Source organism: Strongylocentrotus purpuratus, unplaced genomic scaffold (genome assembly GCF_000002235.5).
Source record: "Strongylocentrotus purpuratus isolate Spur 01 unplaced genomic scaffold, Spur_5.0 spur5_scaffold_5, whole genome shotgun sequence".
In the NCBI taxonomy this organism is placed as follows: Eukaryota; Metazoa; Echinodermata; class Echinoidea; order Camarodonta; family Strongylocentrotidae; genus Strongylocentrotus; species Strongylocentrotus purpuratus.
Window position 1 is genome coordinate 6812525 of NW_022145611.1, and position 60948 is coordinate 6873472.

The 60948-nt window shown below is 37.5% G+C and overlaps 1 protein-coding gene and 1 pseudogene across 1 annotated transcript; one reads left to right on the forward strand and one right to left on the reverse strand.

The window, feature by feature from the left end:
• The first annotated feature begins 3857 nt into the window (after positions 1 to 3857).
• On the forward strand, positions 3858 to 26708 carry LOC100888334 (organic solute transporter subunit alpha). The gene is made up of 8 exons (XM_003725621.3): positions 3858 to 4735; positions 17407 to 17554; positions 19313 to 19470; positions 20796 to 20869; positions 21469 to 21630; positions 22614 to 22737; positions 23700 to 23952; positions 24387 to 26708. Exons 2-8 carry the CDS (start codon positions 17443 to 17445, stop codon positions 24920 to 24922), a joined length of 1419 nt encoding a protein of 472 aa, XP_003725669.2. The 5' UTR covers positions 3858 to 4735; positions 17407 to 17442; the 3' UTR covers positions 24923 to 26708.
• Positions 26709 to 43633: 16925 nt separating this feature from the next.
• Positions 43634 to 47432, reverse strand: LOC100889991 (annotated as a pseudogene).
• Positions 47433 to 60948: the final 13516 nt, after the last annotated feature.

Here is a 60948-nt window from a genome sequence, read left to right on the forward strand (position 1 = left end):
TTATTATGGGGGTCATTTTGTCACTCAGAATTTGAGAAGCCAATTTGAATAACAATGGCTATGTAAATAACTCAAAATAGAAATTTATTTCAAAGTTCACATCATTACATTTCCTAAATGCATTTTGATTACAAGCGTTTATGACTTAAAAGCGATAACACAGTTGCCCACAGAGAAAGAGATCTGGTTATATCATATTTTAAAGCATGTGATTTTGTCATAATTATTATTGTAAACAAAGAACTGTAATTGACATTTCTTGTAGTAATAGAAATATTTTAATCATGTCATAGGATTTAGTAGTATAACTCTAACAAAGTAAGTCAGTGTTTGTAATGACTTCATACTTTTACCATTCCATTATGTATTTCAAATTATTTTTAACATGTATATTTTTACTTTTAACATATATATTTACGTAATGAACATAATAATGGATTTGTAGTCATATTTTTCAAGCATTGTATTCTTTAGGAAATATAATTTGTCACTTGATCTTGAGTGTGATATTTAATGGTACGATGTAATCATTGTAATGTGAAATGATATTAAGAATTTTCTTTGTCCATGCGCAATTCAGCTTTGGCTGCCAAGCATTGTTTAATAAAAAACATTATTCAATTGAATTGAAACGGAGAGAGAGAGAGAGAGAGAGAGAGAGAGAGAAGGGGGGGGGGGGATGCCCGTTGCCCACATTTCGACGTTGCGTTACTATCAATCTTATTCAGACCAGTGAAAGAAATTTGCCTAAATGCCATGTTATTCATCGCGATGTTTGCTCTGTTCAATCAGTATTCACTTGTATGTTATCCTACTGTATGTAATTCTCACATTGCGTCAAAGGTCGCGCCAGTTGCCGACGCAAACCTACGTCAGACACCTCATAATTATGTGCAACGTATACGGGCATAAATAATTCACAATGATGGCACCGGAATCTTTCCTCCTGAGACGCAGGTGCGCCAGTCTTTACGAACTACCGTCTTTAAATTGATACTCGGCCCGTCTTATCAAAATTACAAATAGCAATCGAAGAAAAGAAGAGCTCGTTCTATCTCGATTAGTCGAGGGAAGTGTCAATACAAACTGCAATTGATACGTGTCATCCTTCAATATAACCGTTGTGGTAGAGTACATATTGGCGTTATCTATACACTGCGTTAGGGTGATGAGCAGGCACGTTTTATTGGGTAATAAATACGGTGTAAGCAAACAGACATAACAAGGATTAGGAACATAAGAGCGAACAAGTGTCGCAACACATAATTGCAGATTCGAAGACGAGATGACAATTAATCACTTTTTTGCTATGATTATCTGTCCGATTACCTGAATTTTGATATAAATTTTATGTAATCATTCCTTCTATGATAGTACACCACGAGAATAAACAACAGGCGTCTAAATTCTTGTGTAAGTCGAAGCAATAATAATTGTATACTTGTACTGTCCGATCATTGTTCAAATTAATCAATAAATGAAAATGAATTATTGACAAAAGTCCGCTTGAAAATGAGATGAATATCTTTCTTTATTATATTTTTGAAACTCTAGGGTGTAACTAATAGCTAAAGGTGGACTATATTACAGTCCAATTTACACTATGTTTCAAACATTTCGTTTTTACCATAGGATTTTAACCAACATCGTGATGCAATGGTGAAGTTGCTTAGCAATTACCCCTGTCTTGTTGTATATTTTGACATCGCAATGATGGTAAAATCTTGTTGTTTTGGCGGCATAATGTAACTTGGTCCAATATTGTCCTCGTCCAAATCTTAACAAAACAACAAGACTATACCCATGGTAGTGTTTGACCATTATGCAGTATGAAACATTTCGATTCTTTACATGACTCATCACATAAAGTAGTTTGATCCATGACCCGTCAACATGCAACAAAGCCAAAAAAGTTGAGCCCAAAATTCTGAATGCGATGGTCCATTTCTACAGCAAAATGTTCAGTGAAGTAATAAGTCCACTAAATAATTTAAATTGCAATTTATATGAAACAATTTTTGTCATTTTGAGCATGACAATGTCGGCAAATTGTTTAATAATGGGTAACATGCAAATTAAAATTATTCGGGACTAATTTCAACGTGTGGGTGGGTGTGTCCGGGTGGGTGGCGGGGGGGGGGGGGTGCAAGTCCGAGTCAAAACAAAAATTACGACCTGCAAGACAATATAGCTTTTCATATCTCTTATTGATGTAGGAGTGGGATTTGCGTGCCCCCTTGCCTTTGTCGGCCTGGATCCAACATTTTATGATTACTCAAAAATATCATACTGACGTGGTCAAGTTGGCTTCTCCTGTGAATGAAAGCACATGAATATAGCTAGATTCATCAATCAGTCGACTTAATTGCGGCAATATTCGATTGGAAGCCATGAGTCAGTTCATTCAGTTTTCAGAACTTTTGACCTAGACACAATCATGTGCTATCCTAATCAGGGTAAGATTTTTTTTAAAAGTTTGCATATTCATAACAGAATTTTTTTCCTAACACACTTTCTCGAATTGACTGTAATTAGTCAATACATCTTATTGAAATGTTGAAGTTCATTAATGTAGTTTATAGTATGTTCATTAACTTATATATAAATTAAATATATAAATTCCAATATAGTTATTTTGTTTTCTTTGCCTCATCAGATGATTTGTTAGGTATACAGGGTTTACATTCAAAGATACAATGATTCAAATCAAACTTACATAACCACAAAACCATCATAATTGGCATAACAATGAATTGAAATTAAGTTTTTGCAAAGCATTTGATTTATCAGTAACATAAGAATACTGATCCAATATATTTAAGTTTGTAGACTGACATACCGCTTAACTGCACAATTCGATTTTCATTTGTCAGTATATAGTATCAAGTGTTATAATTTATTCATGGGGAACATGCAAAATGTTCCTTTAGACTTTTGTGTGGAACATTGTGAAACTTATATTTGTAGAGTGTTTTTACTACAACGGTATATGATGTGGACTTGGGATTTTCTGAAACCCGGTTAACCCTAAGCAATATTTCGATTTATTTGAAAAGTGATTAATTGTATTATACGAGTTCGCTCTAATATCGACACTAATATTGTTTATGGCTCAGAAACCGAATAAATCCTTTTCACATGATTATTAAGTCCGTGTTTAAAAAGTGAATGTTTTTCCTAATACCAGGACATCAGATTTCTTTATAATTACAAAACACAAAACCACCTCTCTCTCTCTCTCTCTCTCTCTCTCTCTCTCTCTCTCTCTCTCTCTCTCTTTCTCTCTCTCTCTCTCTCTCTCTCTCTTTCTCTCCATGTCTCTCTTTTTCTCCCTCTCTCTCTCTCTCAAAAGTAAATAAATAAAGAATGAAACATAAAGGATTGTGCACATGTTCAACCAGTGCCTTTAAACCAAGACCCAGAGTGCACTAAGGGACACCACCACCACTGCCTTGTTTGCAAAGGGGTGCATATTTTCCCTCGTTGTATCACCACTTTTTTCCCTTCGAGTTTGGTGTTTACATTTTGTTCCGTGTAGGGTAAACATTTCTGGGTGACCACGTCATAATTTATGCGACTCGATCAGCTCTCGATAAAGCGGTAAAATGTCGTAAGGCATGCAAAGCAGAGTTTTATGACTTAATCGGAGGTTATTCTGTACACCCGTATCCAAAGAAATCAGCTCCAGTAATTGTACTTTGCGATATAATAAAATTTGGAGGGACTTTGGAAGTTGCTCAACTGTGAAAATTGAATGAATAATTCGCTTCTTTGTTGCTCCACCAAAATTCAACAGGTAGGCGCTAGACTAGTAAAACAGGTATGGTGGTACGTGTTTTCAGCTTGATTGTGCTTTAAACTAAGACAGGGCAACATTATCAGAGAGTTGTAACAAACTTGTCACTCTACACCGCTTATTTTGACGTTCCTGATACTCTGCCCGCGGTGTTTTGGGGGTAACAATAGCCCAAGCGATTGGCTTTCGCTCTCCTGAGTTTACCAATCTCTTCGCGCGTTGGGTTTCTGTCTGCGAGCCGGAGTGGTGTGCTAAACTTTCGCCCAGTAACCTTTCACCCGCACGGAGGAAAATTTGCATATGCATGAGAGCGCCGTCCTCACGAACCAACGTTCGTGTCGTCTGCTTGTAAATGGCCTTTCTGTGCTTGTGGTTGGCGGGTAGCAGAGGGACTATCGACCAGTCAGAACACCCTTAGGAAACTTTATCAGCATTCGGTATGCCATTGCCCTTACCTATTGTGAAACGATCACCTCCACGAGCTTCAGTATTGTGTAGGACAGACTGATTGAAAGGCCGAGTCGCGTACAAGACTACATGCTGGGATTTAAACAAAAAAGTCTTTGTGCATATATTTATTTATTTACCTCGTGTACATAGTAATACACAGCCGAGAGAAGTGAATGGCAAGGAACCACATACATGTTAAAAAGTGTGCACACCAACAGAGTTTCTTCATATTTGATTTAGGAATCAACGCGACAACACCTTGTGAATATATCCGGGACGAGGTGCAGGTGAAGGTAGACATAGCCCGAAGAGCCCCGGGGAAAGTTGTTGACCGAACCTTCAAGACGCCATATCCATCCACTGCTGGGAAAGCGTTTAAACTTGACGCCTCTGAAGGAAATTCGGCCTACCAAAGAAAGGAAATCACCACATGCATCGTTTCGATCAAGAAAACGACACCATAAGTCATTCCAATTAAAATAACAGGTGGTAAGTAGATATTTATTTGGATATTTTCTATAGTACTGACTACTGAAGCGTGGACATACATTTTTAAAGTAAAAACTTAGTGTCGTTTTAAATGTCCTTGTAATGAGCATCTACCGTAGGCGCGATTTGAAGCTCCGTTGTTGCTTATATCCTTTTCGAGTACCGAAAATGATGCAACATTAATGTATGCCGACTATCTCAAGATCCTCTTTCCTAATATAGGCAATAAGGAAAGACGAGTGACCATGTCTTATGCATGATTTCTTTTTTTTTCTTCAATATTGTTGCCAGGATGTGATTATTCGTGACAATTCGTCACCCGACCTTTATGTAACGCGATCGTAACGACTTCCTAAGCATCATCCGAAAGAAATTGTAATTACTGTGTCCCTTATCTTTTGAAATGTTGGATTATTACAGAAACATAGTAAAATCTGAACTTGATGTCTGTCTGTAAAACAAAATATTGAAAATCATGCTTGATCTACTCTCTTGAAATTCTTTACAATCTCTTGCTAACTGGTCTAGATATTATTTCTGTCTTCACTAACCTGCCCTGCTACATGTATCTTCTTCACAAACCTGCATTCTACACTGACTGACACTGAGTGGATCATTTTTATAATGGTTTGGGCCATGTTTACAATGTCTTTTACGTATATACATCATCAACTATATGAAGCGTATAATGTCCTTCATTACAAATATATTAGGCGATGTGAGGATTATTGCTGTCATTTTACGTGGTCATCTCGACACGGACACGCAGACAGACGGACAAACAAACATTTCATCGGTAACCCTAAGCAACCATCATCCACGATCCATTTCATCTCATGAAATGTTTCACCATCGAAACATGTGTTGACATAGCTCATTAGTCATGGTGCTATAACGTCGATCAGACACCTTTGATAATTATGTCGCCGCTCTATGATACTCAAATATATGCACAGCGCGCGTGTTGGTCATTTTGTCATTTTGTAAGGCGATGGATATTGCAAGGCTATGTAAACCATACGATGTAATAATAAACCTACTGGCCCGTTAACATTAATTGGTATTTCTTAATCCGATGCTGGTGTTAAGCTTATGCTAAAAAAATGGATTAAACAAAGGAAGATTGAGGTTTAAAATTTCCTTTGTTGAACGTGACCAATATACAGGGTCGGGGTAAATAAGTTAATACAGACCTTTGGGTCATTTCGGTTAATGATTTTAAAGTATAGGGGAGGGGTAGTTCGGGTCAAGGTTTACCGACAAGTCTGTCGAGAATATTCCCCCAAAGCAAACGAAAAATATGGAAAAAACCCGGTATTTTACAATAACAAGAAATAAAAGAAAGGTCATCGGGTTGTCCATGGAGTAACTCCATGGGTTGTCAGATTTGGACAAGGGTCAAATCTTATCGTCAGAATGTTGATTGTCATTGCTTACAGAGTTTTTTTTTTTTTAAGGGGGAAGGGACTCAAGGGAGGGTGGGGTTTTGAATTTTTGCAAGTCATCGCAAGGCTGCAGAAATCTAAGGTTTGTCGACAGCATAATTATCTCGAATATCGATGTTACATCCTATTCAAGATAGTTTTTTTTTTAAAGAAGGAAAAAATAAAATCGGTGCATGTTGATGTTCGATATGTAATACCTGTCATGCCCCTATGCCTATTCACGCATTTTCGGCATCTATCTAAAAGGCTACAACATAATGAAATGAATACAACAGACTCTTACAGCTAAAGCAGATAGCACACAGTTGTGAATTAAACACAATCACTGTACAGTGAAAGAAACACTGTCTTCACAAAATAATAGTATAGAGTACGGATGCAATATAAGAGATGCACAGTTTATTGACTTCACGGAATGGAATGTTCTAATTTTATTCCGAGGGTAAGTTTGCTTTGGACTTGACTGGCGAAGCTACGTTTCCCTATATAGATCTTCTTCTTAAAGTGGGAGTGGGGGATCAAACTAATATGTGGGCTTGAATGAGAGAGAGAGAGAGAGAGAGAGAGAGAGAGAGAGAGAGAGAGAGAGAGAGAGAGAGAGAGAGGAGGGGGATGAAGAGGGAAAGAGAGGGGACAGAGAAAGAGGGGTATTGAAAATAGTAATATGGGTAACGACGAAGATCTCAAAATAATTATGATTTAAAAAATAGGTATCGTGAAAATTATATGTGGAAAGGATAGAGAGGAAGAAAGACTGGGAGAGAGAGAGAAAAAGAGGGGGAGGGAGAGAGAGAGAGAGAGAGAGAGAGAGAGAGAGAGAGAGAGAGAGAGAGAGAGAGAGAGAGAGGGTTTAGCTATAGGATGCGAGTGAGTGGGGGTGTGCATGAGATATGGAAGGTACAAAAGTAATGTTGTGAAGAAAACGTGGGAAAGGGCTTGAGAGAAAGAGAAAGAGAGAAGAATGGGTGGGGAGAAAAATAAAGAGAGAGAGAGAGAGAGAGAGAGAGAGAAAGAGAGAGAGAGAGAGAGAGAGGAGGGGGATGAAGAGGGAAAGAGAGGGGACAGAGAAAGAGGGGTATTGAAAATAGTAATATGGGTAACGACGAAGATCTCAAAATAATTATGATTTAAAAAATAGGTATCGTGAAAATTATATGTGGAAAGGATAGAGAGGAAGAAAGACTGGGAGAGAGAGAGAAAAAGAGGGGGAGGGAGAGAGAGAGAGAGAGAGAGAGAGGGTTTAGCTATAGGATGCGAGTGAGTGGGGGTGTGCATGAGATATGGAAGGTACAAAAGTAATGTTGTGAAGAAAACGTGGGAAAGGGCTTGAGAGAAAGAGAAAGAGAGAAGAATGGGTGGGGAGAAAAATAAAGAGAGAGAGAGAGAGAGAGAGAGAGAGAGAGAGAGAGAGAGAGAGAAAGAGAGAGGAAATGTTCCCCAAATCCAAGAGAATTCATTTGACATCCTAACCAGTCGAGACAAATTACGAATCTGTATTTTTATCCCTCCGTCGTTTGCATCCTCAAAGCGAAGATTTACTGCAGATTATCATAATAATCAGAAATGAATTTATTATGACATCAAGGCATTGAAGATAGGCGTAACCTTGTCTGACCTTCGACCTCCCTGATAGGTCACGATTGAAACTGGGTGCTTATCGGTGATCTTCTAACTTTCTCCGTTTCGGGAGAGGCAACTCATTACATGAGTAGAAGAATAAAAGAAGTTTCCAAAATCAGTCGCAACTTTATATAAGACGGGGTCCTGGTGTGACAGAAGGCAGGGGGGGGGGGGAATGAAAAAATGATATGAGGGTATTGATGGGCTACTCTCAGATTTTGTCCCCCTTTTAGGCTCCGTTGATCGACATTAGAAGTCCAAGGTGCTTCTTTCGCGAAGTGGGCACGAGCACGACGACTTGTGCGTCAATCAATGTAGTTAAAAAAAAACACAGGAGATGCCCGTGTCTCGGATCCGCCCCCACCCCATTCCACGGTTCTGTATTTCATTACATTAGCACCATTATCAACCTTTCCCTTCAACCATGATAGTTCAGATACCAGATTTCGTACACGTTCAACAAAAAAGTAACTCATAGTGGATTATTTTTTTTGTTTGTTTGCCCATGGGGACTGGTATTTTGGGCAGGATTTCAGCATTCCATCATGTTGCTGAGATGTCCCCGTAACCCCGAAGAGCCGAAACTAATGCGAAACTTGGTATTTCATGAGATCGCCGTGAAGGTGACGATGTTAACCTCGTTTGGGTACAAAAAGTCCCGAATTCGAATACCAGTATTTTGGTCGTCTTCTGTGCATTCGTTGAATGAATTTGGAAATCGGTCTACAGCACATGCATTATTGTGTAAAACTACGAAATCTTGACATGATAATACTCATCCGTTTCTTTTATTTACACAGCTTTTGCTTATTACCAATTTGCCAAAAGAAGGGTTTTCAATTTGACCTTTTAAAGCCAAATTAATGACTGTCTTCGTAGCATAAAACACGTATTGAGGTAGGCGATGGCCGGTAGATACGTTCAACCAGTGGCAGTTTATTCCACTCACGTCCCCCGTTTCTAGACCTTGTTGGCAGTGGTCGATGCCTCCCTTTCTCCCTCTCTTCCTTTCTCTCTCTCTCTCTCTCTCTCTCTCTCTCCCTCCCTCTCCCTATTTCTCCTTTTCTCTCTCTCTCTTTCTTTGAAAGCAGGTCGAAAACGGGTGAACAATCCACTCGATGAAGACGTGTCCGACTCTCAAGATGAGATGCACTCCCACAGCAGAGAATCGTCATTTGGAATGGGGGGGGGGGGGGGGGGGGGGGTGGTGGGGGGAGGGCGCACACTCCCCACACCCCATCTTGCGACGGCTCTGCATGGTCGTACTTCTGATTTAGAAAGCCACGTAAAAATATCTAAATAGAAAATGTTCTGTCTGGCAGTTATGACATCATTTTACTTTTACATTACTTGCTACCAAAAATAACGCAAATATGCATTTAATACGGCTAAATTTACAGTGCCTTTAATCGATTGGTAAAATCGTTAGTTTTGTACTGATGATGTACGGTTCACATGAAAATGTATGTCACTTCGGGAAGGGCCACGATCATGATGATGCATACCTTTAAGAGGCTTAAGATACTTGGATGAATGCGTTTGCAGATCTTGATAAACGGTTCTCGTCAAAATGGGCATGATGGGAGGCCTTAATGACTGTCATTGCTTCTGTTGCCCCCCTGCCCTCAGCATGAGCACTAAATGACCAATGATCGTAAAATCTAAATAGTGGAGAAGCCGAGATCCCGCCAATTGTTGCCGGTTGAGCAGCGCGAAACCTTCCATGTCGGCGACAAGGGCTCGTCAACGATCTATGAAAATTACATTAAACTAGCTATGGACGACGAACGATTGACAGTGATAAATGATTTGTATACTCTACCACATCGGTCAGTAAACAAGGGGTTAATTTGTTGCCATAGGCCCCCTCCATTTTAATACATACTCCCTTGTTGCTCATTTGCATGCACAACTCGGATATAAGATTCAGATTCAAAATACATTGATATTCTTCTGGTATCAAGTGAATATAAAATCAATATTTACGTTATTTGAGATATTATAGAGGAAGGGACGAGATTGGTTAAAAGCACGATATTTTGGCGGGGTCGTTGTTTTGGGGTGACTCCCCCTTTAATTGTTGCCAAGCCCCCCCCCCCCCCCCCCCAAAAAAAAAAAATAGCAAAAAAGAAAATCACCCCCAAAACAAAACATAATAAACAAAACAAACACAAATTTAATAAACAGATGAGCAGAAATAGGGAACAACGTATGAAATAAGATGAAAAATATAATGAATGAAAATTAAAAGGTGGCATCAGATGTTTTTGTCTGTTGAGTTTCTTTGGTTTCTAGATGTACCGGGGGAACCAATGAGGGCACAAATTCTTAAAGGCCCCTCTAGTGTTGGTAGCCCAAAAAAATTGACGGTAACATTTCACTTAAATTGTATTATAATGTAAAAGAGTATGTCATTTAGAACACAGTTCTGCAAGGATTTTCAAAACAAATGTGTTTGAAGTCGAATACTGATGAAAGAATACAAAATTTGAGTTTTCTGCGTTCAACAGAAAACCCAAATTATGTATTCTTTTATCAATATTTTTCTTTAAACACATTTTGTTTTGGAGGGGGGAATCTTTGCAGAAGTGTGTTTTAAACGAAATCCTCTTTCACATTATGATACAATTTAAGTAAAATTTTGCCACCGAATTTTTGGCGAATTAGGGGCTCCCAACACTTTAGAAGGCCTTTAATACCCGAAGTGTACTTAAAACATGCCGAATTTGGTTCCCCCCGGGGGGCACTGCTATTGATAAGAATAATGTTTCAACAGCTCAATATTAGTTGTTGAATCGACTACGAATAATAATTTAATGAAAAGCCTGAAACATTATGCCCCAGCCTCAAGACAACTATTGCATGATATTGATAACGTTAAGCAAAATAGGTCAGTTTCGATATGATTAATATTACTACGTCAAGTATGAACGCGTTATCAAAGCTGTCATAAATTGAGAAGCGATGATTTTTATGATTGATTAATGCGAACGCTGTTTGTTGTGTCCACATAAGTATTACTCAATGAAATTTCGCAATCTGATTAAAGACAAACAAGCAAAAATCTAGTAATTTATCTTGAAGGTTGACAACCCAGGCTCCATACACGAGTTCATATTTTGGTGGTGAAAATGGAAATATGTGACGTGCTATTTATTTTTTTATTTTTAGGTTCAGTGTCGGATCAAGGGTTCCTTTGAGGGGGGGGGGGGTCACAACAATTCTTTGTCAAGAAAAAAAAGGGGGGTTCTGAAATTTAAAAAATTATATTTAGTATAAAAAAGATTGGCCGTATCACATGAACCCACATTGTTGCACATTTCAAACAATCTTTTATGTTCATAAGGTATGCCAGATTTTTATATTGCGGAGGGCGTGCCCCTATGTGTCCCTCGGATACTACACTGAGGATTGTCATTAGGCCTACTCTCTCAGGTTCTGTCAAATTTCAATCATGATTGAAATACAATGCAATAGCATAGAGCTTTTGTTAAAACCTTTTTCATAATTGTTGTCTCAAACATGGCACTCAGGCTTGGGAAAACATTTTAATGCCATTTTTCGTAAGTCAAAAGGAAATAAGGGAGTACTGCAGCTGGTAAATTATACAGAGCTTTGCTTTGCTTTATATTTACAAAGTCGCCGCCTGTTAACGAATACAGTCAGGGGCGTAGCAAGGAATTTGGAAATAATTATTTTCAAACAGGGGGCAGAATTACGAAAACTTTCTAAGGAGCAAAGGTGCAACCAAACAGAAAATGTCTTCTTGGCCAACAATATATAAACATGATAAAGAGAGGGGGAATATCTAGGGAGGTGTATACGTAACGTATTCCACACTAGATTTCAAAGGGGGCACGGGTTGTCGCCCCCCGCCACGCGAAATCCGCCAGTGAATACAGTCATTGGTAGATGTGGATAAATGCGACGCATGGTGATCATGATGTTTGTGTGTATTTAATAAATCACATCCTTGGCATGATCGGGCTCACGCAATACAGTTACAGGCAAACCGAAGGGAAGTGTTTATTTTTTAGACTGTGATAACGGTATAAGGACCCTTCTCTGCTTGAGAGCTGGTATCAGACCGAGACAGACGGATGGTTATTATTTTCTAAACAGAACGGAGGTGACGATTATATCGGTATGCAGGTCGATAAGCAATCTCAGAACTGAACAACAGTGTTTCAGTTCTACATGTATATACCAGGGCGATGGTGGTGCATATTACTGTGAGGGCTTGTGGAAGTTCAAGACAGGCATTAATCTTGAATTGGATTGGATTTGTTCAAACTTATACTTCATTAGAGTCTTAAATTAGATTGCGAAGGAGGGACTGGTAAGACATCATTTTTTCTTTCTGTGGAATGAAAATCTACACTTCAACACTTAGTCTATCAAGATATTTTTTTTCTCGAAAGATCGAGTCATTCGTATAATTTGATTATGGCGTTTGTCTACACTCTTGCATACTCAAAATATTGCATTTTCACTGACATTAATCTATTATTATTAATATATGTATCCATTTTTATCTATTCTGATTGTAAAATAATCTGCAAAAATGTGGCCAACTGGCCGCTAATGATTTCTTATCAGTAAACCGTTCTAAATACATAAATGAATAAATTTCAAGCATAAAATAATTTAATTGAAAGATGCGTGAGGTGGAACAAATAGTTGATATTATTGGTGTATAAAGGCATGGACCTTTTTGCTGTACGACGTCTTATTTGGGAATTAGAGATGCAGTGATGATTGTGAAGGAAGGCGATGGAGTCCTTTGTAATTCGTCTACAGCTGATTTCAGGGGTGGTGCCAATCATTTTGTAGGAACATGCGCAACCTTGCTAATTGTATTATTATGGAAGGCATACACAGCTGGGTACAGTTTTGTTGATACGCATTGTACGTGCAGGTATATTATAAGTGGAAGGTGTTATTATTATGCCCGTTGATGACTGATTTTATTACATCATTTTGCTCGCTTTGCTTCTTGTAGTCCTATACAGGTACCACATACCTCAACATTCTGCTAATTGTAATATAAATGTAAAATGTTTCCTTCCATTAAAAACACATACGATATTGGAAATGATAGTGACCCTCTCCATCCAGCATTCTAAATGACAGGCAACATGAATGTTGAAATGGCATTCCTCACTTCATAAATAAAAATCTGTCGGATAAATTTTCCCGCGCTTTCGCTGCCGTAGCTGGATCCACCAGGCATTTACATGAATTTCCTCTGCTGCGTTTTCACCTACGCCTTTCACTATCATGCAGCTAGTAAATTAACTGTCATCTGAAATGAGGAATGTGGGAAAGGTGCAAAGTGCTCTTAATCAATTTATGTTTGATGTTTGGTTCTCGAACTCGAAGTGAAATTTAATTTAAATCGTAAACGTATTGCAAACACAATTGCAAACACTTTCGAGAAATCAGCTCAATGGTAATTCAAATAACATGTTGTATTGCCTAGAAAGTGGTTCTTGGAGTAGTCAACACGGTTGCAAAGGCTTTCGAGAAATCAACTCAAACAAAAAAGCATATTTTATTGCCAAGAAAATAATGCTCGGAGTAGTTAACATGATTGCAAAGGCTTTCGAGAAATCAATTCAATGGTACTTTAAATAGCATATTGTATTGCCTAGAAAATGGTTATTGGAGTAGTTACCATTATTCCAAAGGATTTCGAGAAATCAATTCAATGGTAATTGAAATAGCATATTGTATTGCCTAGAAAATAATGCTTTGAGTACACGATTACATAGATTTTCGTGAACTCTAGGACACTTTTTATATCTTTTCCAGTAACTTTGATATGTACATCCCATAGAAATCATGTTGTTTTGATTACGTAATTAGATTACGTAATCATAATTATAATGTTTGTACATTTCAGGTAGTGCACAAGGATATTGAAACTGCCTTGTGTTGATATTTTTTTCAAAGAAAGCCTTAGATTTCGATCGTGCTTGAAGTTACTCCAAGAAATGATATTTGATTCTCTTTAATAGTGTATTTAAAATATGAGAATTGGATTACAGCCTTCACAACGACGTGCATCCTGTATTCTATGTCTGTAACTATGGTAATCACAGTATTGATGTCATATTGCTGTTTCTCGTATATGAACACAAATTCAGTGAAATAATCGAATTTCAGATTTCCCTCATAGATTTTTATTCACCCCAAAATATTCCCTTTAAACGCAGATAATTAAGATCATTATGTAAAAAATTACTATCATTTCTTATTATTTTTCACGAATTGAATGAATAACGATTCACTCTTGTTCTAAAAAAATTCTTTTCTTAAATCAATATTGATTGAAGAATATTATTGAAATTACGCTTTCAGTAATATTGTACGTGGCCTTCCACTTCCCCTTCCCCAATTAAATCGCAAGCAAAGTAACATTAAATCATCTTCTTCCTCAAAAAGGTTTAACTTTAAAAGATGCAGGCTTGTCATGATTATATGGCTTGCGACATTTATGAGAGTTTCGAAAATAAAACATTGAATGATAAAATTGATGTTACTGGTCTTTTAACGCCGGAGGTCGTAAGTTTAGTAATCATCCGAGTCATATGGCATTCTGTGACAAAACAAGAAGTGGATGATAAGACACGTATGATACACATTCTCTTAGGCAGTGGCGTATCTATAGACATTGATGTAGGGGCAGGGGCGGCCGAGCGACTTCCAAAGTGGGGGGGCACCAACAAAAAAGGGCACTTTCTGGAAAAAAAAGGCACCTACATTGGGAAATCTCAAAGCGAAAATATACAATTTTTTAGACATTGGTTTATACCCCTACATTGTGATTACATTATCAGGGATGATTTCATTATTTAAAAGTTTCTCTTCATAAATCATACAAGATATCGCTTAAGCATCATACTGTACAGTTGGGTGTGATGTCTGAATATGCATTAACGAGCGAGCGAAGCGAGCGAGAAAAAATTTAAAGATCTGTGAGGTCGCAGTGCGAACAATTACATCTTATAAAGAGGAAAAAAACCAATCGTGATGGGGTTATAAGCACATTCTCATAACGGAAGACTGAAAAGACCTTTGATAAGTAACATAATTATATAATCTTTAAATAAGAGCGAGCGCAGCGAGCGAATTTTGGGGGAAATTGCTCTTAGTAGCCCTAAATAAGGGGCACGTTTAATGATTACATGAAAAGGGGGCAATTATCGAAAGGGATAAGACACTTATTAGAAAAAAAAAGGAGCACGTGTCAAAGTACAAAGGATAATTATAAGAGGTGAAAATGAGGCATTTTTACACCTGAAAAGAGGCACTCACCAGTGATGAAAAAGAGGCGTTTACGAAAATGGGAAATAGGCATTGTTGACGGAAAAGGGGCGCCCATCAGATTTTGATAGTGGCATTTATAAGAGGTGAAAAGGGGATAGGTCCCTTATTAGAAAGAAAGGGGCACGTATCATTATTAAAAGGGATATTATCAGAGGTGAAAAGGGACACTGACCAGATATGAAAAGGGGCACTTATGAAAATGTAAAAGGGGCACTTATAATAAAGGAAAATGTGCATTTGTTGAATGAGAAGGGGGCACCGTTCAGATTTTTAAAAGGGGCAGTTATGAGAAGGGGAGGGAGCTCTTTCTTTTTAATGGGGGCACTTATCATAAGGAAAAGGGGCACTTATTAGAAAGGGAAAGGGGTTGTTATGAGAAGGGGAAGGAGCTCTCTCTTTTTAATGGGGGCACTTATTGTATTGTATTTATTAACCTTTATTTCCTTCTCAACAGTACAGTATGAAACACAATGTATATATACATGATACATGTAACAATTATTTCAACATAGAGTATACAGTAAATAATTCAGATACGGAAGGAGGCGAAAACCTTATCATAAGGAAAAGGGGCACTTATTAGAAAATAAAAGGGGCACATGTTAAAATGAAAGGTGTGCCCATCCGAGTTTAAAAAAGGGGTAGTTATTAAAAGGAGAAGGGGTACTTCTTACAAAGCAAAAAAGGGGCAGTTGTCAAAGTAAAAGGAGCACCTCTCAGTTTTGAATAGGGCAATAATCAGAGGTGAAGGGGGCACTTATCAAAAGTGAAAAGGGGCACTTCTCGTACCTTAAAAGAGGCACTTACTAGAGATTAAAAATGGCACTTATTCAAGATAATTTCGAGATTTATGAGAATGGAAAATGGACACTTATTGCAAAGGAAAATGGGAACATGCCGAAGGAAAAGGGGCACGTGTCAAAAATAAAAAGGGCACTCGTCAGAGGTGAAAAGGGGGAAGGGGCACATTTAGTAAGTAATAGGGGCACTTGTCAAAGTAAAAGGTGCACTTTTCCTATGTAAAAGGGGCACTACTTACAAAATAAAAGGGGCACTTTTCCTATGTAAAAAGGGGCACTTTGGGGGTATCTGAAAAAGTGGGGGGGCACTGTGCCCCCCCTGCCCCCCGGGAGAACCGCCTCTGTGTAGGGGGGGGGGGGGAGGGTCGGGGTCGGGGTCGAAATGCATATGTGCGTAAGACTACTGTAAGATTGTTTGCTTTTTCTGTACCTTGGGGTAGGGTGAGTTAAGGAGTACGCGGCTCGAAATTTGAAATAGTGCGAAAGTCCTATTTATAATAATTTTCAATATAGCCACACCCCATGTCATCTTATTGCTGAAATCTTGTGAACATGTCGCTCACGCATAATTAAGCGGGGGAAAAAAAAGAAAAAAAAAACGTAAACACTTATACATAGTTTACTACCAGATTGCAAACTTCAAGTAAAGTACCTCTCATCTAATGACATTAATTTGATTTGGATCCGAAACCGTTGGACATATGCGTGTACCTAATCAGCACATGTACAATAATAAGATGAAAACAAATCGGGCGATTCTGTTCTAATTTCAAAACCTAACCTGATTAATCACTGTCCATTAAGCACCGCATGTTGGGAAAGTAGCTGGACAGAACGTGTTTGTCATGTCATTATGAAGACAAATGGATGCGCTACTGTTTCTAAACTGTGATCAATTTGCCGCCATCTTGCCCGCTCTGTTTCCAAGACTCTCTTTTTTCCCCCGAGCCTGAGCTGAAATGCATGCAATCGGTCAAACTATAGCCATACAAGCGATGTAAGTTCAGAGACAGGACAGTATTTGTATACGGTATACATTCACTCTTCACCACCACTTTCATCATTCTCAATAATTATTCTTGCCGGTGTAGAGTTTCTTCTTCTTCAAAACAACATAGTAAGCTGCTGAGTGTGTGTGTGCATGTCACCGAATTTCCGTAAGCGTGCTATACTGTATATTTCATGATTAATTTCATTCTGTATCATTTTTTTAAAACTCTCAGTTAATGTATTGAAATCTGTCAATTTTTATTATTATTGTACTTGCTCTAATTATTCAAAAGTTATTATTATCATTATTCAATGTTATAATGTATCAATTGACTTAATCATCAGTGCTTAATATTCATTTGCTTATTTCTATTTCTGTATATTAATCAATAGTGTGAAAAAGAGATCGGGGAAAAAAAAGTTTTTATAAGAGAAGACATAGTGATCATTAAACATCGTCAAATTGGCACCTCTTTTCATTCAGATTCACCTTGAAGCAGAGCTCGATCTCTTTATCAAGATGGATGGCTTTGCCGATCTGATGATCAACGAGACCAATGCGACTTCCGGTCCAGTCGTTCCGGCATGTTGGCCTGTTCTCATCGACCCTACTACTACGGAACTTCTTGATGGTAAGTTTTAAATTTGGTCTAAATATTGAGCGATTCTCTATTAAGTCGATTGTGAAAATCTTAGACGTAATGATGCAGAGATCGTATATTTTAGCCCAGCGACGCACGGCTTTATTATATTTTGGTAAGACATTAATCTACACTTGCCGCCCCTCACCCAGGAGAGTATGGTTACACATAATTTTGTTCGCATGGTTTGGAAAAAATAAATGATGGATTTGCTTTGTTTGACTTTAAGTTATCAAAATTGTATTTTGTATACGTTATTTTTTAAACATATTATGTAGGAATCAATATGTAAGCATGGAATTGTATTTTGTTTTAGCTGTATTGTTAAGCGAATAGAAAGACACTCACTTCTATTTTGCGCTTTAAAATCCATCTTTATTATTATTACGTGACTTAATTAATGGGACGTGTACAATCTTGAAATCGTGTTACATATGTATACATAACTATGTTTACAAGGCCAAAACTTACTTTCTCCTGATAAAAGTCACGTGACACGCTATGAGGGATAATATCAGAGATCACTTTTAAAATAATTTAGTGGAATTCACTTTTTAAAAGATTTATTGAACCACCAGTTTGGAGCAAATTGATCTTTAAGTTGGACTGGATTCAGCTTAAAAGGAATTGATCCCTGATAAAATATTACGACTGAAACAAAGTGGATTAAGAGAGTGATGTCACTTTCAACTTGGTTTTGGAATTCTTAATCGAAATAATGATAAGATCATTTCATGACCACCATGATTTCAGGACGATTTACGAAAAAAATGAAGTCAAACAAGTTTCGCGCAACTACATTTCTAATGCTTTTCTTAGTGAAAAAGAAATAAATAATTAGTTTATTTTCATTATTCCAATCCTTTCAGGTGGGACAATATTTAAAAACTATTTTAAAGTACATCTGGTTGAAAGAGATAGGTTTATATGCATTGCCCCGTCAACCATGATCTATTGACCTTATTTTATGCAACATTAATTTAGAATCTGTTTGTGTAAATTCATTCGAATGATGCGAGGAAGAATACATTTCCGTGGCAAGTGGACAACAACGTTTTTTCCATGTCATTCCTTTGTAATCATAACGTATTCATTTCAAAATTTCCCGGAAAAGGCGCAATAACAGAAAAATTGTGAAAAAGGTCGGGAAGTCTTTATTTATTCATTATGAACATGGAGGTGCATTGTTAAACTAGATATCTATTGCTTCCTGTTGTATAATTACAACTGATTCCCTTGGCTTTTAACCCAACTAAGTCTGTTTAAATTTGTTGTTGCGTGTTTTTGCTTTTGTTTTGTTTGTGTTGGAGGTGGGAGGAGGAGGACTCTTAAGAAAATGTATCCCAAATGTAATTGAAAACAAAATACTCACGCAGAACAGAAATCGAAAGAAACACATTTTGAAAAGTGACAAAGGCAGGGTATCTTCAAGATCTGTGATTGGCTTGCATTTCTGCCGTGGAGAACGAGAAACAGAAAAAGCAAATCTGCTACTTAACTATACCTACTTACAAAATAGTCTGTGAATCTTTTTGCAATGACAATGATGTTGATCGAGGTGATGATGATGACGATGATGATGATGATGATGGTTATGGTAATAATGATGATGGTGATTATGATGATGATGATGATGATGATGATGACGATGAAGATGAAGAAGAAGACGATGACGACGACGACGATAGTGGTGATGAAGAAGAAGATGATAACAAGAATAACTCCTAATTCATTTTGTCACCCTTGCAGCGCTGGGCGGCAACTCCAAATTCCTCGGCGTCATGGGCACAGCCATTGCCCTGACAGTCTTCAATGTAGGCATGTACATGGAGACTCTATGGTTCCTCTGCAGAAAGATCCCAAGCAGAAGGAAAATACAACTCTCATTCATCATGGGTATATATCCAGTAAGTAAATTTAAGCACCCCCTCTGCCCCTCCCCCGATCCTCCCCCTCCCCGCAAACTCCAGCTAACCACACCCTTTAACTTTGTTGTACATCCTTTAACCATACTTCCATCAGTTAATATTTGAAAACTTTAGAAATTTAAACAATCGTGAAGCAACAATTTGCAAATTCTTCACGGTAGCTGAGACAGTCATTCTATGTTGTGAAAATATTTTTCCATTTATTAATCAAAACTGATAGGACGAAACATACGCTCAAGAATTACATTCACAACATCAGTCAAAATTAATATCTGTACATCAGATTGATATAATTTATTATCTTGTAACTCCCCTTACATGTTTTTTGTAAACAGTTATTGTAAACTAACCACGAAAAATGTTAATCAGTTCTAAATACACACCACACCCAAAACCCACATCCACACGCACACACACGCACATGAAAGATGAACTTCGTTATCAGAATAAAGTGGAATAGGGAATCATGAAAATTCATACACTTGCAGAATTCTTGATAGTTGTTTTTCATTTTCTTCGATTATTTTAAAAGATGTGCCACGTAGAAAACTTCCTGGATATGCAATTAAATAACATACGTATTTGATTTCCATTTCCTCTGGTGTGTCTTGTTCACAAACACATTAAAAAGTATGGGTATATTCTATTTGTACATGTAATACATTTTGATCAGCACAACACATTTCACACTCAAATAGTGCATTTGGGGTAGCAGTAATCCCATTTATTCAAATTGTGTTTTTACAGGCCTGTTATATTGGTATATTCATGCTGCGTTAACGATGCCTGAATGTATACAAATTAAATCACATTGTATGATCCTTGAAATGTCTATTGTCTACTCGTTATAACAAAATGTTTGCTTATAAATTCAAGTGATTATCAGAGGGAGAAAAAGGAAGAGAGAGAGAGAGAGAGAGAGAGAGAGAGTCACTGAGTCATTATGTAAATGAAATAAAGTTTCCACTTTTCACCTCACCTTAAAGCTGCCCCTATGGGGTGCAACATTGAATCGTTTAGGGTTCCATATGTAGTTTTTATATTTTGTTTGTCTGGCCGATGTATATTTGCACTTATGTGGTTCAATAACATTCTACACCCTTGTTTGGCTTTATAAAGGATACAGAAAGGGTGTAACACATGTGCTTCTAAAGATTCAAATTTGCCCTAAGTTTAGGGATACTGCTATTAACGCCTTCGGGCGTAAAATCGAATCTCTTTCATTATTGACCTTAGGAAAATTATTTAAGGACACTGAGTAATAATCAATTATTACCCTTTTTAACCATTCCTTTTTATTTCAGGTTTTCTCCGTCACTTCTCTGCTAGCTATGTTCATACCAAGAGCTTCGATTATCACAGGGTTTACTGCTCATGTGTAAGTTATTAGTTAAAAAGCGCCATTTTGATTATTATATTTGTTTATTTTACCTGTGGTATTTAGAAGTGAATGTAGTGAACTAGATGTAGAGTAGTGCACCTGAGAAATGAGATCGAGCTGTTCAGGAAATAAACATCAGATAATTTCACTAAAGGAGAAAGCGAAAGAGCAAAAAAAGGAGAGAAATGGACATACATAAATATAAATCTCTTGCAAGTTAGCAAGAGAGAAAGAGAGAGAAAGAGGCAGACGTACGGACAGAGACAGTGACAGACAGAACAGAGAAAGCGAGAGAGAGACAGACAGACAGAGACAGAGAGACTCAGAGAGAACAGAGAGAGAGAGAGAGACAGACAAAAAGACAGAGATACAGAGAAAGAGACAGACAGAGACGTAGAGGGAGAGAGAGAGAGAGAGAGAGAGACAGACAGACAGACAGAGAGAGGCAGATAGAGAGAGGGAGAGAGAGATAAGAAAAGATAAACGTTGATGGAAAGATAGATCAGGGGACACACGACATAATCACAATCGAGTTATTGTTTCCATAACCCCTTTCAAATCATGCACAAATTTCCACATGTTCTTCTCTTTGACAGATACTTTTCCATGGCCCTTGTTCAGTTTATTATGTTGTTGACTGGTTACTATGGTGATAAAGCGAAAATGTTAAGGATATTGGATGGAAATATCATTCCACTGGCCACGCCACCTCTGTCGTTGTTCTGTATTTGCTGCCTGCCAAAGATTCCAATCAATAAGTAAGCACGGGTAGATATTTAAGAATATATATAATACAGTGCGTCCCAGAAAAAACGAAACCGAGAATTATCGATGTTTTATCATAATTTAGTCACATTTATTATTGCCTTTTCATATGACACCTCAATCAGGAAAAATGAGCAAGGAATGACAAAGTTCTGTTTGTTTAAAGTAGTGCTTGCATATCCATAATTTTATCAAACGAATTCGTTCTCACTGGGCGCCTGCCATAGCAACATGCAGAATTGACAACAGACTTAACTCCGTTTCGTTGACAATCAGCCATGCATGAAACCTTTCGTTTTCTGGGACGCACTGTATACAACAACAATAACGGTCATTTACAGCTTTGTTCTGCGATCTCCTTCACCAAGCTAAGAAAATATTGGTGATAACTGAATGGAATCTGGCTTGACATTTGCATTTGAATAATGAACTTCACATGCAATCTAGTGTAGGGTGATCAAAAACAAAAACTGAATGTTGATTTGAGTTTCGATTTTGAATCCGTTATTCATCGTCAATTACATAACGAAAACTATCTTGTCAATCATGACATATGCTTAACTTGCTACATTGTTGATCATTGACATGTTTCCTTTTCGTAATGCCGCCATTATTCCCGTAAATTAATGAAGATTATTTCAATTCATTCCATACTGTTTTTCGGGTGGATTTCTTTTCTTTCGTTCAAGCGCCATGAGCACCGAAAGGTGGACCTGTGCGCTATACAAGTAGCAACTATTATTATTATTATTATTATTATTATTATATTCTAGCTGTAAATTAACTCTCAAAAAAGTTTCTTTTCTTTATTATACTGTTGACGAAAATCCATTTTATGTTTTATACAAAAGACATATCTATAAACCTATTATTTGATGCTCTTTTGTCATAGCTTAATCCTTGCTATTGTTACGAATAACATTATTGCTAACGCATTATGTTAATGATGAACATATTTTATTCGCACTTCTTCAAGGGTTACCCTTCCAAAGTTCGTGAAGTTGATTCGTGGTCTGGTGCTACAGGTAGCCGTCATCAAACCTCTGTTCTACTTCCTGGGTGCTGTACTATGGCTCAACGGATCCTTCATTCCTGGAGATGTAAGTCTGAATTAGCACAATTAGGCCTAAAAAAAAAGATGTTGTATTGCCCTTTGCGAACGACCCTAAAATCTTGAAATCTATGTATAAGTCATATAACTGTCTTGTCATGTTTTGTGCTGAAAGCCAGAGGACCGTACCTGCTCATAGACTTTCTCTTATATAGTCTTGACGCCCTTCTGGCTTTCAGCACACGACACCATGTTTTTGTCTTATGTTTTATGTTTTACATGTTATACCAATGGAAAAAAAAATTCTGTATTATATTATGGACAATAAAATCTTGAATCTTGAATCTTGAATCTACGGTCGGCTTTTTAAAAAAGTTTTTTTTACCGTTTTTTAGAGAAAAAATATATTTAAGCATTCATGAGAAATATCAGCCCAAAGAGGGAGAAGAAAATAGAAGAAAAAAAGTAAAAAAGAAAGAAAAAAAGAAGAAAAGATTTCCGACCGACGGACCCATGTTTTGGCACCTAAAGGGCAATACAACATCTTTTTATAGGCCGTACATAAGCTACATTTATTTTCATTTACTTTTTGTAGGTGCCAAACAAGTATTTTTTTATCTCTGTTAGTAGTATACAAGCAGAAACATATTACTAGTACATCAATGAGATAGTTGTGAATGGTAAATCAGGAATTCTTGGAAGGAGGGGGGGGGGGGGGGTGGAGGGCTTGTGCTCGCAGTCTCTGAGGACAGGTTTTTCCTTTTGGAAGATCCAAACAGTGAAGTCGAATTTTGCTTTTGAGACCAGATCAAAAGTTGATATCTTGGTCATGCTCACATTACATAAACACCCAGTCTGTCAAACAGAGGGTGCGTTGATAAAGATTGCCTTTCGAACCTTAGGAGACGTTGCATCTTGATGCAGCCTTCACTACCCCCCCCCCCCTCTCTCTCAATAATCAAAATATCAGGTCCGTTTATATCATTTATCAATTTTTTTTTCTCTCCACAGTTTTCAAGTACTGGCACATACCTGTGGTTCAACGTCATCTATATCGTTTCAACGCTGTTCGCCCTCAACGGCATCATCATCTTTTACAAGTTATCGAGGGAACCGCTCAAGGAGTACCATCTCACTCCAAAGTTCTTCACCGTCCAACTCACCCTCATCCTCACCAACGTCCAATCTTTCACCATCGGCCTCTGCGCCATCGCAGGGAACATCGCCTGTAAGCCACCCTTCCACCCCGGCCTGAGGGCGCTGTGTAAGTACAACCATTTATTTTCCTTGATCCTTTCGTGAACTTTCCAGTTGACAAAGGTGTCACACACATTGTTCTAATTTCGGGATCGCCTGTTAGATAATTTCATATCAACTTTCTTGATTTCCTGTAAAAAGCCGATCCAAGATCATATCCTAGAGATAGTGTGTCTCTTTGGGTTGGTGACATTAAAGATCTCAGACGTCAACAGAGTCAAGGAAAGTCCTAAAAGATCCAAGCCCGTTCGGTCAGTCTGTGTAAAAGGTTATTACGAATGACTTAAGGTTATTAACCAACTAGGATATTCTTATTTCTCTGTTGTAACTGCGGGTAATTTTTCGTCACGGTTTGGGCTTGTTGATGTGGGAAATTACGAAACACGCACGACATGGTAGGTTTTTTTTCTTTCTAATTCTTGATGTTGTCTTCTTTTACAGATATCGACAGTCTACTCAACATCGTCGAGATGTTTCTCTTCAACATATTTGCCACGGTCTGGTACAGGAGACTGAAAGGCAACATAGGACAGGAACAACTTCTTGAGAGGCGAGAGTACGCCAGACTGAGCCAGAACTCGTACCGCCGAGACCCGGCCCAACAGATCGCACTCGGCGACGAAAACGACAACAAAACCGACCTCGCGCTTTACAAACCTACGTACCCAGACGCCACCGGCATTGTCACCAGACAAAATGGCGGATCCTCTGTGCATGCGCAAGGAGTCGGAGATACGCCGTGGCAGCAGTTTGGGGATGCACCCGCGGAGAGTGAGCTGAAGCAACCCTTTCTTCATGTTGCTGCTGATAGCCAACCGAACGGGAGTGTTGCATGTAGAGTGACCGACGAGACGTTGAACCATCATCAGTCACCGCCGCACAAGAACACTGTTGACGATACCGTCGAACGAGGCTCCATCAAGTCAGGGTCGATTCCTTGGAGTGGTTCCGGGTCAGACAGGGAGACGGACGTCTAAGTTCAAAGGTTACCCAAAGACTGAGGACTCTATTAAAAGTATTTTCGTGTATGACCAAAGAGTATCTCTTTGGTATGACACAGTGGTTGCAGAATATAATCGCTAGCCATATCAGCATTATAATTATGCCGCTCAAGTTCGTGGTGCTCGCGAATCATGACATTAAATATATGTAAAGTATGATATCTGATTATGCAAACTTCTGTCAAATCTCATTATCAATATTTTTGAAAAAATGTTTAGAATTCCATGACTCTTTTTGACACAGAATTTACTCTATTTGTGTCTTATTTATCTTATGGCCAAAATAATATGAAGTTCCCGTCATGACGATGATAATGGCTTAAATTGGCAAATGGTTGTATATTTGTAATAACATTCACTTTATTTTATGCTATCTATACCAAAGATCACTTACGTAAGCTATCAAGTATTGTCATCAAATTTTGTAGTTTCTAAAAAATGTCTTTCTTGATTGAAACCAATTATTGCCAATGCAAGAACAAAATCTACCATGATAAATGTTTTGAGTTGTACGCTACCCATTTGCGATTCTCATCTTCAGTTCTACATAAAGTGCGATTGACTCTGTCACGATTATGACCAGAACGTGAGCGAAACAGAGCTACGAATAAAACATAACCAATGTTTGCCTTTGAAACATTAAACTCGAAAGGATCAATTTGAGGAGAATCAAATTTTGTTGTACTTTCACATTCCTCATTATTACTATTATTACTATTATGTTTATATTATATAAAGATATTAATATTCATATCTTATCTAACACTTTCATGTTCTAGAAAGAGGGTGACTTGTGTTTACTTTTTAAAGAGGCCCGGCCCTTGTAAACGGCTGTTATGCAGTAGAATATTTATTTTAGAATCTCATGTAATACGACATTTTATTATTACATTTATCATCACGCATCCGTTTTAAATCGGCATTGATTGCAAGATTTGTAACAAGAGGCTTTTAGTTCAACAATGACAAATTACAGAATACTCCACGGATTAACTTCGAATAGCCGACAAGTGCAAATACGATTGTATTTTTTCAAATCATTTTTTTTTGTCAAAAAAGCGCATTTTAAAATTTGTTGACATGTATTATGCAGCAAGTCTATTCAGATTGCTATAATAGTAATACGCTCTAACACTACGCGAATTGCTTGGAGAAAGAGCAAACCATGATCCGTGTTTAAATCTTTAAAACGACGATTTGTATGTGAATTAAGACCTTGTTTGATTATTTCTCCTTTTCCGCGCGTTTTATATGCACGAAAAACAAGCTTCTCTCTTCAGTAATATTATCACATTGAGGGGGAAAAGGTAACTAAATATCCTCACAGAGGGGTGAATATTCGAAAGCTGAGTATCTTGTCAAAGAATGTCATGCACTTGTGTTGGATACACCTGGATATCTTACGTAACATAATCACTCACTGAAGTGCCTTATATATAAACTAATGATGTCTTTTTACCCGTCGCAATTATAATATCGCCATTTTGTACGTCTGGCAAACAAAATTAATGCACTCAGTGGATTTTATATCGAGACATTTTATGTGCTTTATCATATTTTGTGTTAGTCCTTCGTTTACGACATGATGAATGATGAATGATGGTGAGTGTCAAAATAATGGCAGTAATATTCTTTTGAGCTTCGGGGTTTCGATAACTTATACATTTTTTTGTCAATGTTTCTAAAAAGATACGTTTTATATTTTAGCTTGTCATCATTTTTATGATTATAATTCCATTCAGAATAAACCAAATAAATGTTATGATTGTTATGTTGACCTCGTCGTCATTGAAATCTGAATTCTTTTCATATTCATTGTGTTTGATTCTCCTCTTTTCTAAAATCATTTATACATCTCCCATTTATCACTTCCTAAATTACATTTAATGTATAGTGGTGGTGGAGCTATGGGAAGGGAGAACATGCCCCCGTCTCATGGAAGACAGAGAAAGAAAAAAAAGAAGATATAGAGAGAGAGAGAGAGAGAGAGAGAGATGGGAGAGAGAGAGAGAGAGAGAGTGGAATGAGGAGAGGGAGAGAGAGAGAGAGATGGGAGAGAGAGAGAGAGGGAGAGAGGGGAAAAGAAAGATGATAAGTACTAAAAATAGGGACATTTTCCATTTGTTAATCACTATAACGCGTCATATTTTTCTTCTTTGAGTTCATAGAGTCAAATCCTAAAATAATCAACATCATGATGTAGTTTTTTCCTCAAAGCCTTAAACATGATTTTTTTTTCTCGTTTGTTTATTAATTTTAATTGTTTTTTATTAATAAAAATTGAAGACTTAAAAAAAAAGAAAAAACGATATGATGTAAACCATAGTCATAATCGTAATGCATTATAATGTTTTAAACTGAAGATGGCGCTAGACCTCGTAAATCGCTGATATGTCTAGGATATCGGTAGCGTTAAGCCATTTCACGGTTGCAGTCTGAGCATTTAAGCAGATAAAGGTCTTTAATGCAGAACAAATTTTGAAATACACGGAGACGAAATACTGGATACGTGCTCATGAAAGTTACGTAATCATTATTCATTCATGCACAAGCAGTACACTCCATGATACACAGGTGGAAATATTCTTTGAAAAGGGGAAACAAAGGCTATTTATATAGCACCTCCATCGCTGTAGGAGTGATTATTTCAAAATATACAGAGTGGGACCTCTTCATGTTTTGGAGATCTGTGGATATTCAGGGTCATTGCAATAGTGTGCTAACCGTGAACTCGTCTAATCTACCGGAATACCCAAACATAACAAACAGCAATAACAAAACCCAATAACAATGATAACTAGGTTTAAATTAATTTTTTTCACTTGCTTTTATTTATATTAATCTTTATTATGGTACCCAAAATGATGATTGCAATGTCAAGCATTAATTAGGCTTGTTTAGAACAAGGAAACTTGGGATTTTTATTTAATTTTTTTACCGATACGGTACGCAACTGAGATCCTTTATTGCTTTAATTCAATGTTCAGTCACTAATTCACATTGACGGCAGGCGATATTATTGTGACCCATTGTCTTCAGCTTCTTCTTATCCTGAAAGAGTGAGCAACGTTTATTTTTAAACTCTATTTCGATTTTGAGTTCTGAAAATGATACTATGAGATTATGTTTATTTGTAGTAGGATGAAGCAATATGGGTTCTATAGAGTCTGATTTACAGTCGTGAATGTTCATGTTGTGTGATGCATGAGAAGAATTCGTGGCTCCTCGGTTGTTCATGTATATTAAATGCATGTAGGTGGCCGATTGTGTTGGTTAGCTATTTCCCCGCTATTTTGTAATGTCTCGGCGCGTAACAAATTTGAATCGGACTCAGCCGTTCACTGGAATTTGTTTTGAGGCATAGATTGGAATTTTGACCACTGGTCTCATCTGGTGTGGTAATTGAGAAGTTATGTTAATTTTTTTATCATAGATATTGTATCAACAAAATAATTAAAAAAAATGCTAGCAATAATTTTATTAAAAATATGGAGAGAAAGGAGATGAAAGAGAAACAGAGAGGAACAGAGAGAGAGAGAGAGATTTGGTAGCTTGTAGAATGCTTCTTTAATCTCATAATGAGCCGTCAAATCTATAGAAATCATAACTATAAGATCGCAATGAACTATAATGTTTTAGACGAAAGCTGGCGCTAGACCACTTCATAACACTATGTCTGGATTATTTATCGGTAGTTACAGTGTTGAAGATACGGTGGCTAAGGCGTGGGGGGGGGGGGGTTAGCTTTCACGGCGAGCACAAAATCTTGACAAAAAAAAAAAAAAAAAATGAACAGGTTAAAGGGAAGGCGACGTGAAAAGAAGACGATGGGACCCCCACATCCTCAATTCATTCACCAACTACTCGGTGGCTTGGTTCATGGTACACATCTGATATTACAAAGTATGAATTATTTCATGAACAAAGAAGAGAGAGAGAGAGAGAGAGAGAGAGAAGAGAGAGAGAGAGAGAGAGAGAGAGAGAGAGAGAGAAGAAAATATTTGATAAATGTTAATAACCTTTTATTTACCACTTTAAAACGCTGGTATGTCTTTTTTCTTCATTCCTGCTCACTCCCTCACTTTCTCATTGATCCTGACACCAATCTATTGTCATTGCTTGCTTGTCAAAGTTTTAAAAAATACAAATTACAACAGTATAGTTACAGACCTCCACTGATACAAGATCCTCATATAATAATAATACAATCTAGGAGTTAAAAATGCACAATATGTCATAATACGTAAATATAACAAAATATTATGGGTTATGAAGCAGCACCATTACCTTTCACTTTTTGTTTATATGAGAAAATCTGTATCCAGTTGCTTAATTTATATTGAATTAATTAATTTGAATAGAAACTATGTTTATAAAAAGTATTACCGTAATTTTTCTATTTTTTTTCTTTTCCCAAATTGTAGAATTGTATCACAACTTGTATATTTGATTAAATATGTACTATTTTAGTTTGGATACTTTTGGATATTTTAAATATATGTCTGTGATTATAATGAATGAGAAAATGTGATATGTTTATACTGGAAGAGAAATTATGTTCCTCTTTGTAATTTTGTACATGAAAAACTGATTAAAGGCAAGAAAGCTTTGAAGAAATCGAGAGACGGACAGAGAGAGACAGAGAAAGAAAATATTTGATAAATAATAGAACTTTTTTTTCTTACTTGTTTGAGTTACTTTAAATATTTGTTGCTGAAAATTCATGTTTTTCTTTGATACCGATCCTGGAAATAATAATTACAATCACGATGCACTATAATTTTTAAGACTAAAGCCGCCGCGGCGCTAGCTAGACCACTTCAAAACACAGTAGCGAACGTTTGCTATACTTGCACAAAAAAGGGAGGTTATGTCCCCAGCCCCCCCCCCCCCCCCCACTTCGGGAACGGAGGGACAACATGCGTGTTCCCAAAATCTCTTGCTCGTAACAAAGAAAAAGATCTACCCATATTGACTGTATATACCGGACTTATGCTGAAAGGGGGGGGGGGGGGAGGTGCTGAAAAGGCTCCTATAACAAAAGAAAAAGATCTACGATCTACCCGTATTGACTTAACACACCGGACTTATGCTGAAAAGCGGGGGGAGGGGGGGGGGGGGTGTGCTGGGAAAACGTATATGCGTACCCTAAATAACACTGAGTGGGGGGGGGGGGGCGGGGTTATGTCTCACCATCCTGCACAAAAGAGACAGCAAGAACAACAACCAATAACAATTATCTATCTCCGTGTATCTCAACAATCTTTTTTCGTTTCTTTATTCACCCTAATTATTTTTATATTACTGACAAAAGGCTTCTGTTTTATTACTTCTTTCACTAAACAGTAAAATCCTGTAAATCATAGTCGTAATCGTGATATACTATAATGTTTTAAACTGAAGATGGCGCTAGACCACTTCGGAGGACATACTTCATGACCGAATCTCTTTGTTAACCCTAAAAGCCCCCCCCCCCCCCCCCCCCAAGATCTCGGCAACCGTAACTCCAATCGACTCCAAATGTGGCATGGTGATAGATGTTCATGATATCTACGATATTGCATAGTTAAAATATTTTATTTAATTACAATATGCTAATAAGCGCTCATCAATTATGCAAAAAAAAAAAATTGTTGTTGTTGTACTTTTCTTTATATATGGGGATTTTTTACGGAAAAAACTGTGTTCATGTTACAATATACATGCTAAGATAATATCAACACAATCTTTGATAACAAAATGGTGATTGATATGATAATTATCCAACTTATGCATAATAATGATGTCATATTAAATCATGAACACGTGTTTTTGTGATGATCTCATTATATATAAATGATGCATACATTATTTTCATTACTTTTTCTAACTGGTACTAATTAATGGTAACGTATAATATCCCTTACCCCCCACCAAGTAACGCAACAACAAATCCCAATAAAAGTAATCATCTAAAATCATTGTGGCGTGCGCCTGTAATCCAGCTAACAGTGGAAGTTACAAACTGATTCAGGCGAGGACGCAGGTTCGAAACTGATCGAGTCACGTCTTTCGGATGGTGACGTTTAAAGGTCGGTCCCCAGACGTAAATAATCATATCTGATTGATACACGTCTGTAAAAACCCAATACACACACACACACACACACACACATTCTCACATCAGGGCCTTTGTGGGGCACCTGATTGTGGGGTATTTCTGTGCGTTCCAGATATACCTTGTGGTCCCCTACTAGTGGGGTATGTACAACCTGGCGATAACAACCCGGCGGTGTGCTTACGATGTTACCATAAAAAAGTGTGCAAGTTTTAGCACACGCTCACAAAAAGTCATTTATGGGGTACCACTTCTAATGCCCCGCAGGGCATAGGACACCGAATATACAGTCATTTGAAAGACTTTACTCTGTGGGGTCCTGAAAAAATACCCCACAAAGTAAAAATGCCTCACAAGCAGGCGCGTACGCAGGATTTTTTCAAGGGGGGGGTTTTAACATTTATAAATCGGTCCGAAAATTTCGCAACGACTCAGCCGACCGCTGAATAAGCGGGGGGGGGGGGGGGGGTAAGAGGACACATTTTTTTTTTTTTTGGTCCCAAAAAAATCGCAACGACTCAGCCGACCGCTGAATAAGCGGGGGGGGGGGGGGGGGGGGGGGGGGGGGTAAGAGGACACATTTTTTTTTTTTTTGGTCCCAAAAAAATCGCAACGACTCAGCCGACCGCTGAATAAGCGGGGGGGGGGGAAGAGGACACATTTTTTTTTTTTTTTGGTCCCAAAAAAATCGCAACGACTCAGCCGACCGCTGAATAAGCGGGGGGGGGGGGGGGGGGGGGGGGGGGGGGGGGGGGGGTAAGAGGACACTTTTTTTTTTTTTTTGGTCTCGAAATTTGGAAATTTGACATTTTGCTCCGTTGGGGGGGGGTAAGGTCACCTTTTTTAGGTCGGCCATGGGAATAATTTTTTTTTTTTTTTTTTTTTTTTAATAATTAAAAAAAAAAAAAAAAAAAAAAAAAAAAAATCCAAAAGGGGGGGGTTTTAGGTTTTTTTTAGGGGGGTTTACACACAAAAAATTTCCAAAGGGGGGGGGGTTAAACCCCCCAAACCCCCCCCCCCTGCGTACGCGCCTGCTCACAAGGGGTATGTGAAGCGCACATAAAACCCCACAAGAATGCTGAGGTGAGAGCACACACACACACACACACACACACACATACACATCAGTGGATATTGTAATATTGTCTATCAAATCCTGACAATCATGATGCACCGTAATGTTCTAATTTAAAACTAAAGATGATCCAAGACCACGTTAAATTACTGCTTTGTCTGGAATCTAGGGAGAGAGAGAGAGACAGAGAGAGGAGACCGAGAGCGAAAATATTTGATCAATGGTAGAACTTTTCACTGCTGGTGACTGAAAATTAATTTTTCTTTTCATAGTCAAATTCTGGAAATAATAATCACAATCATGATGCACTATAATGTTTGAAACTAAAGATAATGCTCGACCCCACTTTAAAAAGATGGTTCATAAAGGAATAACGGTAGCGAATGATAACCCTTCACCCACAAAGAAACAGCAATAAAACCTAATAACAATAATCACTCTCCAAGTTTAGCAGTGAATTTTATTTATCCTCTTTTTCATTTTAGCACTCAAAACATAAATTCATGCCATGAAAAGCTCAGAACAAAATCTTATGCCTACAAAAAGGAAAACCCACACATATTGGGAGGGGGGGGGGGTAGATTGGAACAAAAAGAAGATGACGAGACCCCGACTTCCTCGTAACGTATTCGTTATTTAATTCAAATTTCGTTTGTCGAGTTACACTGGTGCCTCCCTTCCCTATGATGTGAGAACCCCTCAGTGGCAGAGACCAATCTCTGCCTCGGACATGAGACAACAAACTACGAAGTACAGTGTATTTCATGAACAAAAAGGAAAGGCAAAGACAGAAAGGGGGAAGAAAGAGAGGGGGAGAGAGAAAAATATTTGAGGAATGGTAGAATTTTTTTTTTCTTCTTCTATGTTGAGTCAAATCCTGAAAATCATAAAGTAGATCATCATAATTTTTATACTATAATGTTTATGACTTAAAATGGCGCTATAATACCACGTTAAAAAGCTGCTGTCTCCGGAATCGAAAGAGGGATAGAGAGAGAGAGAGAGAGAGAGAGAGAGAGAGAGAAGAGAGAGAGAGAGAGAGAGAGAGAGAGAGAGAGAGAGAGAGAGAGAGAGAGAGAGAGAGAGAGATGAACAGAGAAAGAAAATATTACATTGGTAGATCACTTTTTTGCTGCTGGTTTCTGAAAATTCATGATATTTTCAAATTCTGGAGATAATAATCACAATCACGATGCTCTATAATGTTTAAGAATAAAGCTGCCTCTATTAGGGTAGGAGCCCCCGGCAAAAATTCAAATAGAGGTGTGGTGGGCGGGGGCGTCGTCCCGGAGCCCCCAAATAAGAAATAGGGTGATATAACATTTATTTGTTGTTTTACAAATGCAAATTTTGGTACAAGGCTTCCTTAGGACTTACTAAAAAATATTAGGATAGAAGCCCCCTGCAAAAAATAATATAAGGGTGTTGTGGACGGGGGCGTCGTCTCAGAGCCCCAAATAAGATATAAGGTAAAATAACATTGAGTTGTAGTTTTGCAAACGCAATCTTTGGTACAGGGCTTTCTTAGGTCATTCTGAAAGATGTTATGGTAGGAGCCCCCAACAAAATATTTATAAAGGTGCGATTTGGGGGGGGGCGGGGCGTCGACCCAGAGCCCCCAAATAAAAAATAAAATCAAATAACATTGATTTGTTGTTGTAAAAATGCAATTTTGTGTACGGGGCTTCCTTATGACCTTCTGAACGATGTGAGGGTAGGAGCCCCCGGCATTATATTCATATATATATATATATATATATATATATATATATATATATATATATGTGAATGGGGGCGGGGCGTCGTGCCAGAGCCCCCATGTTATATATAATGTAAGATCACATTGGTTTGTGGTTATGCGACCGTCTGTTTTTGGTTAAGGGCTCTTTTAGGATAGGACCTACTGAACGATATTAAGGAAGGAGCCCCTAAAAAAACATTCTCTTAAAGAGAAGGTTGAGTTCTGGGAAGAGGTAAAAAAATAATTTGTGAGCGTTATCATTGTTATTATGCAAGGGTGGAAGGACATCAGATTAAACATGTTCCCTGAAAAGTACGGCTCTTCAAATGCCTTCATACTCTAAATATAATATGAAACATCGTAAAAATCGGGGGGGGGGGGGGTAGGTTTTTTCGCCATGTGCTCGTGTAGTCCCATATACATCATTCTGTGTACAGTGCTTGTAACTTTGCCAAGATTTGGCCAAATTTCTTATCATTTTGATGATTCCAGAACCTTGCAATACACACGAATACTTATATACTAGTTGATCAACCTTTTCTGATAGATTCCACACCGTTTCTTTCAAAATGCAATCACATGACCAGAACTCAACTTAATCTTTAAGAGTGAAGGGGGGCAGGGGCGTTGTTCCAGAGCCCCCACATAATATACATTGCATATTCACTTTGATTTTTTTTATTGTTTACCTGAATACTGAATACTACTGAAAAGAAATTCATTTAAAAATAACATTGATTTGGTGTTGTACACATGTCATATTTGGTACAATGCTTGAAGGACTTACTGAAAGATATTAGGGTTGGAGCCCCCAACAATATATTCATAAATGTGTGATTTGGGGGTGGGGCGTCGTACTGGAGGCTTCTTCTTGTCTCATTGATATAGTTTGATGGACTCGACTTGTCTTACAAGACAATGGTCGGCCTTTCAAGAACCTGGAAAGGCTCAGAGTCAACGGTCATCTTCTAAAAGGGATGCTTTGCTAGATAAACAAATGACTCTGTGGCATCATCGTACACTTTTCAAGCCTGCTAGACTGACTTGAAATGGGTATAACACAGGAAGTGCTTGTGATGTCAGCTCTCTCAAACTCCCACAGATGGCATTGATGTGGAAGTATCCGTATTTCTTCCCCATACCTTATGCCACCAAGATGTCAGTTAATGGTGGAGTCTTGAGGAGATCATAGAACTTGCCGACACGGATGACTACAACATCAAGACACTGCCAGTTTCTCTCTTTTCACAACCAGGTTTGTAAAAAACGCGTAAAACGCGTCATAAATGACGTACGAAAACCAAGGTTTGTCGACAAACCTCCTTTGTGAATTCGGGCCAGTAGGTTTTATAAGTGGTCTAGCGCCAGCTTGAGTCAAAAACATTATAGTGTATCATGATCGTTCAGGATTCGATTGCTAAAGAAAAACAAACATTTCAGTAACAATATTATACAAATATGTAAAATTTTTCTTTATGAGAGAAATGAATAAAAACCTATGAAAACAAAAAACAAGCAGTGGAAAAGTTCTACATTTTACCTAATATTTTCTCTCTCTCTCTCTCTCTCTCTCTCTCCCTCTCTCTCTCTTCTCCTCCTCTCCCTCTCTCTCTCCTCCTCTCTCTCTCCCCCCTCTCTCTCCCCCCTCTCTCTCTCTCTCTCTCTCTAAACAGTACTGGTAGCCCTTCTACTACGACAACGAAACCCCCAGTCAGAATATCTAATAAAATTAATAACTCTTCAAGTTTCTTGGTGGATTAAAAAAAAAAAATCCTCATTGTTTCCTTTTTAGTGTGTGTTTATCTCTCAATAATTAAGAGGCGAAAGTGTTTGATGGATGAAGTAAAGACAATTAACAGAGAAAGTGAAAGTCTGGAATTTTCCATTGACGGCAGAGAGTCAATTAATAGACCGGTTAAAGGTACAATGTCCCTTTTACAGCTAACATCAAGTTCTGTAGAACTTTGCAGGAATTATGAATATGGCATGTATGTCCTATTTGTGAAATTTAAACGTTAGCAGTGTTCTAAGATTCAAATTATGCAAGGAAACCCGTTTACTCGCTAGACTTCACTGTCAGACACTATTGAGTGACTGACTGGCTTTTTTTGTTCTTTGGTAATAACATACATAACATGAGCTGCATTTGTCTATTATAACCTACTTCTTGTAATGGCCAAAATTAAACTGATCTTTACACAGCATAAAACATACGACCATTCGGTACAATGGTCTGAAAATCAGACTATTACTTACTGGCTCTATCGCTCTTAAGTCGATTTGACAACAAATAGTCGTTATTTTCTGAATTAAAGACATTTTCAAGCCCCCCCCCTTTTTTTTAGGGAAGTTCTAAATTAGTATTTACTTTCAAATGCCGTTGGAATTTAACCTTTTCATTTGTTTTGGCCTGCAAATGGGACAACGTACCTTTAATTAACATATTCAAATATTATACGTACTTTTTAAATAAAGGTTGTTCTTGACCGTAAAGCTTGCCCAATTATTGCCCGACGTAGCAACACGTAATGTAAGCATACTGGATATCAAGTATTATTAATAACAGGTTAACGGAATAACTTGTCATTAGGTCCCAAGGAAAGAAACATCCATACATTTGAATATGCTCGTAAACCGGTGTATTGTATTTCAATAGTCAGAATGCAAATTGCATACATTAATTGCTGCTGGATATATATATATATATATATATATATATATATATATATACATATATATAGAAAAACCATAAAGGCTTATCCTACCTAACAACATGGAATGTATGCAATTCGCATTCTGACTATTGAAATACAATACAGGTGAATGAAATGATTTTTATGAAGGCACTTCACAAAGACATATGCATTAGATTTGATTACATTATGAAAATGGCCTATTTTGAAGCCAAAAGGCGTTTAGTCTTTTTTTTGGTCCTGATCTTTAGTCGTTGCTGATATTCTTATGGCTTTCTTTCCGAGCAGTAATTGTTGATTTTTTTTTTCTTCTCAAACCAACAGGCAGATAGTTTTGATAATTTCTACCTAGCCAGCAGAAAGTGTTGATTTCAATTCCTGCAACCATGGGTAAGTGATTGGAATGTCATATTTTACGGAGGGAGAGGGGGGAGGGGGAGAGGGGGAGAGAGGGAGGGAAAGAGGGAGAGAGAGAGAGAGAGAGAGAGAGAGAGAGAGAGAGAGAGAGAGAGAGAGAGAGAGAGAGAGAGAGAGAGAGCGAGAAAGCGAGCACGAAAGCTGATGTTTTTTAAAGTAAATAATTCGTTTGTTGTTGATAATCACGAATGCTTCCTCAGACTCGACCGAAAGAGACAACACCTGTTTTAGCTTTAGCGCCACCATGCGACACGATACACATAATTGCGTTCGGGAGTTACTGTGATATTTTTTCCAGATATCTTCGATCATGCACAATTTTCTTTAAATCCTTCATTTGTTTGACTTAAAGAAAGATTGCATGCAGGATAGTGACGGTGACTGATTGGAATACACATAAAATAAACTTTCTCCATTTCTAGATTAAAGGTACTATGTTCCTTTTGCAGCCAACCTCAAATGCTGTTGCAGGAATTATGAATATAGTCCTATCTGTGAAATTTAAACGTTAGCAGTGTCCTCGTATTCAAATTATGCAAGGAAACCCGTTTACTTGCTAGACTTCACTGTCAGACACTATTGAGTGACTGGCTGGCTTTTTTCCTTCTTTGGTAATAACATACATGAAAAGAGTTGTAAAGGGTACATGAGCATTTGTCTACATCAATAACCCACTTCTTGTGATGGCCAAGATTAAACTGATTGAATCTTTGCGCAGCATAAAACGTATGACCATTCAGTACAATTGTCTGAAAATCAAGACTATTACTTTTGGGCTCTATAGCCCTAAAGTCGATTTGACAACTAATAGTCGTTATTTTCCCACTTGAAGACATTTTCAAGCCCCACCTTTTTTTAGGGAAGTTCTAAATTAGTATTATCTTTCAAATGCAGTTGGAATTTAACTTTTTCATTTTTTGGCCTGCAAATGGGACATTGTACCTTTAAAATAAACATGCATATCTAAGTTGATGTTAGTTACAATGCAAAGTATTAAGTAAACTAGAATTGTATGAAAAGAGACCGCTGATGGTTTCGTTAGATTTAAAAAAAAAAAAGCCATTGGGGCATTGACTTTCAGAGCATCAAAACAGTGTACTTGACACCACGAAAGAGGAAAAGTTGATAATGACGTCATAGTTTTACCTCATAGACTGACATGCGTGTTTCACGGCACGTACAGAAAACCGCACTTGGGCAACCGCTATCACTTCTGCCCTGGTTTGAGGGGATATCTTTATTCGACCTTCCTTGCGATCAATTTCCTTAGGATCTCGTGATTTTTTGTTAAGCACTGGTTTCACTGTTTTTCAACGAACAAAAAAGATAGTCTGTTTCGTTGTCCTTGTCCGTTAGTTAATCTTGGCCGATACTACTACAAATGAATTCAAATAATATTGATAAAAACAATAACTATGACGCACTTACCCATCCGCGAATCATACTTGTATGACAACATAGCAACAAGAACTAAATTCAATGATCCTCGAAGAATTGTAAGTCTACGAGAAGTAGAAATAGTAATCATCATATGACCTTTTTATATTTTGTCATAGTTCTGATAAAAGTGACTGACTTGGTCATTTGCTCTTGATTTATGTCGATCCAGGATGCTTTGTCCCTAAAATCATTCATTTCCGTGAGCATGAAATGAATTGTAAATATTAAGTTTCATGACGTTTTGCGATAAAAGGCATTAATGAAAGAGAAAGTGTGCTCTTTGAAACTAGATACAATCATGTAAAATATTGTTCCTTTAAACAAAATCAGGGGAAAGAGGAGTATTATTTTTCCCTAGGAAGGCTTTATATATTATTCCCATCATTTATTTTTCCACAGGCTATTTCCTCAATACATAAATTGCATAATTATATTTTATGAAGGTTCTCGTATTTTATGGAATACTGTACTTCCTTTTCCCGCCAAGTATGATACTTCATGCAGTCTCACTTTCACTGGTTAACAATAACAATATTACCTTCTCGATGTACTGTACTTAGCAATGCCAGGACCTCGATTGTATGCTAATCTGCATATCATTGCATTGAACCCAAACTATGACATCATACCTATGAATAGATATCATATCGCGACGAAACAATGGGTATTATTTTGCCGTTTAGAAGCCACGGAAACGAACAAGCCCAGTTCGGCTGTGGCTCGACCGCGCAGAGGCTGATCGGTGATAATGATGAACGCTAATTTTGGCTTTCGGGCTGTGATTTAAACGATTAGGCGGGCTACAATCATCCCAATTAATTGCTTCCTTACTATTCTTTGCCATGATTAAGTTTAAGGTACAGCTGGTTGATCAGAGGTAATTGATTGATATTTATAATTGATAGCACGAGAAGGGAGTGGCGAACCGCACGCACTGTATTGCATAATTTCAAACACAACCTTTGCCACAGATATTGACATCGTGATGATAAGCATTTCCTTGTATTGTGTGCAAATCATGCCCAATAATTTCACAACCGTTAGTTAGAACTGCTGATGGGACTTGTTGTTTTCATGGAAGTTTCGACCAGTTATGCATTTCACCTTATACATAACTTGTTTCAAAACAATCACTATACGACATGTTTAGCTATATCAGTTCTTAAATTATGTTTAAAAGCATGTATATACTTATGGTCATGATTGTCACTAGAAAAACGGAGTGGAAAACTACCCCAATCGTTTCCCTTTTCAAGTATGTAAACTAACTTGTGGAACATACATTAACAATTCAGACTTCAATCTCGTCTAAAAGTTATACATGTAATTCATTTCATTTGCTCTGCCTTTATTTAGCCATTACGTCATCAAGACATTTATACATTTTCTATGTTTTGCTACTTTCATCTAATCTCCTTTTCGACAAAAAGTATCTCTTTTGTTGCCATAAACTTGTTTAATCTCGAGATAAAAATAAGTGAAGTTAAAAAAAGAGAAGAAGGTTTTCACAGAAAATGAATCCTTCAACTCTTTAGAGATTTCTATGCCATTTAGAATATGGTTCCTCTTTTGGATTGTACGACAGTAAAGTTTTAAAAATAACATTGCATGAAGGATATATTTGAATAGTGACATCACGTCTGCGCTCTTGTTTCGCTGACTCACTCGCGGTACATTTCACCACGTAGAGCAAGTCTGAAGGTGAATAAGCGAACGTATGCTGGTCCATGGCATAGACCTAATACAGAAGTGATGTATCGCAAAATTCTTCTCCTAAATCCTAGTTATGTCCTGATTAAAATGACTCTATTTTGTCGGGTCATATAACGATATTTGCTAATTACATTATTACTGCATTGTCATGATTTGGTGTTATAGATAAGAGTATTATTGCACCAATGACTTACGAGTCGGCGCTCAAACAAAAACACCCTCCTAATATTATTACGCATGCATGGTTAATAATCTAGGCCCAAGTTTAGGCCTATAATTAAAATATTTATATAAATTGGAAATTGATATAGTACAACGTGGCTAACTGAATAATTACATGTACATTTTTAAAAGAAAAATTGTAAACATGCATTCTCTTTAAAAGTAATGCATCCTTAGTTAGAAAAAACAAATAACAGAAACGTTTATTGAGAAAATAATTCACTTCTTTGAAATGGACGTAGCGAATATAAATGTTGGTGAAAATGTTGACAAATCGTCTATAGCAAACAAGGAAATTCCCCTTGGTAGAGCCTGCGGGGCGTGAAGGGCAAAGGCCATATTAGGACCGAGGCAATTATCCTGGTTATATTCTTTTTTATTCTCTTATTATTTGATTCATTATCATGAGATTGGGATCGTAAATTTATGATCTATAGTCATCAATTTATTCGGGTGTGTTTAAAGATAACAAACCATAAAATGGCTTAAAAAAACATATCATTATATAGTCGCACATCACGCGATGTTATTTTCCTGCCGATCAAAGTGCACACTTTGGATAAGTTTCTTGAGAAAAATAAATAAACAAGCGCCGAGCTCTAATAGTAAAACAATGATTAAACTGTATTCTTGAGCATCTTTCTGGAAATGGTGATATATTTTTCTGCAAACTTCTGATGAATTTCTTGTGAAAACAAATAAACATACGCCTGGTAAAAATATGTTAATGATTAATCCGAATTACTATTTCTCAATAACAATATTTGCGCGTTATTTTGAAAGTAATTAAATTTATTTTACTGCAAAGTTTGAATGAATTTCTTATGAAAAACAAATAAACATACGCCTTGCGAGAATAATGTTGATGATTAATCTGATTTCTCGTGAGCAATAACTTTGCTCCCTTTTTGGAATTGGTACTACCTTTTTACTACAAATTCTGGATGATTTTCTTAATTCGAAAAACAAATAAACGTTTGAAAAACTATTGAACGTAGGCTCAGTAATAGTATATTAATGGTTAATCTGAACTACGGTTTCTCAAGAACTCTTCAAACCTGAGGAATTACTGATTTTCTTTTTATAGTTTTGTTTGTGTATACATGTATGCTGCATATAGAAAACAAAATTGTGAACAAGTAGTGTTCAAGTATCTCAGCCCCCATTGGAAATACATGTCGAATGTAAAAATATTCCATGCACTAAACCCATTCAAACAACATTAATTTGATTTTCTAATGATAGAATAATCAAATTTATAAATTGTGATAATATACGCCTAATATTTCATTTGCTAAGTTTATCAATAACTTATATGACAAGCTGAATTATTAACAAATGATAATAACATTTAGAGTTTGATTTCATATCTCTCTTTTTTCCTCTCTCTCTCTCTCTCTCCCCCAACCCCTTTCTTTCTCTCTCTCTCTCTTGCTCTTGCTCTCTATAATTACTTTGGCGGCAGTTCAACGTTGTAAATAATCATATAGGTCAACATTACAGAGACTGAAGTACATGCATGCGACATAGTCAAATGACGGTAAATGATGTCATACTCTAAAAATATATAGCCAATTGAGTTGCGCGACAGCTCCGGCTACACTTAACGAAAATGTATACACAACACAACATGATCGACATGCCAAGATAATCATGATTATGTGCATATACTATATCCTTGCTACATATTTACCTTTTTACCATAATTATTAGAGATTTCAGAGGGGAGCGTGGCAAAATAAAATGCATTTAAGTATTGATATGTCATTAAACCATTAAGACCTAATTTTCCTTAAACAAGAATAATTGTCGGGGAGGGGTAGTGCAATGTCTCCATGCCCATCTCGCAACCGCACCCCTCACGTTTTAGCTACCGATTATCCTACCTCCATAATATACTATTATAATATAACAATAAAAATCCTTCCCCTGGTACCAGATGACACGAATGAAACTTATTTCCATGACATTTCGATGATTGTCAATCATTACTGAGGGGATACGTGCGCTCTTCAATGTTTGCTAAAGATGGAGGGCAAACAATTTTTAGCCAACGCATTATTTTTCAGACATGTATCGTGTTCATCGGAAGGCGATGAATATCACTTTGTCGTAATCTGATTCAATCTTTCTGGAATTATTCCCTTATGTTGGATTATGTCTGAAGAATACTGAAATAGAAATCATGTGTCGTTGAAAATAAAGTTATTTCACGTGTATGGTCTATTTCAGAACCCTGCTAATTTGTAAAAGAGGATCATACATTTTCTCTCAAAGCAGTCCATGTCGTCTTGTAAGGAAGATAATGAGGTTGATTTTTGCCTTCATCTTACTTTAGGCAAACTTAAAAACGGAATAACTCTTTCATTCAATTTGTTATTTTATTTTTAAAGACAATGAATAAGCGTGCAGTTGATCTGAATATTACAGGGATTATGGTTAAATGTCAGCGCAAGACAGTGTCAGTAAATTTTTCTATTTTTTTTTAAATTCAAATTTTCTTATAAAAAAGAATAATAAAAAAAGAAGAGAAAAACGCTACCAAAGTGTTTAAAGGGAAAGTTGAGTTCTGTTGCAGAGGGCGCAAAACAAAATAATTTTTTTGTAAGATACCGAAAAACTGAGTGTCAAATTTTGAAAGAATATACAATTTAAATGACAAAATCATCTTTGTTTAATCAAAATCGGTTCCGAGACGGCTGAAATATCCATAAATATAACGATTTCTAATACTCGTGTACCACCACAAATATTAGATAATTTGAAAAAGCCATTGAAAAAAACGAAATAGCGCCTTTTACCACGTATTTCAGCCAATGCCGATGTTGGATTTTTTGTTGGCATTTTCGTGTTGGTTATATTACGCACAACCAGCAGGCCCATGTATTGTTATTTTTAATTACATAATTAATTAACGGTCACCGTATTTTTTGAAAGTGGAGCTGAATTGGTATGATCGTAATGGCTAAATATCACACATTTCGGAGTCTAAAAAATGTCTAAAATTACCTTCATAGCAATTTAAGGTTCTAAGAGGGCACTAGAAATGTCATAGATAAGAATAAGCGCAATAACAATGCATTTTGGAGGCATTTGCGGTCTGAAAACAGAACTCAACTATCCCTTTAAGTGGTTGCATGGATAAGGTCTATATAATGAGTGTTTCTGTAGGGGATGCTAAAAGTCTAAAACCATAATGAAAGGGAAAATTATTTATGTCTCTTAGGAGACAGAGAGAGAGACATACAGACTAATGGGGTGTTGCAAGAAAGTTGCGATTGATTGCAAGTTTTTATTTCCCTTTATTGTTACATCATTCATGATAACATATTCTTATAATTTTATAGTATTTAATCTAACAAGATAAATGATTGAAGTGATGAAAAACTGGAAAATATTTGTCTTTACATACAAATTCTTTTTATTAGGCACAAAATCCATGCAATGCTTGTGATACAGATAAATATATTAATATAAATTTCTTAGAAGTATTGGGGCTAAACTAAATAATTATAGATATAGCTTTTTAAGTGCACTGAGAAGATGGTTTCTGATATTCTAGATAAGGTGGTATTAAGAGTGCATTTTTTGTAGCAATGGTTGTAAAACTTGAAAGATTCACATCATGCTATTAACAAATATCAAGCCAGAAAAAAAAAGAAGACATATTTTGCTTTGCATTCGATATTCAGACTTAAATTACAAATTAAACAGACATGACCAAAAAAATGTCTGCAGGACGAACTATGTTGATATTTGCTTCTACATATTCCAAACATGACATGTAATAGATATCAAATCAACATGTAAATTGAATGGGGAATATATCAAGTGTTGGGAAATTATTCCAAGAAATCTTACGACAACATTATTTACATTTTGGATATGTTTGTAATATAAAATATTAGAAATAACAAATCTTTACCCCCTGGTAAAATCACACCTCCCCCTCCCTGAATTGGACATGATGATATGTTCAATGTCTATGTACAGGTATACGATCAGAGGCATAGCGAGATATCTTCCAGGGTGGGAGAGCGCATAAAACTAAAAGTGAAGTGACGTGAGAAGTGACATTATGCACTTTAGAGTTTAGATATTAAAACTGACATTCTAATGCATCAATGAACTTTACAGTGCACTAGAATATACTTTTTTCCAATATATTTTTTTGAAGTTGGTGGGGGAGTGAGCACAGGAAATTGTGAAGGGCATCCCCCCCCCCCCCGCCCGGGCTCCGGCTATACCACCAGTGACAAACATACTCATCTGTATTATCTCTTCTTTTATCTACAATGATAAAAAGGCCAAAATACCAAAAATATATACTGTACATGTACAAAAGTAGTATACAATGCAACTAAGCTTTTTGATGACCAGCGACTATATCCTACAATTAATATAACTTTTTACATAAAATTATAGCGACACAAACCCCCAAACACACGTACAATTTCAAAAGAGACCAAATAATATTCAAATATATCATTTCTATCCACAGCACATTCATGTATGTATGAAGCTTATCTTCCTTTCCATGTGTTCAAATCAGGAGATTAGCAGAACCATGAATTATACTCTCTACCATTAGTGCTTTTCCCTCAAAATTAAATTACATGATGCAGGTAGAGAAATATCTGTGTTAGGCCTCGGTCACAAATGCCATTACGAACTGCTACGAACGCCGTACAAACGATTTTCAGACAATGGAAATTCGGGAAGACAATGGAAAAACAGGGAGATTCGTACGAAATTATCGTACGTACGAACCTTTGTGACGGTAGCATAACGTGTCTATAAATGAAACTTGTTAGCCTTCATAATCGATAGCATTCTTTTGATTGTGAAGATATTGAAAGGAAGACATTGGTACAAACAAAATCTTTGGCTTTGGAATGTGGGGGGTTACAAACAAACAGGCAAAGACAAATAAATGTACTCCAATCCATTGTGAACTCCACCTTCATCAACTCCAACTTGCTTTTAAAGATTGATCTCATTCACATGGAGTTATTTTTCTGGTTCAGAGTTTTAGTTCTGACAATAGTAAACTACGGACAATAGTAAACTACGGACAATAGTAAACTACGGACCTAAAGCCTCGGTCACAAATGCCATTACGAACGGCTACGAACGCCGTACGAACGATTTTCAGACAACGGAAAAGCAGGGAGATTCGTACGAAATTATCGGTCTTACGAACCTTTGCGACCGTATACTCAAAACACCATCTTTCACAAGAACATGAGATAATATAGAAAAATGGTCTACCCAACTTGATGAAAGTCTAGTTACATTGTCTTACACTGCTTCATCATCTACAGATTAACAAATACATATAAGTCATGCAATTATGTTGTTATTGCCTATAAGACATGAAATGGAATTTAAATACCAAGAAGCTTCCGTGTTACTTAATACAATGTTTATAAAGTAGCATCTTATATCCATTCACTTTACTGCCATTAACTTCATGTACCATTGTACATTTATTCTGTCTCTTTCTCAACTCATCAAAACTTTTTTCTTCTAATCTATTCTTAAAAGCTCTTCTAAATACATAATCCAGTAAACAATTTACATGGGACAGTCAGATCTGAACTGTAAATAATGCATACAAAGTTTGTACATATAAAACACAAGCAAATCTAAACCGCATTGATGGTGTAATGTTACACTCTTTCTTTATTTTTTATATTGTTGAATTTGTTTACTAAACTTACAGAAACCACATAATGTTGTGGCATTGCTTTGAAAATTACAAAATACTTAACTTTATATAAAACAGTTTTTTAATTAAATGCCATAAAAACAAAACAAATGATATTGGAAGAATAAAATAACAGTATGGAACAGAAATTTAGATAACAAAAAAAAATACAACGTCTATTTACCATGGACATAATGGACTCCTGATATGTCATACCATGACATTTTGACCCTTTGATCAAAATGACATAATTTCTCTCAAGTAAAACAGTAATTCTTTCACTTGAAGTGATATATTCTGGCTCATATACCAAAGGTGTCAGGAGTATGTATATGAAACTCATTTTGAAACAAACATGGTACTAAGACATTTTTGTGCATGTTCAAAGTAATGAACATTTGCAGCACTTCTTGTTATTTTGATCTGGGCCTAGTACAGCTCCGTGGCAGCTTCCTCAAACAACGCCTTGAGTCCTTCCTGAGTGAGAGCAGAGCATTCAAAATACTTCACACCACCAATCTCCTCCATCATTAATAAACCCTTAGAGTGGGTAACTGGTGATAGGTCCCTCTGAGCTAGCTTATCAATTGTCTCTTTATCATCCCGAAGATCCAAATTAGTTCCAACCAAGATGACGGGCGTGTTGGGACAATGTTGGCGAACTTCTGGATACCATTTAGCACGGACGTTGTCAAAGGAATCAGGGCTCACCAACGAGAAGCAAATAAGAAACACATCTGTTTGGAGATAGGAGAGCGGTCTCAGTCTAGGGTAATCTTCCTGACCAGTTAAATCCAACAATGCTAAGTGCAATGGCTTTCCATTCACCATCATATTGGCAGAAAAATCGTCAAATACAGTGGGAATGTATCCTTCAGGAAATGCGTTTTTGGTAAAGCTGAAGAGAAGATCAAATATGCCAGCCGCTCTGTCCCCGACTATTACACATTTAATATCCTGCATGTTGAAGCCCTCGTTTCCTTGAAAAGTAGCGTCGAAAACTATGACATTTGGTGTCTTTTACTTCTTCAGTGACTCTCTTTTCCCTCGCAAACGGACACGTAACTCCAATGCTGTAGTGCGATTTGCAATCGATTGAAACTCAACCTTTTGCAACGCCCCACTGTACTAGTCTCTTAAGTTTCCGAGGATTTTTTTAATTTGTTATTTATATATTATAATTTGAGTTAGGAAATCCTTTGAAATTTAAAAACTTTTAGGGTTCTGCACGCCTCGGGCTGAAAAAATTACACGTGTCATTCGTTTTGACTGCAGATCATTCTAAAGTTTGGAATTAAAAAAAAAAGTTGTTTGAAATCTCGAAAAGAAAAATGAAAACTCAAAATAGTTCCTGAAAGAGGATGGCACAGTATTAGTACGACATATACGACATGTGACCAGTCAGTGCATGTGACACATAATATGTGCTGGTTTTCATTTCATCTATCCACTTTCTACAAGCTGGCACATTAGGGATGAGTGATATATGCTGGCTGGAAGCTGCGGAAATAAGTTCAGGAAGAAGTGGATTTCAGTTCAGTTTCATATTAATATGTTGGTTGACCTACGACCAGACATTTCCCCTCAGAGTGTAAATTGGTGAAAATGTGTGGAAGAAAATTGAGATAACTGTGTCACACCACAGGCGCGTAGCCGGGGGGCGAAATTTTTATTCCCAAACAGGTTTGCAATTTCTTATATTTCCGTTCTCCTCAATGGCTGATATGTTCTACGTTATTAGCAGCTTGGAAAGAGGTCGCAAACAATTAGACTTTGATTTTTTTATTGCTTTGCCTCACTTTTAATAAAGGCAAAAAACTGAATAAACTGAGACTTGAACCCACAACTCTGAGATTGTATTACGCTGACCTTACCGATTGAGCCAACGATGGGTTGATGAAAAGTGATTCTGCATGATTTCTATAACCCTATCACTCACCCTAACGGTTACGTCATTGCTAATGACGAAACATATCAGCCAATCAGATGACCGGAAATATTAGCATTGGCAAACCTGTTTGGGAAAACAAAATTAGCAGCCGGGGGGGGGGGGCGGTGGGGGCGGTCGCGCGCCCCCCCCCCCAAAAAAAAAAAAAAAAAAAAAAAAAATAGAGAGAGAGAGAGAGAGAGAGAGAGAAGAGAAAAAAGTAAAAGAACGTGGGAAGGAAAAGGAGCAGACAAAGAAACATTTTTCGAAAATTCAGACAAGGATTAAGAGTAAAAAACGGTACAACAAATCGTCTTCTTTCTCTAATAAACCGTCCGGGAGGAGGGAAACTGATTTCAGAGAAGGATTAAGAGTCGAGAACGGTACAACGAATCGTCTTCTTTCTCTAATATTTTAATGAAACGTCGAAACTTCCGCGTGCTTCGCGCGGGAGGGAAAAACTGAATTCAGACAAGTATTAAGAGTCGAGAACGGTACAACAAATCGTCTTCTTTCTCTAATAATTCAATGAAACGTCATGAATCCCCTTCCCTGCACCCATCCTTCCCCCTAGGGAGCGCGTTTTGCGCACCCTGTAAGTGATTCGCACGCTTCGCGTGTTCACTACCGCCCCCTTAAAAAATATCCTAGTTACGCGCTTGACACACCATTAAATGAAAACATACTTGAGTCTATACGTGCTGTAATTAAGAATGATATTTTGAAAAGATCTTCCATCTAATTGACAGAAAGCATCTATTTCTATTCATGCAAATGATTTTAACAAGAAAATTTCTTTGTCGTTTTACCCTAGAAGGACCCGTTGTCTTTATAAAAAATATTTAAAAAATCGCTATTTACAAGTTTTGGGCCAATTTGAGAGGAGGCATTTTTATTTTCCATCAAACTAAGCGAGAAGCAACCTTGAAATTAACTTTTATTTGAGAATTACGACACACAAAATATGAGGTCCATCTTGCCAAGCGTGTAGCCCTCCCCCCCCCCCCCCCCGAAAAAAAAGCACAAGACTCAAGAACAAAACAAAAAAACAGATGGAAAAAAGGGGGGAAAGGGAGGATTTTTTTGATTTAAAGGAGAAAGGGAAAAAATGAAAGAGAATTAAACAACGATAGAAGAGAGGTGCGAGAGCATGAGGAATTGCATTTCTTTTAAAAGAAAAATGGGATAACAACACAGTTTATACACTCGAGATAATTTGTGCAAGTACTACTGGTGAAGTACCAGACCACTGTTTTTGTGCATTATGCAGCAACGAAACATATACAACGTCTCGCAACGTGACAGATCACTTTTCTCTTACTTCTAACCAATCAGAAGGCCTCGTTTTTTGCCGGTGGACATTACTAGTCTGCAAGCACAAACCCTGGTCAGTTGTAAAAGTGAGTCTGCTATATAAGACTACCATAGGTCATGTACTGTAGCTGCTACTGACACATATTTTGACACAACCAGTAGGTAGCTGGGCTAGGCTTATCTCAAGGCACAATGATTTTTTTTGGATAAATTGTCAAACTAGGGTCTGTGCTTGCAGACTAGGACATTACTGCGCCAAATGTGGTTCTCAAATTGCAAAAGATCCCTGTTCTTGGAGGGGGTAGGAGAAAGCAATTTGACGTCATATTACTCCAAGAAGTGCCAGAAAATGCGCCTATAAAATTAATGTGGTTCTAAAATTGCAAATGCTTCTTACCCGGGGATGGGGTTCTCACTCCCTCCAAGACCCACCCCCGCTTGGTCGCTCCGTTCCCTTGCCGCTGACGCCTCGCTCTTTCGCTTCGCTCCATCGTTTTTCATATTTCACCCCATGCGATTTTGTGCCCCCGCCCCCCCCCCCCCCCGTAAGAAATCCCTGGATCCGCCACTGGTTACCAGTATAATTATATTAGGAATTACCATTCTACTAACAGTAACAATAGGCCCTAATAGTGGTCAGTGTCCAAAGTGGTCATTTGGAAAAATTGTGTGGTATAAATGGTTTATAAATAATAATGAAGACAGTCATGATTATTGACCTTTGACCTTAATTTTGTTGTACGGGTCTGGAAGTGGAATGCTCTAGAAGCTAGGGTAGGCTTAGTTACTAAGTAATGTTAGTCTATGAAAAACAGAAAATAATTTTGTTTGTTACTGAGTCTAAATTGGTTATGACATCGAAAGAGAAATCATCTGGTGAATGCAAGAGGCCATAATATATTCATGCTTTGTTTATGGATAATTATTGTGTGTAAATGCACAGCAATCACATGTATGTATGCAATCTCCCCCTTCCCCCTCCCCCACCTGCCACAATTTAAAATAGAAATGGATGGAATATCAAACACTTTATTGTTCCATAAACCATAATCAATGCATTCAGTCATGTACTGGACGTTTCACAGCAATGTATAGGCACAATAAGTCTTGTGACTTTTGAATAGTTGGGCATTTCTGTCTTTAATCTGTGCTCATTCAGCCATACAGTGATGAATATCTCTGATTTTCAGACAAAATGTACATAACGACTGTACCAATATTGTAGTAAGATGGAATCGTGATACATTTATGAAATTTATGAGCAGTTATTTAGGGGGGGGGGGGTAGTTACTTATTGTGTTCTGTTTACATCTATGTGTAAATGTATATAGTGTTACCACCTTCAAACAGATCGGCGCATTCAAATCATTTTTCGTTTGGGCAAATTTCAATTAAAAAAAAACACGAACATGTAAAACGAATACCTTATAATAATAATAAATTACATTTATATAGCGCTTAATACAAAGTTTCTAAGCACTTAACAAAAAATTAAATTAAAGTAATGTTAACCTACAAATTACAAGAATATAATACATGATACATAATTATAATAACAAATTCCTAATAACAATCATACAATAATAATAGTTAATATTTACATAACGCTTTATAGTTAAACAAACAAAATATGATTACATTACATTACATATTAAACAGATAAGTCTTAAGTTTACTTTTGAATGTCTTATATATTTTCATTATTTTACTCCTTTTTTGTTAGAGGGGGGGGGGGGGGGTAAATGCGTTACTTTTAGTAGCTTATAGATGGCATCAAATCACCTATAATAGCTACAAATAAGAATGGATTTAGTTATGACAAAAAGCCTCTTAAAATACACCTTATAACATTAGTCAAACTCTTACATATTTATTATTGTACGTCTACTATGCGCACACATGTTATAATTCTGTTTAGGATTACACTCAGCAACTTCTTTTTTTCTCTTCTTTTTCCAATCCACCGCCTTGTACGCCTTATACATTACAAGATGGAGATGCATGTGGAAGAGGAAAAGGAGATAACGTTGATGAAAGATAAGAGGATGGAAACCAGAGATGAGAAATAAAGACAAAAATATCCGCATTCTCTTTATCGACCTCCATACTAGTATGTCTACATCCTCCTCCCCGCGCGCCATTTTTTATTGCACATTACTACGATGACATTTATGTTTCCACGCTGACCGCCTGTGCACAGCATCTATTGCTAATGAACATGATCAGCGAAATAGGTCAACATGGTTACACACTAACCATAATCTTTCACCTGCACATCATTCAAAGCTCTATGTGACATGTGCGTGTGTAGATGTGTGTGTTGTGTGTGTAATATCTAAAGATTACACCGTGTAGTCATCTATGTTGAAGCAATGTGCATTGCATGAAGCTAATAGCAACGCCGGTATAGCCACATCAGCCCCGCCTATTGCCATTGCCAACATCAACGCAACGAGATAGCATCTCTGCTTTGGTAGAAGGGCGGGCGCGGGGGAGCGCATCACTTGAACGAATCATGCATTGCCTTTGGTCGCACAACACTCGGTCGTAAAGCATAAAGCGCGTTGTATGGATTACATGTAATTGTCTATAATTATATACCTTCTCTCACCTTAAAATATCATAAAATTATTTTGTTTCTGGAGGTAAACTTGCGCATACAAAAATAGTTTCATGATGGTTTTTTTGTCCCAAAGAAAATTCCACGCAGCGTTTGAGAATAATGGCATATTTGGATTGAGATATAGAGATATATCTTGTCGGAAACATTTCAGAAGATAGCGTCGAACAAAATACAATATTACAAATCACTAATAGTTTGTGAATGTACTGAATATGATGACAGAAACAGAAACAGAGAAATTTGTCTTGATGATTCAGTGTAAAGAGATTTAATATCTATTTGTCATTCCCGTTTCGTTCATGCAATAACTTCGAGAATACATATTGTCCGTTTTGATGACGAATGGATTGGTTCTTTAAGAAATCTAAACTTGACTCATAATTCACTTCAAGACGAATGGTATGGGGATTTTTGTTTGTTTTGTTCTTGAAGGAAACGAGGCATATAGTATTACCATGTCCTTAACTTCTCATTTCCATTTGCATTACGTTTTATCAAGTTAAATAAATATTTTCTGTCATTGTAAAAACATAGAATATTCGAAGTAAAATAGGTGTCTTCACAAACAAATAGATATGACAGGTAAACAAGAGAACTAGTGTGAGAACTAGGTGAAAACTATATTAAATATTCATGAATAGTGTCTTTAATAATTATATACCACTTTCTGTTGTAATATTATTGTTATTGGAATTTTGGGAGCATCTCTCTTGAAGCCATGCATGCATATTTCACGTGTATATTACGAAGCTCACTTATGAAGCAGTTACTAAATTTAATTTTCCTATTTTTCTTCCAAATGGAAATTCAATAAATGAATTTAACTCGGAATAGATAAATAAATGAAAGGAATAGATAAATAAATAAAAGGATAAGAGAAATACGGAGAGAAATAGAATGAAATCTGATTCAGTAAGGCTAATTTATGTAGAGCTGATGACTGACTGCAGGTACCCTAACTCATCTTTTATTGGAGTTAAATGGCTCACTGTCCTTGAGCTACATGTAGTCATCAACGGACATTCACATTGCATCCTCCTCCTCCTCCTACTTATCATAATTTATGAAGATCGAGTCGTGAGGATGCTGTGAAAATTCCATTGATGCAGACAACGAGCGGGAAAGAGCGAGTGCGTCGTCTGCGCAGTTTCCCGCGCTTTCGCACTGCGTCATAATGGACACTCTCTCTGTCTCTTCCCCCGATCGCTGACCATTGACCATACATGGGGAGCAGGCAATTAACGAACCGGTCGATGAGTCATCGGCTATTATCATTCAACGACGTCGCTTCGCCAAATGATCAAGGTTCGGTTTCGTTTCCCCCCGCCCGAGGTTCATACGCATTCGCGCAGGAGAGTCTAACATCAAAGACCCGCTCATATACTGGCGTATTAGTGTGTATGTTTGTGTGTGTGTGTGTGGGGGGGGGGGGGGAGGGCCCACATCCCCCCTTTGAAACCAAAGTGGCATACCTTTAGTACACAATATTATGCACAATATGCCATTTTCTTTAAGCTGACAAATTTAGAAAAACGTGCCCCATCTTTTACCGAATTCAGGATCCGCCCCTGCGCTTATGGATTTTTGTTTAAACGATATCCAATAGTCTTGTTTGTCTGGTATGTGGCAAGCGAAAGTCGAGGGGGGGGGGGGGGGCGGATATTAAATATGAAAACAGGATGAGATACGAAACATAATCAATACCTCGGCTTTGTAGTAATAAACTTGGCCATCTGGCGCGTCTGATACCCCGCAACCCGAGCAAGCGAAAGATAAAGATGAGTACAGAAAATGCACGTCTTCAGGGGCGTAGCGGGGGGCCCGTCCATTTGTGGGGGTACTCATGTCACAGTGGTAGGTACCGATCTTAATTGGTTCATGAAATACTAATTACAAAAAGTTCGGGGAGGCTTTTATCTCATCCTCATTCTTTTTTTTCTTCTATTTCTCATCCTTGTTCTCCGTTTCCCCCTACTATTCGCAATCAATAATTGAGGGGGAGGGGGGGGGGGGGGTGTCATCATGCATGCAGGAGCTACGCCATTGTGTTTCGTATTGAAAACGAAGACCAGATGATAGTTCTTAAAACAAATATTACTCTTTTGACGTGTTTGAATAATGGTACTGATCATTAAGAAACTTAGATAGGAAAGCGGCGCGCTATTTTATGTTCCATATTACAAAGATAAAACAAGAGTGTTTATTACATTTTGGATTAAAACTTTTTAGACAGATTTTTTAATGTAAATTTTAACTCATTAAAGACCCTACATATTTTTTCTTCTTTAGAGTACACAATTACAAAGTAATTTCTCGAAACAAACAAACTGATTGCAATTCACTCCATGTCAAAACCACCTCCTTACAATTTCCTTTGACTTTAAAATTTATTTGGCTTTATAATGTCATTTAAATTTAAAGTTGTAGATATTATTATATCAGTAAACCATTATGCATGTTAACTTAAGACGACCCATATAATACACCAACAACGTTTTGCTCGGCTATCAACACATTGCAAATTACGGTGACTATAGCTCGGGGTTATAATATGGTTAGGGGATGCTGAAGCCGGAATGGGTTGGATGTAGGCTTCCATCTTCGTTCTTTCTCTCATGAAAATGCATCTTAGCTCCGTCGAGGTTTGGTGTTCTAAGACTATTCTTCGGTGTAGTCAATGTTCTGGAATGATTATGAGTTCATGATGAGAAAAGGAACCACGAAGATAATTACGATATTCCATGGATCACGCTTTCATAAAAAGAACTGGATGCAGGATGAAGGGGAGGAAAGAGAGAGGGTGAAAGAAAAAACGGATGGAAGAGAGAAGAAGAGGTGAGAGGAGGAGAGAGTGAGAGAGAGAAAGAGAAAGAGATCATGAGAGAGAGAGAGAGAGAGAGAGAGAGAGAGAGAGAGAGAGAGAGAGAGAGAGAGAGTAGGGGGACGGGTACTTCAATACCCTAGCAAATTATAAAATGATTATAGAGAGGGACAAAGGATACAGTTTTACTATAATGACAGCTAAATTATTCTCAATGAATATGAAATGCGTCATCAAATTAGATGGAGAGTAGGGTAAATACTAAATAAGGTAAGGCATCTCAATAGCCAATGGAAGGACATCAAGTACGCATCTATTTTGTCTTTCTTTTCATCATTTTGATGACTGACCTCAATGGTTATCATGCACAAGATGGCGTCGTTACGGAGGGACGTGGGGTACGCGCCCTCTTCATTCGATTGGCAAAACAAAAGGGGGAAGGAAGAAAGGGGTAAGGGGAAAAGCAACGCACAAATAAAGTGTCACGCCCCTCCATATCTTCCCCTTATTCGATTAACCCCATGCCACCAGCACCCCCTCAATGGCTCCGCATCTGGCCATACGTATTTTGCATTTTAATATTCTTTTACCTGTAGAATGATTTCACCATAATTATGTGCGTAGACAGTGGAACCTTTCTGCAAAATAAAAGTGGTTTAAAATCCAATCATTTCATTCACATTCATGTATGTACCCTTTCAACGCACGCCTGTGATGGGATAGCCTGACCTAAATAAAATCGAAATTAAATGAAGTATACATTGCGAAGTTTCAAGCTTGTTTTTCACTGGCATAAATTTTACAAAATTGCTTTACAAATAAAACAAAAATCCAATAAAATTGATAAGACAAACATAATCCCTGAAGAGACAAGGATAAACAAATACATGCATAATAAAAAGAGAAAGTAAATGAGCAAAGCGAAATAGGCTAATAGATTATTGGGTGTAGCATGTATGGAACGGGAATATTTAGGAGGGAGGGGGGCTCTCAACTGGTTCATTTTCTTTTCTGAAACCAAATCGTGAATGTCGTGAGGACCCTTATTGAGATTGTGTTGCCCCCTTTCAAATCATAGACCATTCAAAGGCACCCTCAAAATGTGATAACCTCTTGTCGCTGTTGCCTGTCATGGCTTTCTCAGAAATCCCCCATTCGACAACATTTTGGGTCCGCCCCTTATGTATGACGTCGCGGAAGTTGCAAGAAACTTGTACCCCACTTCCCGTGTGTACCTATATAATGTGTGCACGAGCGATGCCAAGGTCGGCTCGTATGTCGAGAATGAAGATAGCGGATGGCGTAATGAGTGTGACGTCTTAACTGGACTTTCATAATCTCCCCGGCGATGAAGAAAGTCTTTTTCGCCCTCATCGTAATGAAAATGATACTATAAAAACGATTAAACTAATACATCACCTAAGCCTACACAAAGTGGGTAGTAATAGAGCTTTCAGCCTGGGGTGTATATCGATCACTGTCAGTTGCGTAGCTAGGGAGGTCAAGGATGGGGGTGGGGAGGGGAGAGGGGAGAGGGGGAGGGGGGAGGGGAAGGGGGAGGGGGAGGGGATGGCGTAATGGGGTAAAAGTGAAAAAAATAAGAGAGAAAGCGAGGGACAGAAAGGAATGTGGAAAAGGCAACGTATCAGAGCTTCCTTCTTTGTTTTGCTGTTTTTTATTTTTTTTTATTATTTTTTTTTTTACTTAATCATAATTCTTAGGATTATAACATGGCACAATGAAGAAGATTCTTTGTGGGATCAATGAATAAGAATAAATAAGAGATATACTAGTTTTTCCCTTAAGAATGATACATTAAAGTATCGCCTTGTACCCATCAATATTAAAATAACACGATGGTCATCGGATCATTGAAAACACTTTCGGAAATCAACTCATGTGCAAGTAAGAGATCATGTGCGGAATACGTAATAATATGTCATTGTAATGTTCGCAGACTTTAAAAGGACATTGCTAATAATAATTATTGCCTCATACGTTTCGAAAGCCGGTGCAGTAATATTTCAGATGAATTACAGCAAAAATGTGGGAGGGAAGGCTAAGCCAATGTACATATGCATCCTTAGGGTGTGGTCAACTGGTCATGTGATGAATGAAGGAGAGGAGAGGAGATGGAATAATGGCTTTGACGTCTGAGCGAAAATGAAGAGGCGGTCAAACTCCGGTTAAGAAAAAAAGGATGCCCTTTTCCCTTCCATTGAGAAACACCTCCTCCCCACCCTGATGAATAAAAATGATGATCCTTAAAAAGCGATTAATATTGCCAACTAAAACACTTCTAGCCTTTACGCTCGATAAGGGCAGAGTCGGGAGATGAGCTTCCAATTTTATTCTTAAATATAGAATGACATCATTTAATCCGTCACTTAATATAAGACATGATAATCTTCAAAAAACTCTCTAAAAGTAATTATTTTCAAGACAAAAGACATAGATGAGTTAACATTATCGAATTCCTCATGGTAGTGACGTTAGTTTCCGAAAATGTTGTCAAGTGGAACAAAGGAAGCAAGGAGCATGGAATTAAGAAAGATAAATGCGTTATAATACGAAGTATTTGAAGAAAGAAGGAAATGCAAGAAAAGGGGAATTAGATTATGTTAAGAGAAGGGGAAGTACCGATGGCGGATCTAAGGAATGGGCCCCCTCCCCCTCCAAAGCGGGACACCACAAACCTGATGACCTCTTTCCTCCCCCCCTTTTTTTTCCTTCTGCATTTTGATTGTCGCAGAATTTTCGCACTTGTGCCCCCCCCCCCCCACACGGTTCAGAATCCTGGAATCGTCGCAGGAATTGCGCAAAAAGACAAATAGAGCTATGGGTAGATAGCCCGCCCCCCCCCCCCACTCAGTGTTATTTAGGGTACGTGTATGCATGTTCCCTCCTTTTGAAAACACCTCCTAAGTCCGGTGTGTAAAGTCAATACGAGCCGGACTTTTGTGCGTGAAAAGTACCCCTTTACCGGACATTTTGGGAACACGTATGCGGTTCCTCCGACCCCGGAGTGGGGGGGGGGGGTAGATAGATAGATAGTGTGTGTGGGTTTGTGAGAAGAGAGAGAGAGAAAGAGAGAGAGAGAGAGAGAAAAAGAAATATAAATTAGAAAAAGACGGAGACAGAGATAAACAGAGAGAGAGAGAGAGAGAGAGAGGGGGGGGGGGGGGAGTATAGGTGTGTGTGTCAAAAAGAGATAGAGAAGGAGGGAGAAAGGGGGGGGGGGGAGGACGGAATGTGTCATATCTCTGGTCAATTTAAGAAAAAATACGCATTAACGATGCGAGTGGGCCTACTGAAAGCATCTTCTAATGGGTCCGTGGAATTTACACACCACTGTGCGCATGGTGTATCTTTCATTTTTTATTCCAAGAAATAGTTACTGACACTCTGCGTGCATTCCAACTTATTTTACTGAAAACCTACAGTACTACTCATTCGATGACTCGTCCTGTAGATGCAAAATACAGGTATACAATCATCCGAATAGATATATATGGTTCATTTATTTTGACAAATCAGTCACTTTCCGGTCCATCTCCGAGTTAGTCATCGCTTTAGTAATTTTGATGTACATGCAGCCCTTTGTGTGTTCTCTTGCCGCAAAGGATATTTCGCAATATAGCGGTATGTTTTCTTTATTATGATTATGCTAAATGAATTCAGATTTATGTGGAACAGTCAGTGAGATGGCATTGTCCGTTTTATGGGGTAGGGTCCGTGTTTGATTTTGAGGTGGGGGGGGGGGTAAAATTTGGTCAAAGTGCATTTTAATGTTTTCGAGGGGGTTCGGCACCCCGTTCATGAAGGAAATCGTGTCAGCTTTTTAAATTTGTAATAGAAAAATATCTTCTTTCTGAATCGGTCTTTGGGCTTTTAGGTGTACAAATTGACCCAACGAGATATGGGTGTATTTTTAATATTTTTTTTTTAATTGAATCGAATTTATTTCATTTCATATCAACTGTTCGCAAAATAAAGAACATAGCTGACAAAGTAAGTTCAAAATTATGAAATGAAACAGGAACCTAGGCCTACTGGAAAGCATAGCTTGTTTTTTGTAGGTTCCAAAGAATAAATGAAATATGAACATTATTTTCAAAAATCATTTTAAAGTGTCTTAATAATCACAATAAAATAGATGTAATCAAATATAATAACATATTTTCAAAAAACATTTTAAGGTGTCTAAATAATCGAAATATACGAAAGAACAGAAGGACAAGAGGAGACACAAGACGGGTAAAATCAACCAGACTTGGAGATTCATGTATCGAGGGCTCTGGGGGTTAAGTGACCCCAAGGGGTCTTATTTAACATACTTGGTGTGGCGAATATTTCGAAACAAGTCCCTATGGAGTTCCATAAAATATACTGGTACTCATACATTTTTTAAAAATTATTATAATTATTATTCAAAAGTATAGGGTGAAAAAGCAAAGAATTAATTTCAAGAAAATAATTTTTTCACGAATCGCTTGAGGGCGTCTTAGACATATATTTCGCTTGGATACAGTCTAGACTGCCATTGGCACACTCCATAATGTTTGTTTATATGAATAATTATTTCATGGTAGATTAATTCACCATAATGTTATCGTCGCTTCCTGTTTACTGGCAAGGATCCAAAAAAAGGGCCCCAGCCCGAGCTTCACGTATACAGAACATGATCACGGTGTGCTTATTAGCGTCCTTTCATTTCATGTTTCCATATTTTGCTTATGCGCGCGCAAAGATATTCTACTCAGATTATTCACATGCAGGGAATACCCTTTAGTAGACGATGAGCGAATTATTGTAATGTCTGTATTCATGTTCATGCCTTTATGTATGTGCTTTGTTACCGCGTTATTCATGAGAAGACAAGCACCTGTTTTCCAACAAAGATGTCTTGGAAGGCAGTAATCAATCGGGGAAATTATCATGATATCATCACAACCAGGGCAGCGTATGTATGCTCATAATGAACACTTGATATCTCTCGAAAATGGAAACCATTTTATTCCATCTCACGAGTACAGTACCTAGCTAAAGCACGGAATGCATCAGCGGTTTTATCGGTTACAGGCTAACGTCTTTGGAAGCGCGAAGTACACGATTGGCGCCTGCGATTAGGTCACAGCTACAAGACCGGCAAAAGAAGATGCAAAATATTACATCGCATCTAGAGGCCTTTTTGTTGTTGTCATTTATAGGTCGGTCTGGAAAAGTGACAGATTCAAAAGGGCTCAAACGGCCCCATGCGCCCTTTGGAAACAGAAGTGGTATACCTCTCGCAAATAAGCCCCCAAAATGTGCCCCCTTATTTTGAAGTGGAAGTTTGGTTGCATTAACAAGGTACATTGTACCGACAAACCTGGATGATTTTCTTTTTTTTAATCATTGACATTGTACCCCCTCGTTCACAAAATCCTGGATCCGCCTCTGGTTTGGAGAAGACCTGGCGGCGGGAAGTACAATGTCATTAGGGACTTTTAGATTCGCACGAAGAGAATGGGGATTGCTACGATCGACGTCCTTTTAATGCACTGCCTTGAATGGACGCCACACGTATCAGTCCACGCAAATCTAAAAGTCCCTAATGACAGACGATGCATATCGTACCAATAGCAATTTATTGGAGTGATCGATATTTATCCGACTCCAAAATGAGTCTGTTCTCTATTAAACTCTCTAAATTCGATAATAATGCAATTTCAACAGAATATTGTAGCATGACTTTTTTTTCTGGAATATATTAAAATAATAACCATAGCCAGGGGCGTCTTGGAAAAGAATGTACAAAAGAACTACGTTCAGTGTGCGCAAAACCAAAGTTATTTTTGCTTTACTTTTGTGGTTTTTACGGTTATCGTGGTTTAATATGAATCAGAATCATTAACCAAAATATTTACAATCACTGTTTTCAGAGACGATATCGTGCACAATATCACGATGACGAATCTAACCTGAATACCAAGCACATTATGCACATTTTCCCTGATTTTAAAGAAAGCAGTCCCCTCCATTCTTAAAGGAAAGACCAGTTATGGTCATGCGATTGCATTGTGAAAGAAACATTGTGGAATCGATCAGAAAAGGTTGATCATCTAGCATCTAGCATCTGCAAGGTTCTGGAATCATCAAAATGATAAGAAATTTGGCCCATTTTTCGTAAAATTACAAGCACTATACACAGAAAGACGTATATGGGA

What these genes read in the sequence shown, in the direction of transcription:
- LOC100888334 (XM_003725621.3), top strand. Translation starts at nt 17,443, where the DNA reads ATGGATGGCTTTGCCGATCTGATGATCAACGAGACCAATGCGACTTCC. An exon ending in TCATCATGGGTATATATCCA is followed by an intron (nt 19,471 to 20,795) that starts GTAAGTAAATTT and finishes TTTTTATTTCAG; the next exon opens with GTTTTCTCCGTCACTTCTCT. An exon ending in ACAGGGTTTACTGCTCATGT is followed by an intron (nt 20,870 to 21,468) that starts GTAAGTTATTAG and finishes TCTCTTTGACAG; the next exon opens with ATACTTTTCCATGGCCCTTG.